This window comes from Budorcas taxicolor, chromosome 1 (assembly GCF_023091745.1).
Source record: "Budorcas taxicolor isolate Tak-1 chromosome 1, Takin1.1, whole genome shotgun sequence".
Classification (NCBI taxonomy): domain Eukaryota; kingdom Metazoa; phylum Chordata; class Mammalia; order Artiodactyla; family Bovidae; genus Budorcas; species Budorcas taxicolor.
The window spans coordinates 175,056,914-175,129,002 of NC_068910.1; the positions used below are offsets into that span (position 1 = coordinate 175,056,914).

The 72,089-nt window shown below is 40.1% G+C and overlaps 1 protein-coding gene across 1 annotated transcript; it reads right to left on the reverse strand.

Moving 5' to 3' along the window:
* Positions 1-6,965: 6,965 nt before the first annotated feature.
* On the reverse strand, positions 6,966-36,349 carry TIPARP (TCDD inducible poly(ADP-ribose) polymerase). Its single transcript, XM_052636764.1, has 6 exons — positions 36,164-36,349; positions 32,353-33,305; positions 15,923-16,091; positions 14,456-14,616; positions 9,673-9,951; positions 6,966-8,999 (listed from the first exon to the last, which is right to left on the reverse strand). The coding sequence occupies exons 2-6, from the start codon at positions 33,264-33,266 to the stop codon at positions 8,552-8,554; spliced, it is 1,971 nt and encodes a 656-aa protein (XP_052492724.1). The 5' UTR covers positions 33,267-33,305; positions 36,164-36,349; the 3' UTR covers positions 6,966-8,551.
* Between the last annotated feature and the right edge of the window lie 35,740 nt (positions 36,350-72,089).

The window sequence follows — 72,089 nt, forward strand, 5'->3', positions numbered from 1 at the left end:
AGATTCTGTGTGATCCACCAAGTCTAAAATATTTATTATCAGGCTCTTTATACAAAAAAGTTTGGCAACCCTTGCTCTAAGTAATGAATATTTTTTCTTCTTAGAAATGGTTTTTCTTTGTGTCATAGACGTGAAGGCTTAACTTTACTTAAGGCATTAGATGTAGAGAGTAGTTGAAGCAGGGCTTCTATATATCCTGCTAGATCCAGGGTGTTTGGTCCTAAAACTATTGATAGAGTAGCCTCTGCCTTTCAACCTTTAGTCCAATTTACTGTATTGGAGACTAGAGTCAAGACCTTGGCCGATAATAATCTCTTTGCTTAGTTCCTTTGGGCAAATACTTTCTCAGAGACCTTGTGGGAAGGTGAAGTGATAGATCCAAAGCAGAACAGGTCACACTCTTAATGGGTATTCCTGAGTTTCTCAGTCAGATACTACCTGTTAGTACCTTAATTCGGTTGGGAAGATCCCCTGGAGGAGGGTATGGCAACCTAGTCCAGTATTCTTGCCTGGAGAATCCTATGGACAGAAGAACCTGCCAGGCTGAAGTCCACAGGGTCGCAAAGAGTTAGACATGACTGAAATAACTTAGCCTACATACATGATATTGTTTGTGTGCATGAATGGAGAAAGCTAACTGAGTTAGTTTGCTGGTAATAAGGCAATTTAAGTTTGTCATCTCCAAGTAGTTTTATCTCACTGCCACAAATTCAAGGCCTATGGTGTCAGCACATCCTGAGGTTCAGTTCAGTTCAGTCACTCAGTTGTGTCCAACTCTTTGCAACCCCATGGACTGCAGCATGCCAGGCTTCCCTGTCCATTACCAGCTCCCGAAGCTTACTCAAACTCATGTCCATCGAGTCAGTGATGCCATCCAACCATCTCATCCTCTTTTGTCCCCTTCTACTCCCACCTTCAATCTTTCCCAGCATCAGGGTCTTTTCAGATGAGTCAGTTCTTCACATCAGGTGGCAGTTTCGGCTTCAACATCAGTCCTTTCAATGAATATTCAGGACTAATTTCCTTTAGGATGAACTGGTTGGATCGCCATGCAGTTCAGGGGACCCTCAAGAGTCTTCTCCAACACCACAGTTCAACAGCATCAGTTCTTTGGTGCTCGGCTTTCTTTATAGTCCAACTCTCACATCCATACCTGACTATTGGAAAAAACATAGCTTTGACTAGACGGACCTTTGTCAATAAAGGAATATCTCTACTTTTAAATATGCTGTCTAGGTTTGTCATAGCTTTTCTTCCAAGGAGCAAGTGTCTTTTAATTTCATGGCTGCAGTCACCATCTGCAGTGATTTTGGAGCCCCAAAAAATAGTCTGTCACTGTTTCCACTTTTTTCCCCATCTATTTTCCATGAAGTGATGGGACCAGCTGCCATAATCTTTGTGTTTTGAATGTTGAGTTTTAAGCCAACTTTTTCACTCTCCTCTTTCACTTTCATCAGCGGCTCTTTAGTTCTTTGCTTTCTGCCATAAGGGTGGTGTCATCGGCATATCTGAGGTTATTGATATTTCTCCCAGCAATCTTGACTCCAGCTTGTGCTTCATCCAGCCCAGCATTTCGCATGATGTACTTTGCCTATAAGTTAAATAAGCAGGGTGACAATATACAGCCTTGATGTACTCCTTTCCTGGTTTGGAACCAGTCTGTTGTTCCATGTCCAGTTCTAACTGTTGCTTCTTGACCTGCATACAGATTTCTCAGGAGGCAGGTCAGGTGGTCTGGTATTCCCATCTCTAAGAATTTTCCAGTTTCTTGTGATCCACACAGTCAAAGGCTTTGGCATAGTCAATAAAGCAGAAGTAGATGTTTTTCTGGAACTCGTGCTTTTTCAGTGATCCAATAGATGTTGGCAATTTGATCTGTCATTCCTCTGCCTTTTCTAAATCCAGCTTGAACATCTGGAATTTCATGGTTCATGTATTGTTGAAGCTTGGTTTGGAGAGTTTTGCGCATTACTTTGCTAGCGTGTGAAATGAGTGCAATTGTGCGGTAGTTTGAGCATTCTTTGGCATTGCCTTTCTTTGGGATTTCCAGTCCTGTGGCCCCTGCTGAGCTTCCCAGATTTGCTGGCATATTGAGTGCAGCGCTTTCACAGCATCATTTTTAAGGGTTTGAAATAGCTCAACTGGAATTCCATCACATCCACTAGCTTTGTTTGTAGTAATGTTTCCTATTGCCCACTTGACTTCACACTCTAGGATTTCTGGCTCTAGGTGAGTAATCACACCATCATGATTATCTGGGTTGTGAAGCTCTTTTTTGTACAGTTCTGTGTATTCTTGCCACCTCTTCTTAATGTCTTCAGCTTCTGTTAGATCCATACTGTTTCTGTCCTTTATTGAGACCATCTTTGCATGAAATATTCCCTTGGTATCTCTAATTTTATTGAAGAGATCTCTAGTCTTTCTTATCTCTCCTTGCTATTCTTTGGAATTCTGCATTCAAATGGGTATATTTTCCTATTTTCCTTTGCCTTTTGCTTCTCTTCTTTTCTCAGCTATTTGTAAAGCTTCCTCAGACAATCACTTTGCCTTTTTGCATTTCTTTTTCTTGGGGATGGTTTTGCTCACCACCTCCTACACAATGTTGCCAACCTCCATCCATAGTTCTTCAGGCACTCTATCAGATCTAATCCCTTGAATCAATTTGTCACTTCCACTGTATAAAGGATTTGATTTAGGTGATACCTGAATGGTTTAGTGGTTTTCTCTTCTTTCTTCAATTTAAGTCTGAATTTTTCAATAAGCAGTTCACGATCTGAACCACAGTCAGCTCCAGTTCTTGTTTAGGCTGACTGTATAGAACTTCTTCATCTTCGGCTGCAAAAGATATAATCAATGTGATTTCAGTACTGACCATCTGGTGATGTCCATGTGTAGAGTCTTCTCTTGTGTTGTTGGAAGAGGGTGTTTGCCATGACCAGTGCATTCTTTTGGCAAAACTCTGTTAGCCTTTCCCCTGCTTCATTTTTGTACTCCAAGGCCCAACTTGCCTGTTACTCCACGTATCTCTTGACTTCCTACTTTTGCATTCCAATCCCCTATGATGAAAAGGACATCTTTTTCTGGTGTTAGTTCTAGAAGGTCTTGTAGGTAGGTCTTCATAGAACCATTCAGCTTCTTCAGCATTAGTGGTTGGGGCTTTACATTCTATATCTCAGTCCACAAGCAAACACTAAGATTGTGTAACTTAGGCTTGTGACTAAGCCACTGCTCTCTGTGACAGTAATTGATTGCAAAATTGAGTAACAATGATTCATAAAATCTGCATTCCCACTCCTATCTAGCAATGACTTATATATGCCTACAAGTTAATTATAAATGAGACTACAAACTTTTTTTTTTTAGAAAATGCATTCATATGGGTAGAAATTTACATTTAGAAGAAATTCAGCTGCATTTATGAGTGGCTGAAACTAAAGCTAGTAGTTACTGCATTCAGTTGGCTTAGATCATTGAGAATAATTCTCATTCGATTTACGGTTGCTACTCTGAAGTAGAATAGTTTATTGCACTCAGCTTAGAAATTATGATTTAAACCCATAACAAAGATATTTTGAAATGCAAACCTTCATGTAGGACCTTTGTCAGAAAAGTGTGGGTTAATGCCCCAAATCCATCACTGCTGCTCAAAAAAAATTTATAAACTGGTGGCTGCATAAGGAATTCATATTAGCTTGGAAGAGTCCCACAGTCTCATATAGTTGGATAGCATCTCTTTAGTGTACTCTTGCCACTCAGACCTGTTAAAATACTGTACTTAATGTGCTGTGAAACACTGAAGTGCAGTTGATGTATGTAGACAGAAGGCCCAACCAATGACAATTTGGCACCTAAAACTTATAAGAGGCTTCTGAACACTGTGTTGAGCCTCTGAGCTGATTTGATTAAGGCTAAATTTTAGGGTTAGATATAATTAAGGAGATAAAGTTATAAAACTTGAATTTAGAAATAGTCCAGCCCAGTTGTTTACAGCCTATTGGCTGTAAACTTTAGCAGCATGTAGGAATTATTCTAAGGAGTCCATTAATACTCATGAGCCCTAAATCTTGTTGAGAAATTAAGTGTATCCTACACATAAAATGTAGATATGGTTGTCATGTTAATATGAATTTGCTCTAAAAGATCACTGAATTCATAGGAGCTTTTGGTCATTTTCATCTTATTAATTAGCTACTTAAGCACAATTAGGACTTCCCTAGTGGCTCAGACAGTAAAGCATCTCCCTACAATGCCTACAATACCTGGGTCAGGAAGATCTCTTGGAGAAAGAAATGGCAACCCACTCCAGTACTCTTGATTGGAAGATCCCATGGATGGAGGAACCTACAATCCATGGGGTCGCAGAATCGGACACAACTGAGCAACTTCACTTTAAGTACAATTAAGCCCTTAAAATTCTAACATCATCAAAGTGGGTGGCTATCTGTTCTGGTTTGGAGAAGTTAGCAGTATTCTGACATACAAATCTCCCACATATATGTAAGATTGGCTTCCCTGGTGGCTCAGAGGTTAAAGCATCTGCCTGCCATGCAGGAGAGCCGGGTTCGATCCCTAGGTCGGGGAGATCCCCTGGAGAAGGAAATGGCAACCCACTCCAGTACTCTTGCCTGGGAAATCCCATGGATGGAGGAGCCTGATGGGCTATAGTCCATGGGGTCGCAAAGAGTTGGACACGACTGAGCGACTTCACTTCAAAGCCTTAAAAGAGCTGCCATCTGAGAGTTCTAGTCAGGCATTAGTCACCCAAAACATATGCTTAAGAGTGAGTAAAGCAATAAAAGACCAGCTAATAATGGTGATGAAACTCTTCAATAGCATCTTCTTTCTGCCTATGATGATGATAGCTTGTAAGGTAAGCAAGCTAAGGAAAAGTAGTCTTATTTCTTTATTTTGCGTGCAATAAGAGTACCTAAGTCAATAAACTAAATGAGTCTGTTTTTAAAACCTGTCACTATCATTGCTAAGGAAAATGCTTCTGGCTTTTTTTTTAATACTGAAGTATAGTTGATTTACAATGTTGTGTTTTCTGCTGTACAGCAAAGTGGCTTATATACATTTAGACATTCTTTTTAAACTATTCTTTTCCATTATGGTTTATCCCAGGAGATTGGAAAGTTTCCTGTACCATACAGTAGGACCTTGCTGATATATGTACATCCTATATATGCTAGTTTGCATCTACTAACCCCAAACTCTCCGTCCATCCCTCTTCCTTCTCCCCTCCTCTTTGGCAACAACACATCTATTTTCTGTCTATGAGTCATATGGCACCAATGAGTTTTTCATTTGTACCATATTTTAGATTCAACATTAAATGATATCATATGGTATTTTTGACTTACTTAATATGATAAATGCTGGTGCATCGATATTGCTGCAAATGGGTATTTCATTCTTTTATGGCTTAGTAGTCCATTGTGCATGTATACACACACACCACATCACCTTTATCCATTCATCTGTCAGTGGACATTTAGGTTGTTTCCATGTTTTGGCTATTGTGAATAGTGCTGCTATGAACATAGGGGTGCCATGTTTCTTTCTGAATTGGTTTTGTCTGGATATGTGCCCAGGAGTGGGATTGCTGGATCATATGCTAATTCTATTTTTGGTTTTCTGAGGAACCTCAGTACTGCTTCTGGCTTTTAATTTGTATATAAATATTATTGGTTTGTATAGCATAAAAACTGGACTGTAAAGTCTCAAAGAACGTTCTTATCATTTGTAGTCAGGAAGAAAACCTACAAAGATGAGAAAACTGACTACACAAAACCACTTACCTTCCTTAATTAATGGAAACCCCTCTGATTTAAAATGACCATACGGGACTGTTTGGGCATTATGTTTAAAAGTCATTTTCAGACCTAGTATCATAAAAATTTTTTTCTCAAAGATCAATATTTCAGGCCCTAATGATTATTTTTGCATCTAAACCATTTACTGAAGGTGGTTTATAGCAAAAAGGTGGGTTGGGCTTTAGAATTTATAAATACAAAGGGCCCAGTATTTATTAACCTTACACATGTAAACTTTCTCGTCCACAGAATTGTATGACACTGGAATATTAGTTTGCAGACTCCTCCTAAAAATCTTAACCCCAGTTCCAGCTTTCTAAAATGGTATAAATTACAGTGGTGCCAGGAAGGAGACAGATTGGCTGAATCCCTTTCAGTGTTTTAAATCCATGAAACCATTACAAAATTGGTCTGCCTCCACAGGTCTTTGATTAGTTAAAACATACAATACTATACATGAATTTAAAAATCACACTGGAGAGAAGGTACATCAAAGAGGCTTATGTTTACCAGTCAGGTCACTTTAGGTTAGCTGAAAGCAGCTAAGGCATTGAGGGGGTTCCCTGGTGGCTCAGTGGTAAAGACTCCACCTGCCAGTGCAGGAGACCCACTCAGGTGTTTGATCCTTGAGTATGGAAGATTCCCCTGGAGATGGAAATGGAAACCTGCTCCAGTATTCTTGTCTAGAGAATTCCATGGACAGAGGAACCAGGTGGGCAGTTAATGAGGCTGTAAAAGAGTGGGACACAACTGAGCGGCCAAACAGCAGCAGCAAGGTGCTTGAGAGCGGATGAAATTTTTACACTTCCTTTTTATATTTCCTTCAACACGTGCTGAAGGGGACAACCTGGTAATATATATATATCTTCTTACTATTGCTGTTTGCTAATATAAGACTTATCCCTTTCCCTCAAGCACTTATCTGCAAAATATTTACTATTCTCTTGTGATTTAAGTCAATTGCCAGATAATGCACTTTTTTGCTGATTTCTCAGAGCACAAGTATTTAGGCAGCAATCTCTGGTTAGGTCTGTTCACTCAGTCATTCAATCACACATTCATTCACGCAACTGACCAGCATTTACAGATCGTAATGCGGCTGTCTTAAAGAGAACCAAAACAACAAAGTTTTTTAAAGAATTACCAGAACTTTTATTTTTGCTTTAGTTTTATTAAAAAAATAAATATGTCATAAAGCTTTTTTTTCTTTTAGGGAGAAAAAAAGGAACAAGTTTCATAAAACCAAATAAGCAACAGTAAGATGTCTTAACTTGAAAAAGATTGGGAATTACTGGTTTACAAGTTACAACTGAATAAAAGGACAACTATACCAGCCTCAGCTGGCTATTTCATGCCAATGGCAGCAAACAAAAAGATCAACAAGGGCAAAATAAATAACTGTGTGGAAGCCCTGGTAAGTGCTTAAACAGGCCAAGTCACTGAGACATCAGGATAGATAGATCTTGCTTTGAACAACACAGAAGTTCCTGAAGAGTTGTGTATAAATGAAATAACTGCAAACATTCTAGGAGAGCTTGGAATCTGAAAGAATTCCATAGTGAATTCTTTTGTGAACAACCACTTCCACTTTTGTATATTCAGGTCTGTTTGCTTTGCTTAAGGCAAAGTACACCGAGCAGCTACCTCTCAGCTCAGGCAGAGGCCCGGTCTCCTAACACTGCTCCTGCTGGGTCAGTGGCACAATTTCCAAGTCTGTGTTTCTGTGAAGTAGTGTAAGATACAGAGTTGACCAGGGAACCCAGCTACACCTGGCAAAGCAGGCAGAGGGGTGGGGGTCCACTTTTAATATTTCCATGTCAACAAATACTTTTTTGAGATCTCCTTTGTGCAAAGTACAGTAATAAACTCTAACCAATTCAGTTACAGATGTATTAATTCTTTCTCTAAAACCTTCAGTCAGGGCCTACGTCTGGAACCCTAAAAGTAATACTTTTAATTCTTAAGACTGGCTTTAACCAAATCAGGTGCCCAACTCCTTCAAACTGGGGTGGACGATAACGAGAGACTGAGTTTTCTAAGGCTGAAGTTTAACAGAAGAACCATATTTTATATAACTAGTTAATGAAAAATTTTGCTGGTGACATTTTTCAAATGGTTCTTTTTTTTCTCTAAACAGAACTGAGTTCTCAGGCAAACTCTGCAGAACAGTTAAAGTCATTGATTTAACTCTGTGGTAGGGTGACATATTTCAGTCCTACTGATAGAAACAGAAATTTCTTTCCACCCACCAGAATGCCATAAACTCATCCTACACCACAGCAGCAGTGCTTTGGACAGAGTAAATATGGTAGTACTAGTTCCAGTCAGTTTTAATCTTTGTAAATAAACTGGATCCTCACATTTGCTCACAGCCTCCATTTGGCCAAACTTCTACCAGGCTTAAGCCACATTTAGTTAGGCTGTTCCGTTTCTTTATTAAAAATGCTTCTAATAACATTGCTGCCTATAATGTACAGGTGTGAATGAAAAGAGTATGCAATCCGTAGTCTTTTCCACACTGAGTACACTAACAACAATTAGTAAATAATTAAAGAATAAGTGGTCATTTTAAAACTTGTGTTTTTCTTAAAAAAATTTTTTTCACTTTCTAGCACTTAAAAAAATGGTCTTAAAACTGCCCTATTTCCAGTGCTGTTCCCTACTCTGCCCACCCATCCAAAACCTGCTACAAACGCTGGATTGAGTTTATACAAATAATTTAGCAGTACCAAGATTTTTCAGATGGAAACAGTGTTACTGACTTCTTCATATTGGATAACAAAATAAGGGTAACTCTGGTCGTCATTAAAAATGACAAAAATCTGAGGCTCAAAGAAATTATCGACACAAGAGTCATACAGGTCACTGGTGACGCTGCCGGGGTTGACGGGAGGGGGCCTTCTCATGCCGTGACTGCCCATCGTGTATCTGCCAGTTAGCACTTTAGCCAGAAACATGAAATGGACTCCTTTGGAGGACTTCTTAGAAAAGTTATGAGAGTAGCTTGCCTTCTTTGCAAAGTAACTGCCCTGTCCAAACATTGTAGCATGCTTTCCACAGACTCGCGGATCAAAGTTGTGCTTGCAGATCCCATCTACCACATCCTGGGATGTTCCATGAAATAAATGTCTCTCATTTATTATTCTGTCACGGCCAAACATTTTCCGGTTCATATATTCCTTTTTCCTAATGCAAAAAGTGGACAGGGAATTCAGAAGAAGGAAGGTATAGATCAGTTTAATAGGCATGATATTCTCTTTATGGTTTCAATGGGGAGGAAATGTTAACATTGCCTTCAAGGGCAAAAATATCATCAAAGAGCATACTGCAAGTTTAAACTTCTCTTTTGCACAGCAGACAAAAGCCCTTTCCCTCTTTGCTCCACCAAACATTTGTTCACTTGTTCTTTTCAAATCTAGCTCTCACAGCTTACCTTCTCAGGGTGACTTCCTTACCTAATTCCACCAACCTAAAGTCTCTCAATTCTGAGGTTCCTCAAATCTACATGCAAGCTCCCCCCTACCGAATTACATTAATTTGTGGCTGACCTGAAATACAGCACCATCAAGTGATCAGTAACAAGGCCTCTGGTGCTAGCCTGCCTGGGTTCAAATTCCAGCACCATATCTTATTAGCTGTATGACCTGTGGCAAGTTATCAAACTTTTCTGTGACTGACTTTTCTTTCTGTAAAATGCAGACTGTAATAATCCTACTTGGAAGGTCTGTTATGAGAATTATGAATTAATATAATAAAAAATATGACATTAGTTCTATACAAATCTTTACTATTATGTTCTGCATTTATCATTAACTACATCAAGAAAACCTCTTTTGAACTTTTCATACTGCTGACTCACCTTTTATATTTTTCCCAAAGAAACTGATTTTGGACTCTCAATATTTGCAAAATTCTATATTTAAACTCAGGCACAGTCTTATGAAAAAGATTATAGATAATTCGGTAACTTTTGTCCTCTGCAGAAACAGGCACTTGGATGAAGTCCTGAGAAGGATGCATATAAACCCAAGTTTCAGGGTAAAAGTTTGCTGAGGTGACCCCATCTGGGCAGATGATCTGCGATGAGGAGGTTGCTTCAAGAGGTGGAGGAGCCTGTGTGGGAACACCACCAAGTGTCCTGGAAGGGAGAAGGAATGTCCATGTAAAACCTCAGCATAAGTCCAACTCACATTACACTGCTGTAACATTATCATCTGAATAACTTAAATGCATATTTAAAAAACAACTGGCTGATATTCCAATATAAAATAGTTTTAAAAATTATAGAAAATGCTGTCAATTAAAGGAAAGAAAAAAAATCTTAGAATGAACACTGTACAGATAACCTATTATTAGCTCCCCCCAGCTTCCTTATGGAGAAAACTCTGGAATGTACTCCTGCAAGGCAAGCAAGCAAGCAAGCAAGCACCAATTTATAAATATCTTTTCTTTCTGAGTCCTGGATTCCTCTTTTGCCTATATAGTTACACTCCATTTCAAGGTAACAACAATTTGTATGTGTTCCTCAAACTTTGTTGTACTAAGCAGAAAACATATCACTACTAAAGGCTACTTAGATGGGGAAGCATAGTGAATGGAGACAGTAAGGCAGGTGGATAAGAGGAGCTTACAGGGAGGTAACAGAAAATATTAAAAAAAAAAGCAGCTTATACTTTTAGTTTTTGTATAAAAACAGATCATGGAGTAGGCATCAAAAGAAAGCTAACATTTGGCATTTGCTTGTTTAAAATATCACATTTAACAACAAAACCATCAATAGAATTCAAATGTTATAGCTTTAGATGTGCTTAAGATAGAGCTAACTACCTTAAGCCCTAGACACTAGAATATCCTTGAATTTTAAATTCAGGTCTGTTACTCTAAAGGATGAGTTTAGACAAGCAGTTACTTATTCCTGCCTGATTAAATGATTTAAATCCTATTTCTTGGCCATTTTCAAAATAGAGCAAAAGGAAACAAGCAGAGATAAAGGGAATCCTAACCCTGACGCTGAGATTCAGGGCACAGAAGGCCTGCCAGTTATCTTCTGGAGCATTTTCACAAAGACCTGACAGATTCCTCCAGAGCCTTCCTTGTCTGGTACATTTTTCTGAAAAGAGGCCCCACTGCTTTAATCAAATTCTGACAGGTACGTAACTCCTTAAAAAGCTGTCACTATTCTAGAGGAATGGCAGGACACAGACTGTAATCTCCTTATTTTTAGCTGTTCCCTCTATTCCTGCTCTGTGAAGAGTCTAACTCCTAACCCACCAGGTTTCCCAGTATTGTTAGGGGTTGATGTTACCAACAGAAGTTTCTGGGTTGAAGGAGGAAGGTAAGATTCTCCCAACCACTCTGCCCAAAATAGGTTATAGGTGGTCACAGCTGTACTGAAAACCTGGCACTGACACCAGAAGAGACGGTTCCTCTCCCTTCTGCCATTCCTGCCAGGAAATCAGTGCATAAAACGGAAGCTTCACATTCAGCTCATAGGTATTCCAATGACACACTGCAAGCTTCCCACAGACCTAGCCTTCTTTAGGGAGCCAGAGTCAGTCAAAGGCTATGGAGCATATACTCAAGGACCTCTGAAGAATGAATTCTCCTCATCTAAGGTCACCGTTTATCACTCTCCTTCCCTCCCCTGGCCATTCTGAATGACATTTCCTAACTTTAGAGATGAAGTAAAAATTAATTTTATCCTTTTGGGGAGGGGTCCCCAACCTCCCAGAGCTAATGCCTGATGATCTGAGGTGAAGCTGCTATAATAATCATAAAAATAAGGTGTACAATAAATGTAACATGCTTGAATCACTCAGAAACCTTCCTCTGACCCCTAGTCTGTGGAAAAACTGTCTTCCATGGAACCCGTCCCTGGTGCCAGAAAGGCTGAGGATCGCTGCTTTCTGGGTCTCAGGTCTTATCAAGACCATGAGGTGACTGCACAGGACAGATGTCCTGTCAACTGAAATGGACTTCCAAACTTTGAACACTGGTATTTGTGTGTTTAGCTCAAATATTCTAAGAATATTCAAGAATAAGATTTTTACTCAGTTCAGTCGCTCAGTCATGTCTGACTCTCTGCAACCCCATGAATCACAGCACACCAGGCCTCCCTGTCCATCACTGACTCCCAGAGTTCACTCAAACTCATGCCCATCGAGTCGGTGGTGACATCCAGACACCTCATCCTCTGTCGTCCCTTCTCCTCCTGCCCTCAATCCCTCCCAGCATCAGGGTCTTTTCCAATGAGTCAACTCTTCGCATGAGGTGGCCAAAGTATTGGAGTTTCAGCTTCACATCAGTCCTTCCAATGAACACCCAGGACTATCTCCTTTAGGATGGAGTGGTTGGATCTCCTTGCAGTCCACGGGACTCTCAAGAGTCTTCTCCAACGCCAGTTCAAAAGCATCAATTCTTCGGCGCTCAGCTTTCTTCACAGTCCAACTCTCACATCCATACATGACCACTGGAAAAACCACAGCCTTGACTAGACAGACCTTTGTTGGCAAAATAGTATTTCTGCTTTTACTAGCCCTATTAAAAACCAGCAAGCACATGGAAAAAAATTTAACTATGAGAAACACTACCTAAACTTGATTGTGGTAATATTTCTGCAATATATATAAAGTCATTACGCTGTGCACTTTCAACTTATACAGTTGTTTTATGTCAATAATGTTAATACAACTGGAAGGGGGAAAAGGCAGGGAAACCCTTTAAAAAGAGCCAACTTTGCAGGAAACTCATGAGTTAAGCTTGTACCCCGCCCCCCCCCAACCTCCCTACTCGAGCATTCCCAATTCTTAGGTATCTCTGATCCCCTGATAGTTACAGCCTTTTTGACACCTATGATTTTCCTGGACCCTGTGCACTTACTAACACTTCAAAACAAAACTTTCTTCCTGACTAAGATCATGGTCGCTCCAGAAATCCATTTCTGAAATCTGTTTTTGGAATTGGTCCTCCTCTTTCTCTCCTCTAGGCCAGCCCTGGACTCTAGGGCAGACAGGAACTCAATGGCTGCACGCACCATCACACCCTGGTGAACCTGCTGCTACTCTATTCTTCTCTCGCTGAAATGTCTGCATAATCTCTTTGATTTGCTAAGCTCTTACTTTTTACCTGATGATTACTGTTCCAGATAAGAAGACTAAAATAGGAAATTTTGAAAAAGAAAAGAGTGACTTTCTTTGTTCTCTTGTAAGCCAACATTATAAATAGGAAGGCCATATTTGTGGCATTAACTCTACTACTGCTCATACTATTTTTACAGTTCATACTTCTACAAAACAAGTCTAAGATTAAAAAAAGGTGAAGGGAAGGGTATTCCGTAATTGCTAGTCTTAGGATCGAAACAAATCAATTTTCACTCTTCCGTAAAACTCTCCCAACAATGCAGCATTCAATGAGCGTTCTTCCTCCCACTCAGAAGCTGCATCGTGCTTGATTGGCCCAGCATGCCAAGCTGCGGGTCTCACTGATGAGCTCTACTGTCTCACCAGGAGGACAGTATGTTCCTAGCTACTGGACGCTGACACTGTCTCCAGCTGTGCTAGTGCAATTACAGAACAGCATTTTTATTAGTTTCTAATAAAAAACCAAACCACAGGGTAAAATTTTCGCACCTAAACTAAAAAGAAAGCACATATTTACCTCAAGTTTAGAAACACATATTTCTAAAATCTGCCTTACTGACAAACTGCTTTTAGGCACTGAGCATTTCAAGGATTTTTGTTTATATTTTGTTTTTAATGTTCCCTTTGCAATCTAAGAATTAGAATCATTAAGACTACCATAATGATATGCGGAAAACACACTTTGGACTTGAAATAAACTACCAGTAAGAATGTAAGATACCAACCACTATTACCCTAGATCTCCCCAGTTCACAAAACCAAGTAAACCCAGTTGTATTTTAAAAATCAAGCTCTAAATATGATCTATCTGACTAGAGTAGATAATGATTTCCCTGGAGACACTACCTTTCAGGGATGGCCTTGCTAATGGCAATGTGCCCCAGCTTTTGCCATCTATGGAGATATGCCAGTAGGCTCTCTAGAGAAAAGCAAAATGGCACTGGGGAAACTGGAAGGAGAGCTCACCTTTAATTCAGAAAGATGAGTTCAGTCTCAAACCTAGAAGTATGACAGGTACTTTCAATGGGTGTTACAGGAAAATGGGCCTTACTGAGCAAATGAGAATGCAAATTGCTTGAAAAGGTGAATTCTCTCCATGCAAATTCATTGAAGGGAGATGAATGGAGAACACTACCTTGAGGGACAATCTCTACTTGCCAAGGCAGTGTACCTGGCCTAGAAAACAGTCCCATAACATGGAAGGGTATCTCAATCTTCCATGAAAGAGGCAAATGCAAACTCTGACTTAATCTAGATAGAACTACTTTTAGTTGTGGAAAAATGTTTACTTTGCTTTCTAGTCCAAAAAAATGCAAGAGGATGCTCATTCTTTTAGTGCCGGGTTAATTATAGCTCATCTGAACTCTATTTTTGGAAGAATTAAACTAAAAGAATAACTCAATTTTACATTTTAGAGATAATCAAGTTAGTCTTTTAAAGTCTTTTTGGCATTAAAAGTTATACATTTACATAAAATGGTGAGAATTTCTGCTGGACACTTACTGTAAATATGGAAGCAGTATAAAACACGAACGGAAAAGGGGTCTCCTTTTTATTTCTCTTCTGAAGAATGAGTTGTGGAGAATGTAGTGGTTGTTCCACATCATAAATCGGACTTCTTTTAAACCTCGAGAGTTGGCTTCTTCAATCAATCGAATAACAGACTATGGAGGAGAAAACAGAAGGCAAAGAAAAAACACAGCGAGTTAAAAAAGCAATAAAAAGTCACTGTAAGATAGGAAAAATGTTAATGTAACAAAAGGTAAAAACAGTTAACTTTGCTGTTAACAGAAGAGTGCCAAAAAGTACAGTGAATCAAATTATTTCCTGTTATAGGCAGGAATTTTATTTTTTTCTAAGATGCAGAACAGAAAGATGCTTCCATGGATCTCCCACCTTATGAAACATGTGAAGGGTTAGTCTATCCTAATTAGAGACCTTACAAATGTCCTGGAGATTTTGTTTCTATTCCTTAAGAGAGTTTCAGAAGAGGATTAAAGATGGTAATATATACTGCTCACATTAATCAATTAAGTTCCAAACCCAAGAAACCTCTCAAGAGGAAAAACACAAAGACAGTCCAACACATTGGACTATCCAAATATACTTTAAACAGCTTCTTATTCTTTTCAGAAGATACTAGATCCTATTGACTACTTAAGAATAAGAAATTTTAACTCAATATTATGTTTTATACTAATTAATATACTAGGTTGTTTTCTTTTGCTGTTTCCTTAAAAGAAAATCTAAGGTAGATAAGTCAGTTCTCCCTTTTTGTAATGCTGGAAATGAATTTAATCAATTAAAGAAGTCAGATCTTTGGAATGTGAAATTAATCTTTAAATCCATTTCAGGGCAATTAATTGTGACTCAGAATTCTCATTCAGAGGAAAAGTAAAGTACCATCATTTTAAAACCTCACTGTGTAATGGATGAACTATTCTTACCATCTCAGACTACGGATACATGTGCACTTGTTATAGAATTTTAAATGACTGATTTGCTTGACCACATGGTTCAATAAACATTTTCAAGTACTTCTTCCAGGGGCTTAAGGGCAATTATTTTCCCCAGTCTTCTAAAATGCTAATAGTGTAACACATGATCCAATCACCAGGAGCCAGATATAGCCAAACGTTACACTAGTGCTCATCTCATTAAAATTACTCCAAAGTTGGCACTGAGTCTGAATACTTATCACAGTAAATACTTGGTCCCTATTTTAATAGGATACTGGGAAAAGCATTTTCTCTCTGATAACCATGGTATTTCATTTATGGGCTCCAGGAAATTAATGGTAAATACATTTCCAGAAAAATCAAGACAGAAAAGTATTACTCACTGTCAACAAAACTCAATTTTATATCCATAAGCTCTTTGGTTTGTGGTTCTGTCTAGTCATCGTCAGAAAGGAACAGTGAAAGACAAAAAAATTTAAATGCACTTTTTGGAAAGAGATTCTGTAAATACCTCAGGATACTCCCTCCATCCAAAGTGGTCCCTACAGAAGAATTTCCAGACTGTGTGGTAAATAGAGTTGGCATTGCTAGAGGGTGGTGTGGACAGCCTTCGTAGTTGGTCAAATTCAGCTGTTTCATACACATTCATGGCATTCAAATCTGCCCAAAATTCTTGTCCTCTAAAAAGACCCAAGAAAAAATGAACTGTTAATAGCAGTACATTTGCAAAACAGAAATACCTAAACATCTCATATGACATTACAAATATCTAGTATAGTATATTGTAGAATTTTCAAAGCTTGTTTTGTTTGGAGTAAAAAGATATCATTGTGAGTCGTTTCCCCATTTCTTTTATGTCTTTTCTTAACAACACCAAAACGTCCAAGCCATGGAGCAGGGATTGATTCTCTCCTACAGCATCACTGGCCTGAACCAATCAACATAGTCCTGCTCTTCCCACCACAGTAGGATGAGCCAAACCTGGTCTCAACCAATCAGGGAGTCAGCTCTAGGACAAAGCTGACATGGAAAACAGAGAGAGAAACAAAAGAAACTTCTCTTGAAGCCTGTCTTTTTTTCAGAGGCATCAGTTCACTTAAGCCAACATAGGAGTACACAATACTGCCTGATGAAAGATAGGAAAAATAAAATGACCTCAAATGAGGCAAGTACTGCTAATCTACCTAACATCATCTTTTATTCTGTGGGTGGAAAAAAAAAAGGTTGACAAAATATGATGAGAAAAAAAGTCTGGGACAAAATACGATGAGAAAAATCGTCTGCATTATCGTCACGTTCAGCTATGAGAACAGTCTTGTCATGTAGTCCTACGGTCTGCTGCTGCCGCATCCACACTTTACTGGGGGGGGAGGGGGTGGGTCCCACTGTGTAGATCAGAATCACCTAAATTTATAAAGGGTGGTACAAAAAACTTGTGTTTCTTTTTTAATGGACTTCATCTAGTGTTTGACTCATCTGAACCATTAATGGCAAAATGTTCGTTTTTCTTGTTGTGTATATTTCAACACTTCCCTAAGAAAACAACATCACAGCTATAAGCGGAGTGACTAAGTTTTTAAATGCATTGTTTCATTCTTTCCAGCACAAGTTTCTAAATGAATGTCTTTAACACACATCCAGATACTCCAGATCCAGTGGCACACAAAACTGGCTCATATGAAATCAAGGTGTTTGGACAGATATTCCCAATAACTGACATGTTTTCTTGTCATAAATTAGGATTTTGAAAAGGGTATGAATTTTGACCTATGGGTTTTGTTGGTTACTGTGAAACTCCAGACTCTGCTCTTAGAACACTTGTTCCAAGGACTGTTAAACCGGTACTCTGCACAAAAAAACATTCTGTGGTCAAGTCTGAAGAAGTTGTCTATACAGAGTTAAACAATTTACCTACTGCAGCTACTCCTCTGTCCCTTAAATATGTGAAGGTAGATACTGAAGTATCAATGCCATGATGAGGGCTACAAAGTACTCTTCCAAACCTATGACAACACTCTCCTTTTTACCATGAACACCTATTAACACCTCTCACTGAACACTCCTGGCAAATGTGAGGGAAAGAAAACATTTCCTACCCTCCACCCCAATGTTCATAATTTGTGAATTAGCTTCTCTTTGGGAAAAAAACAAAAACCAAAAAACTCAAAGTCATATACGAACTGATGCGGCCATGGAGCACATAACTTGTAAAAAGCAGTTATGTTCCTTTAAAAATTCCTAAAGAGCTTCCCCAAACCCTAATTTCTTACTTAATTTCAAGTGAGGATTAGAATGCCTAATTTCATCCTAACTAGCAGGATGCAGTCTTAAAAAGAACATATAATTTTAAGTGTGAAATGGGAAGATAATAAAATGCAGTTTATATCACATTTGAACACTACTTTGTTTAAAATTATTTATGGTAAATAGGAATACATAATCCAGAATTTAAAAACAATGTTTCTGGGAAATTCTACAAAAAAGAAAAATATTGAAAACTGGAACTCCTATACTGAAACTTCACATCAAGTTGCTTTAAACAATCTTCCCTTAATTTTAGGAGAATCTGATGTTACCGAGTTGAGAGAGATTAACCTCTTTCTTCCTCTTAAGTTCACTTCCAGTTTCTAAACAGATTTTCCTGCTTTATTTCCCAGTAACTGTTTCCAATTATGAGTCAACAAATCCTCAGTATTTTCTTTATGGAGTTCTCAGTAGTGCAGTTAATATGTTAACATACATTATACTATAAACAGCCAATGCTTTTTGCTGTTAAAGTATCAGATTTTATTCTGGACATCTCTCTAGCAATTTCTGTTTACGCCTATGTTATTAAGACTTCATAGATAATGATTTGCATGAGAAAGACATCTAAAACTGCAGCCTTTGCTACATTCTCTGAGCACTTCAGTCTTTTGGGCATTATGAAATTTCTACGACAAATCCTAATTTACTACAATCAACTATTCTGTGGATTGATGTATCAAAGTACTGTTTTAGCTCTATTTGAGTTTCAATATGATTTTCTAGACTTGACAGAGACAAAATAACTAATCTGAAAAACATTAAATTATCTTTTTATAAGATTAATTTTACCACCTGCTCTCCCTTAAACAGGGAATGCTTAAAAAATCCAAAGCCAAGAGTTTTTATTCTCTTCAATCTGCAACAGTGTAAAATTCATCCAACATGAAAGCCAAATGTTCAACATTCACCACTCTTATCAAACCATTGTTTTGTATTATCAGAAACCGGTTATGAGTCGTGTGTATGGAAATGGCGAGGGTGGGCTGTTTTAGGCAATACACAAAGAATCAAACAGATGTAGTCCCTGGCTTCAAGAGAGAAAAAACTAACAAAATCTAAAACCAAAGAAGCAGTACATCTGCCTATCTAACACAAGTACATTCTGGGAATGAGAGGACAAAGAAAAAGCCTGCAGCATTATGGGAGCGGAGGTGGCTACTGCTCCAGGAATGGATAAAGGTAAAGAAAAGTAAGACGCTTTACAGTATCAATCTTTCTGTAAGAGAAAGAATTTTGGAACAGTTTAATAGGAAATAGGGATTCCTCGGTAGTTCAGACAGTAAAGAATCTGCCTACAATGTAGGAAACCTGGGTTCAATCCCTAAGTTGGGAAGATCCCCTGGAGACAGGAATGGCAATCCACTCCAGTATTCTTACCTGAAGAATCCCAAGGACAGAGGAGCCCAGCGGGCTACAGGCCACAGGATCACAGTCAGACATGACTAAATAACCTAACACTTCACTTCAACAGGAAATAATGACCAGGAAGTGAAGGTTATATGGAAGAAAAAAAGTTCTTCAAGTGTTTTGCTTGAAGGGTAGGGACAGGCAATATCAGGGCCAGAGTTGGAAAAGGAAACCTGAGAGGGATACGTAAGAGATGAGAAAATGTGAACAGCATACTACATGGCACAGTGTGAGATGTCAGGCCATGAGCTAAGGAGGCAAGTCTAGGGTCTCAGAGCCTTAAATAAAGGTTGGAATTTAGACTGTTGAGCAGATGGGGGTAAAAGGTCAAAGTGGTCAATACAGGATGTGTATTAACTCAGCAACAGAGACAGTTATAGAGATGGGGTTGGAGAGAGGAGACAGAGCTTTCTAAAAGCAGGGTGCAGCCATCCTGGCAGATGGGGACCCTGCCTGACCTAAAGACAGCCTGCCTGCGGGACGGCCAGAGAAGAGCAGGAGAGGGCCGCCGCACAGTACGCTCTAGAGCCGGTGAGACGCACCACGTGGCTGCATCGAGCCATCTGGACCCACCCAAAATAAAACTTTATCACAATGAATTAGAAAAAAAAACTGTGAACCTATGGCTGATTTTCTCTTTAATGGGAAGGAGGCTGGACTGAAGAAATATCAACAATTCTGGGTCAACATGCTTCACCAAACACACCAGCACACACACCAATGTAAGAATTAATTTTGCAAAATTAATTAAAAATTCTGAAGAGAACACCCATTCTCATAATTTAGATGCTTACTAACAATCTCTCTTCCCACTCAACGAATATCTTGACATACCAACATTTCCAGCATATTATCAATGCACAGTGTACCAATAGCTACACCATCATTTGTTCTAGAATGTGTATGTCAGACACTAAAAAGTAAAAAGGGCTTGCCACATAAATGACAGAATGTAATGTAATGGAAACCAAAACTATTAAAGAAATAGTTGCTGAATAAACCAGAAATTAGGACTGAATCCCTTCACTGGATAAATAGTTCTTGGGATTATGCATATGCATTTGGGAGCTCAGGAGAATATAACCATTTTAGGCAATTTCTCTATTTACAAATTGTTCAAAACCAAGAAAGAAACGTGACAACAAACAAAAGTAATCCTAAGTAGACACAATGACTAAGTGCTGGGCTATGGCCAGGATAAGATGAAAAAGGTAAAATGCCCAGAAGTCAGTGGGGAAAGAGACAAGCAAACTCTGTGGCACTGTGTAAAGTGTGGCACAAAGGTGGTCTGGGAACAATCCAGAGGCAGAAGGCCTAACTGCTGGGAAAAGGGTCACGGACGGTGGTCAAGGGAGGTGTCCCAGAGTAGGTGAAACGAGACCAAGTCTGGCCAGCCACCAGGCAGACCATGAGAGGTAGGACACCACATGCAGAGTGACTGACACGTGCAGAAGCCCACCAAGCGCGGCTCGAGCGAGCCAGGGCAAGCAGCACAAGCAGTTCAAGTGGGGGCCAGGGTGTGTGTGTGTGAGCGGGACGGTAACAGGTAAGCCTGAACTGCATAGGCTGGCTGGGGCCAGATAATGAAGAGCTTTGTGTGCTGGGTTAAGAGGTCAGGACTTGATTCTGTGGGCTACAGGAATCACGGGTGGATTTCAACAAGGGTCAGATTTGCCTTTTATAAAAGTCACTCTAACAGCAGTGGTAGGGAGGGCTGATTTGCTTATTTTGGTAGAGGGAGGTGGGGGAAGGGTGGAGATAGACACTTATTTGCTAAATATTTATTAGCATGTTTATTATAAATATTTTTACATTATGCTTAGCCATCTATAGCTACTAGAACTGCAAATGAGACAAATTATGGCAGAGAACTGAGGAGGCAACAATGGGGATGATTTGAGAGTATTTAAGAGTTAGACTGTTCCAGTTGCGCTATTTCAAATCCTGAAAGATGCTGCGGTGAAAGTGCTGCACTCAATATGCCAGCAAATACGGAAAACTCAGCAGTGGCCACAGGACTGGAAAAAGTCAGTTTTCATTCCAATCCCAAAGAAAGGCAATGCCAAAGAATGCTCAAACTACCACACAATTGCACTCATCTCACACGCTAGTAAAGTAATGCTCAAAATTCTCCAAGCCAGGCTTCAGTAATACGTGAACCGTGAACTTCCTGATGTTCAAACTGGTTTCAGAAAATGCAGAGGAACCAGAGATCAAACTGCCAACATCCGCTGGATCATGGAAAAAGCAAGAGAGTTCCAGAAAAAAAACATCTATTTCTGCTTTATTGACTATGCCTTTGACTGTGTGGATCATAATAAACTGTGGAAAATTCTGAAAGAGATGGGAATACCAGACCACCTGACTGGCCTCTTGAGAAACCTATATGCAGGTCAGATAGCAACAGTTAGAACTGGACATGGAACAACAGACTGGTTCCAAATAGGAAAAGGAGTATGTCAAGGCTGTATATTGTCACCCTGCTTATTTAACTTATATGCAGAGTACATCATGAGAAACGCTGGGCTGGAAGAAATACAAGCTGGAATCAAGATTGCCGGGAGAAATATCAATAACCTCAGATATGCAGATGACATCACCCTTATGGCAGAAAGTGAAGAAGAACTAAAAAGCCTCTTAATGAAAGTGAAAGAGGAGAGTGAAAAAGTTGGCTTAAAGCTCAACATTCAGAAAACTAAGATCATGGCATCTGGTCCCATCACTTCATGGGAAATAGATGGGGAAACAGTGTCAGACTTCATTTTGGGGGGCTCCAAAATCACTGCAGATGGTGACTGCAGCCATGAAATTAATAGACGCTTACTCCTTGGAAGGAAATTATGACCAACCTAGATAACATATTCAAAAGCAGAGACATTACTTTGCCAACAAAAGTCCATCTAGTCAAGGCTATGGTTTTTCCAGTAGTCATGTATGGGTGTGAGAGTTGGACTGTGAAGAAAGCTGAGTGCCAAAGAATTGATGCTTTTGAACTGTGGTGTTAGAGAAGACTCTTGAGAGTCCCTTGGACTGCTAGGAGATCCAACCACTCCATTCTGAAGGAGATCAGTCCTGGGTGTTCTTTGGAAGGAATGATGCTAAAGCTGAAACTCCAGTACTTTGGCCACCTCATGCGAAGAGTTGACTCACTGGAAAAGACTCTGATGCTGGGAGGGGATTGGGGGCAGGAGGAGAAGGGGACGACAGAGGATGAGATGGCTGGATGGCATTACTGACTCGATGGACGTGAGTCTGAGTGAACTCCTAGAGTTGGTGATGGACAGCGAGGCCTGGCGTGCTGCAATTCATGGGGTCGCAAAGAGTTGGACGCGACTGAGCAACTGAACTGAAGAGTTAAACTAACTGCATGGAGGGGCTGAATGGAGTGGAAGGAGTCCAGGATGTGTCCCATGTTTCTGACCTGGTGACTGGATTAATGGTATCATTACATGAGACTAGAATCACTGAAGATGGAACACATTTAAGTGGGAAGATGATGCAAATAAGATATAGAACTCAGACTTTAGCAAATGTCAGTTAAGTGAGTTTTCTGGACCTTACTCTGTACAGTTTTAACTAGATAAGTCAGACTTCGGAACCTTGGCTTCCTGCCTATAAAAGTTAACTGGTTTCTATAAGGATAAACCTGTGACCTCAAACTAATCAACACCCACCCTAACCAGCTGGATTAATCAGACACAATTATTTATTACTACGATATAAAGGGAAAATGTCACCCCCAGCTGAAGGTCACAATGAGAGAAGGATAAAGATCAAATGCAGTATCGAGAGTTATTTAGGCTCTTCTGCTACAGACTTGAGACAAGCATGACAGATGGGGTATGTTTGCTGCTGCTAAAGAAATTCCACAGGCACACGAAATATAGCTGGCTTTTGATACCTGGCTTTGATGTTTCCAGGAACTCATTTAGCAGTGCTGGAATATCTGGCAGCTTATAGATTCCTTCAAATATGTTACAAGGTGATGAGAATCAAAGCCATGGCATATATAATACCAAAATACGCTGTGAAAGCAGTGTAGTTATTAAACTTCAGAGGACTATGTACTCTTTCTGCTTTAGAAGCATAATAACTGTCATTTATTCTGTCACTAATTAAGATTTTTGCTAACACTGACTTGAATACATAGCAGGAAGTTATTTGGGGAGGCAATAAAAATTATCTATCTTTATATGTTGCCTACATACAAAGCAACATCTTTCACTGTTTACGAGGTTAAATTTCTCTACTTAACTTCTACAGTATGACTTTGGGTCCAGGTAACAACTGGGTTTTCCCCCTTGGTATCCAGAAGTAGTTATCAATACAGATGTACCTACAAATCAGAACTCAGAGTTTTGCTTTGTTTTTATTTTAACGTTACTTTGCGTATGACCCTCAGTAGTTACAAGCAAGCTACGAATCAAATGTTGGCTCGCAATTAAATCTGCCTACCTCTAAGGAGGCCCCGACTTATTCAAGGCGGGATTGCTGAGACTTAGAGCACCCTGTAAAACAATTACCACTAAACCGGGATGATACATTTACCTCAAAAGATTTGGGGATAGGTAAAAAGATTCCCCACTTTAAGGTTCAACAGGGCTTCGAGTGTCCGGGGATCAACTTTCTTAGAGCAAACTTCTGGCTGTGTGTGCAGCTCTCTTGGTCCCTCCTAGGACATCTTGGAAACAGGTGAGTGAGACGGCAGTAAGTTAATGAGGGGATTTATCCACACAGTGGATAATCTGTGTGCTAAACCACATGCTTGATTTACAAATTGTCAGACACCTAATCTGTGGTGTTAAAGTGATTCTAGGAGTGAACACAGTGAAATAAAAATGAGAGGATAAGAAACAGGACGAAAAAGGCAGGCAGGTAGGCTGTCTATATGAAAGGATACCTTGTTTTTTAAGTTTTTATAATTCTATATTATCCAAAAGCATGTGGGGAACTAAACAGACACATAACAGTTTATTCTCAAAGAACTCTGTACCAGGACATGGCCCAGACCTGAGTACACCTAAGTGTTTCCTACTGCTGCTGCTGCTGCTAAGTCGCTTCAGTCGTGTCCGACTCTGTGCGGCCCCATAGACGGCAGCCCACCAGGCTCCCCTGTCCCTGGGATTCTCCAGGCAAGGACACTGGAGTGGATTGCCATTTCCTTCTCCAATGCATGAAAGTGAAAAATGAAAGTGAAGTCGCTCAGTCGTGTCAGACTCTTAGCGACCCCAAGGACTGCAGCCTACCAGGCTCCTCCGTCCATGGGGTTTTCCAGGCAAGAGCACTGGAGTGGGGTGCCATACCCCTAACAAATCATAAGCCCTCTCTACCTCAGGCAACCCCTGAAAGCAAATTACAATAGCTACCTGAAGAAAAGAACCTACTAAAATACTGCTATGTTGGGCTTTTTCTTAAATTACAAAACTATCAGTTCAAAGCCAAATAATTCAAGAGAACTTTTTAATAATACGTGGATAAGCCTAAAATATTTCATAAATAAAAATTGTATTCTGAGATCAGAAGATCTTGCAGCTATCTATTTATGGAGGCATGGGCCTAAATTTCACACCCTGAAGACATCAAAAATGTCATACAGCCTTAACTTTTATCCCAGTTCAGTCACATGTCCTGAGACTCTGAGAAGGTAACTTAAGTGAGACATCTCAATCACGGCCTGAAGAGGAAGTGAAACAATTTCTATAAGAACAGCTGGGAAAAGAAACATATAGCAGATTAAAAAGAAATGTATCATGTCTTACACTACCTTAAATTATGTAGTTATCACTTTTAATGAAGATTAGTAAATATCCCCTTGTCAAGTGAAGTATTTTTAAAACAAGAGGTTTCTAATCTCAAAGTAGAAAATAAAAAATGTCTGCCATGTACTCAACTGATTAAGTTCTGTGGTTATGAAATCTGACAATACTTAAAGTAGGCTGAATTTTATTTACTTATAAAACTTTTCCACATAATTATAAAATCAATTGTATGCAAACTGCTTAAAAATAATTATTTTCAAATAACATCAATTTAGAACTTGTTTACTCATAAATGAAATACTAATTATAAATAATCATAAAATTTATCTCCTAGTAGCCCCTAGACTAGGTACAATCTATTAGCTTATTTCTGAGTTGACTTTTAAATTTATAAATAACTCCTTTAGAGAAAGGTTTTTATTTAAAATTTTGCATGTAGCTGATTCACTTTGTTGTGTAGCAGAAATTAACACAATACTGTAAAACATTTAAACTCCAATAAAAAAACAAAATTTTGCCTTTCCCATTTAGTACAAACTAATTGATAAATGACCAAATTAAAAATTATTTTTTAGTAACAAATTAATTGTGGAACACTTTACATAAGTGGCATTATTTACTGATGAGTGGCAGCATTTGGACGATCGTTACATCAGAAAGCAAAGTTCTTCTGTTTTACATTCTCTGCCCTCCATTCAAAGATGTCTTTCTTTTATTACCTTGGAAGGCAAACCTAGTATTTCTCCTGTGCTTATTTTTATTCTTGCAATGCCTGGAAATGAAAGAGCGAAGCCAGGTGACAGTCAGAAACCAAAGACCAACCGCAGCAGGAAATTATTTAGAGTAGTTTGTGCCATTTGCCCTCCCTACGCCCAGATCAGCTGCAGGAACTGTGAAGAACACAAGGTGCAGGCAAGATTCTGAAAGTTCACTGCAAGCAAAGTTCACTCTTGGACCCTAACCCTGCCATTCTTCACTGACTGTTCAGTGCTGGTAAAAACATAGAGCAAAGAAAATCACACAGACTTTATGGCTATATGTCAAATGAGAAGGCAACAGTTTAAGAAGTTCTTAATCCAAAAAAGGGAAAAAATTAATGAAGAGAAATTCCTGTAAATGTGGCCTAAACTATTTTCCAATCTTTGTGAGAAGTGCTAGGTTTCAACATAAGACTATTCACAAATCCTTCCTTATGCTCAGAGGCAACAGCACCAAACAAATGATATCTATTTGCATACAGAATACAAATTTCCCAAACTCTTTCTCAGACAACTTAGTCACGAGGGATTTTAATGCACTCCTTACACATTTTGTGGTACACACATTCACAAATCACTGGTTTCTGTAGAACATGAAGCAGAACAGTTGCTCTAGCATTCTCACTCTCATAACACGCTTATCCTTTCATTGTGATGACCATGCAAAGGTTCTTTACTGGCCAAGTGGGTGTTACCAGTAAGTAAACAGCACCGAGCAGAGAAAGATCGAGGAGACAGACATATTTTGTTGTGTGGTCACAGCAAACAGAAGTGCTTAGTTAACTCCCTTCTGTGCTTGTCTTAGCAACACCAATTGGCTAGGTCAGCAAGGAAACCTGGAGTTTTCATAATCAGAAGTTTACTAATATAATCAACTTTCTAAAATGAGCTCCTGCTCACAGAATTAGTCACATTTATTTAGCACAACACTACTATTTTTTGCACAAATCAAATATAAATCAAATTACCAAGCTCAGTAAGTGGAATTTATTTTTACATAAAATCCTTCATTTTTGAAGATCTCAAAAGGTATCTCAGAAACTATCCCTTATAATTTCAAATCCTCCTATTAACAAGGAATTAATCTACATTAGAAATTTGAGGCTTTCAGCTAATGTGTTGGGGATTGGGCTGGATTATGTTTAACACTTACAGGGATTTTAAATAGAGGCGAGTCTGTGCAGTATGATCCCTGGTCCCTAGAAAGCACTGCCATAAATAATCTATAAATATAAAAATAACATTTTGTTCTGCTACGGGAGTCCCTTCATGTCTAAAAACATGACTTGTTTGCTCCTAGAAATGGTGAACTTTAATTAGAAATATTTTATTCTGTACAGTTTCTGCTGATGGTGTTGCAAAGTGCAGTTCACCTCAGGATCTTAAGCTGTTACCTACGGATTTCAAGCCCAGAGTGAAAACACAAAATGGCTCAACCCTCAGCACTCTATCTTCCAAAGATTAAAACATCATTCATATTCACTTCCTTTTAGCTTAATATTCTCAGATTTATTTAAAAGAGAAACTCTACTGCTTTTACAAAGAGAGTTTCTTGTAAAACTTACCAATGTCCAATCTGAACCAGCCTTGCAAAAAATTTTTCCAGAATAACCAAGAATCATCTTGTAACTCAAAAATAAGCTTTCCTTTCACAAGAAGCCAACTGCAACTAACAGGATACTGGTAATGATCAAAGGGTACTGACCTAGGTTAAGAGGATCTCAGGTCCTAATTTTAAATGTGAAAAAAAATTATTTTTTTTGACAAGGTATGCAGAATCTGGTGGTCTCAAATCAGGGGATAAGATACAAGAGGCCACAGGCAAACAGTCACAATCTTAAATGGCTGCATTTTATTCAAATTCCCTAAGTAGGCAAGGTTTGTAAGGGTTACCTACTGCTTCACACCCTTTAGAAATAGTCCCCAAACCCAATATGAAACTAAGAGTCACTAAGATCAAAGATGCACCCAGAAGAAATTTATGAATTTACCTTTGCTTTATGGTAGAATGCAAAGCTAGAATCTAGAAATTCTAGTCTAACAATAGAGAGTAGTTTTACAGGAACAGAGTAATCACTCAAAAGTTGCATTTTCTGCACGTTCATATATGCAGAATGAAGTTTTAAATGTTGAATGGAATTATTATTTTTTCTATTCATAATAAAAAGTAAAAGCTTTAGAGTCAACAAGAAAATGTATAATGTATCACGCAATTATTTTTAGGAACTATCAGATAACCTTGTAAGTTATTTCCTCCAACTGTCTGATTTAAAAGTTAAACATCTTTGCTCTCTACAAGATTCATTTTCATGACCATGAATATATCAGGAACAGACTGACCCCAACCTGAAGCCAGGTGACAGCTGCTTCAAAAAGTCTAATCTGCTTACTGACAAAACCAGAAAGGGAATAAATGAATGATTGCTATTGATTCTCATGAAGGCGCTACACAGACCCAGTAACTTCCCTGGATTAGTATAGACAGAAGCCAATTAGCTTTATTTCATATGTAAATAGCATCATAAAGAGGTACAGAAAATAATTCACTGGATTGCTTTCTCCTGAAGCACAAGGCACACATTTTGAAAGTCACTTCAAACACAGTTCTTGCTTATGGAGCTCTCTCTTTCTCTTCGGCAGGAATTTTTTAAATAAATTCAAACTCATCCAGCTGTGTATATTCAAGAAATACCAAAAAGTCACAAGGCATAGTAAGTTTCAGCTGTTCTCCTCTCTCTGTGTTATCAATAACACATAATGAGTTAGTTCATACATCATCACAGCTGTGCAGGCCAGAGCTAACTTGGCTAATTTAACTATTCCAGTAGAGTTCAGTCAGGAGCTTGGTCTACTTTAGATAATCCACTCTGCAAGTCATATAGAAAACAACAGCATGTGCTCTTCATTATCACTAATAAGCAATTCTTCTTTCACACAGTTCATGTGACGTCTTCTAATGGTACTGTCCCTTGGACAGTTTTTTAAAAAACAGAAACAAACTTCTAAGAGCAATGGCAATCAAAATCACTCAAAACTAATGAACTACAGCTATGAAAACACTCTAGGCTTAAGCCCCCAAACTTCTTTTATCAATGTTTTAATTCTAAAGAGGAGAAAAGAACACTATCTTCTGACAAAAATTAACCATGGAGTCAGTGTTTGCAACTTTCTTCTTCATCCTTCCCTTTTTCAGGAAATTCAGAGTTACAAATAATCACTGGTCATATTTTCAACTATAGGTTACCTCCAAAATAAGGTCAGCACAGTGCCTCTTCCTTATGGGTGATATTAACTAGGAGACTATTCTGGCACACTTTAAAATTAATGTAATGTGAAAACTAATCGCGATCTCAGTTGCTAAAGGGAGATTTGCACATCCTCCACAACGGTATTCTGCACAGTTCGTAAGACCCTTTTAAAACTGCTTAGTCCTGCCATTTAGTTATCATTTTCTACTAAGGATGAATGCCTAAACTGGTCAAAGACTATGTTTTCTTAATGGAAAACACAACATGTTTTTGATGTTGTTTTCTTAACTGTGTATTTGGATTTGGAAATTCTCCAAAGCTCATCCTGTGTGCAAAAGAAGCCTAGGAAACTAAATATGGGGAGTTCATACATACAACTAGTTTTCAGTTGATGTTGCAGATGTACAAAAGCAGTCAGAAAGCAAAGTGGAATAATATAATTTGGAGTGAAGGCAAAATTGGAAAAGAACAGTTAAAATAATTTCATTATAATGAACCAAATAAGCACTTTTATTATTGAAATCCCATTTTCATACGTGTTTTTAGTAGCTAAGCATCCTAACTAATAGTTGGAAGGTACCTGTGAACTTATCTAGCTCAACTTTCCTTCCATTCACTCTTAAGAATAAAATGAACACTGCACATCTCATTTGAGTTAAGTCAGATGTTAAATCCATTTGCAAAAACCAAAGAATTTCATCTACACAGTTTGAAACTATGAACTCTTATCTTTGCTAGAGACGCAGAACTATGAACTTTCCCCAAGTTCCACACAATGAACTATTATGGGTATAGTATATAAGAATGATTTACCAAGTCATAAAAACTGCTGAAAACAAGTGGGATAAACAACTGCCATTCATTATTCCTGAATCCAGAGACTGCCAGGTTCGACTTGGGCATATACACAGCTGAACACACACTTCCTGGTTATGTGCAATCTGCACAGATAGACCAGCTTTACAGGCCTGACCACAGAGATTAATAGCTTTAGCCAAATAATGTGGTAACCATGTGAACCTGGGCTGCTCCAGCTTGTTTGTGAATCTCTCAGCAAGGCTCAACATGCCGTTATCTGCATCTTGTTGCCAGGAAACACAACATCGCTTTGGAATACAAGGAAAACCAGGTTGCAGTGACCACAGGTCAACTTCCCAAAAACCCATTTTTGACACTTAGCTATCTACAATCTTACAACATTTCTTACTGTAGTCCACGGCGAACTTCACTTTACTAATAATTAACAATATTTTTGGCTATTTTTATCAGGGCAGGACCACTTAACCACCAGTTAACAACACAGTGCCAGCAATAGTAACTATAATGATAATTCTCTCAAACTTTTCCTCTTAAGTGTCAAACACTTACTTCCTTTAAACTGGGTTGGAAATCAAGCACTCACTGTAACCACTTTATAACTGATCCAACAATGAATGCATATGGGCTTTCCTCTATGTCTATTTTTCAGTAAAGAAAGTCTACCAAAGGATAAAATACTCAATACGCTGCTGTCCTAAGAATTCCTGGATTTTCTGGGATCAAAATACCTGTCTTGTCTTGCTCATGGTAAGAGAACATAATGTGTTGGACAATAATCCTGCTAGTTTCTTCCCAACCAATTCAAACAGACAGAAACTTAATGTACCAAGATGCTCAAGTACTCAGCAGACTGGAAATCTGCTTCATAAGAGTGAAGTGGGAGGCCACTGTTATGTACAGTTTTGCAATCTGGAGATGGAAGGATTAGAGTGGCTTTGAGAGTATATAAAATTAATTACCCTTGACATACCAATTAGAATTGCTAGCTCATAGGCAACAGAGATTTTGGACAATACCTTATTAAAAAGAATTTTAAGGCAAAATGGAAAACATTTTTCTCTCTTTCAATGCTGGCTTAAAAAAATAAGTCAAAAGTAGTTACAGGATCTAAGAATTCTGCTACCCAAGCAGGATGGGATCTTGAGTGCATTATATTATCAAGAGAATACATTTATGATCAGGAAAACTGTATTCCTGATATAAGCTTTACTTTTATCCCAAGAGGTCTTCTACATAACAATGCCTCTAAACTTGGGCTTTATATTGCTTCTCATCTTGCTCCACAGGTAGCTTTGGAAACACAAGATGCAAAATTCCACTCTCATGTAATTAAATTGCTAAAAAGACAGACGGGTCTGTGTACTGAAATATTCAAAGAAAACCACTTACCTAATACTAAATGGGAGCAAGAGAAGTTAAACAAAGGCCAGGTTACTGTGATGCCAACAATGCTCTGGCACTGTTAGAACACAGAAGGTTAACATCAAAACTAATAGAACTGGACAACATGGAAATGGTTCACTACCACCATTTGCCTTCAGACTCTCCAGACACTTGGGTCATATAATTTATCAGTGAATAAAACTGACTCAAAACTGAACTTTTGAGTTAGGATAGTCAGCCTGTTGTAAGTCCCTTTATACTACAGGAGAAACTACTTAAGAATACAAAGATCAGTGCTTATTATACAACCGTTTTTGCACTAGCAACTTTATATGTAGCAACTATTATTTCTCTATTTTCAAGTTCATTAAAGAACGCAGATGTGGAAATTTCAGTTCCCCTATCAGTGAATAATGCTTGGATATCCATACTAAAAGAACCAATTTATTTATTGAGTTGGCCAGAAAGGTCATTTGGGTTTTTCTATACAATCTTTTTTCCAAATGAACTTCCTGGTCAACCCAATATAGGTCTTGCCCACAAAAACATGAGGATAACTGCTTTTATGTAAATGACAAAAAAATATGTGCATTAGCATAGATTTTCCTTCACTCACTGTTAAAAGACTCTTTCAGGTTTAAAAAAATACTGAGTTGTGGAACAATTTATCTGTAAGATAAATAGAATAATAAAATTAATGATAAAAAGCTTTAAGGAAACTAAAAAAGAAACTTAACATGTTTGGGCACAATTCAGAAGTTTGGGAGGGTCTCAGAGTCATTCACAGAAAAATTTTCTGAACTATTCAAAATGAAAAGAGGGTCATGAAAATCTCCAACTACCACTACTTTCTTTTAAAAATATAGCAACTTCTCAGTATGCAAAACTTTAAAATTAGATAAATTAAGCATTCATAAGATTCACCATAGATTTTCTTTCAAAAGCAACCTCTCCTGTGTGATTAAAATAGTATTTGATTCACAATATTCAACGTATATGCAACTTCTCAGTCACACACATATTGCGCAGAGTGACATCTGAATTGTTCAAATCATAAAACCTTCATTGTCTGGTTAGATAAATAGCCTGCATTCAACTGCCATAAAAATCAGGATAGCACACAGCCAAAAGAACAAAAGTAGAAAAAGAGGATAAAACCTGTTAGGTTACTACTGAAAGAAACCACCCTACTAAGCCTTTAGCCTTTTTACCTTCTCTCTAGGACTTCACAAGAGCTTTAGAGTAGTTATGAATACATACCCATACTTCATTCTCATTCTATCATTTTCTGGATTACAGTAAAATCTTTCCAAGTGTTCCTGGGAGTCATTGGATACACTCTGCCACTTTTGCGTAGTTGTCCTCTTGATCTGCCAGTGATATGGCAAGATCGTGTGGTGCTTCAAACAATCCCTGCCATAAATACAAGTGCCTTGCAAAAAGTCCATGCAAATTTCAACTCCATTCTCTTGGTGAGTGTGGTACTGTAGCTGGTTCACCAGCTCAAACACAAGGTCAAGGGAGGCCTCCTCACTTTTGTCCTGAAAGAGCTCGGTACTCAACTTGTCACTGGTGTCCAAAATGTACTGGATTGTAAAACTGTTATCTTGGAAAACCCCTGGAACATAATCCATGACTTTGTCTATGCAGTCAGGACTAGCAGGAACATCACTTGAAACTGGGTGCAAAAGGTCAGTCTGGAAGTGCCCTGCTGTAGAATCTGCCACTGTCCCACTGATGGTTTCTGGTGGAAAGCTATGATCCTGGATTGGAACCACCTGCTCCGGAGCATCAGTGGGAGGATGGGCTTCTGGCATCTGGGCCCCAACATTTGTCCCATCAGGAATCAGGACAGACATACTGTTTTCAGTAGGTGGACACGATGTATTGATTTCCAAAGGTTTCTTCACCATAGGTTCATGTAAGCTGCTCTCTTCTGCACTCTGGTTTCTAGATCTAAAAACCCCATCAAGTGAGCCAGATTCTAACAAAGTGTTTAATATTGGCCTCAAAGACCTCAAGGTTCCGGTTCCCAACCTCTTCTGATCTTTTTTCTTAAAACAAGTCTTCAATGGAGTGATCTTCTCAGAGAGTCTCACCGGGCATGAAAATTCATCAGGAGAAGGAGGCTGCACTACACAGTCTGGCTCAGGTTCGGTGGTTTCCACTTCCATGATGCAGATTAGCTCCAATTGCTCCTCAGTCTAAAAATCCTACCAGGAAAGGAAAGAAGATCATTTACAAGCTGACAACAACGGAATCCTTTTCATTCATCAATATGTTTTGTTTTAGTCTCTAAGTTCCTGAAATCCTTCCTCCTAAACTATATTTCATCTTTATATGTCACTTTTTAATTTTGTTGAGAATCAAGGCTCCAAAGGAGCCAAGGTTATTCAAAAGCCCACAAACAGGTAAAGATGAAAGAGAGAGAGACAGCATCTTACACTAGGCTCCATTTATTTGTGGACTTAACAGATAATGATTTGTAATTCTGCTGGGATATGAATTTTTACAGTTTAAGTCTAGGATGGAGTGGAGAGAGGGGTAGAAATATGTGCATCTATGACAGTGGGGAAACCACATCTCTATTGCTTTGTGGTTCTCTTCACAGCTATTTATGTATCTCCTATCTCATGAGGTGACAAAAACTGTAAAAAAAAAAAAAAAAAAAACTGTCAAATGCAGGAAAAACTGCAAATTAACTGTGAGTGAATTTGCGGTATGAGGCTATACGGAGGAAGCAGGCTCTCAACTGAAATATTATATGGGAGAAAACCAGGAACCTGTTGAAGCATGTCTAGATGCGGAAAGTTCCAATATATTCCCTAAGAATGTTAAGGGTCTACTTTTGCAATCCCCAAAACATTACCACTACTAGTGGAAGAATACCAGGGTTTATTTAGCAACAGAAGCTATATCAGCAACAACCACTGCACACTGTTTTAGAAACCAAAAGCAACTTCCTAATACAGAAAGGGGCCTCCCTGTCCTCAGAAAAACTACATATGTGAATTAAAAAAAAAAAAAAAATGAAGGCACAGAAAAATAACACAAGAAAACAAAATACACCAAATTTCAGATTCCTAATGAACTACTCAGGGACTTAAAAAGTGCTTTCTTTGAAGAATCAGACCTATTGAAAAAAATTAGAACTTAAAAAGCAAAGAAAACTTTGTAAAATGATGAATGGTGTCTCCTCCACAATCTAGCATTCATTAACTAATTCTGAAAATATTTACTGAGCATTATGCCAGGTGGAAAAGGGGTGGTGATGAGCAATTAATCCTCTTCTCCCTTATCCAATAGACTGAAAGAAATCTTTGATGCAAGGGCTCATGACTTCACCAAGTAAGCATCCAGGGTACAGTGCCTAGCACAATGCACACAGTGGGTGCTCCATAATATTTTCTAGCTGAATTATTGAAGAAAAAGCACCAATTAAATGGCAAGTTCCGTGAGCCTTTATGGGTCAAGAAAAGCAACAAATGAAAAAAATTGAGTTCCCAGAAAAAAAGAATAAAATATTTAATTGGAGGGATTTATAAGTCTACATTTGTAAAAAGTGCATAATAAATCAAACTCAGAAAAATTAAAAACAGTATATAACATGGCGTTAATGTACAGGGCAAGTACAAAAAAAAGGTTGAAAAAGGAGAGTTCAGTGTGAGCTGGCATTGTTAGGGAAAGCTTCACGAAGGAGGGACTTGACATAAGACATAAATCAACTGGAAAGCAGCCAAGCCAGGCGTTATTATTCATCATTTGGTGCTCTTGCCTTAAGGCACAATTGGCACAGATTGTGGTATTCCCTCTCCACACCAAACTGGCCTGTGCCTTCCCCCACGCACGCACTCACACACACACACACACACACACACACACACAATAACCACTCCTATCACACCCAATCAAGGCAAAACAGGCACGAAACCCAGTTCATTTATACGAGGGCACACACACGCCACAACTTTTCCTATTTTTGCCCTCTGTCAAACTCAGAAATAAAACCGAGAAAGAGGCAGAGAACTGGAGGAGTGGCTGGAGTGAGGAAGTCACTAGAACCTAGTTCCTCAATTAGTTTGCATAACAGAAAAAAAAAAAAGATTGGAAGGACACTTCCTCTAGTCCCTCCGCCAGCGACCTACAGCTTCACCATTCCCCTCACGATGCCCCCGGGTGATGCCCCAGTCTCAGGCACTCTGCACCCCACCACCGTCGGGGAAACCGCCCCGCTCCCAACTCAGGACTCCGTCTGGGCGTAGAACGACGCTCGGATCTCGGCCGGGGGTCCGGGGGACGCCTCCTGCCGGCCGCGGCGGTTTGCGCAGCTCGGCGCCCGGGACTGCACGAACTCTGCCCGATTTGCGGCCAGATCCCTGGTGTTCCCGAGTAGCCCACCCCCTCCTGCTCCTATAACCCCGGGCCGGCCTCCTCCCACCCACCCAGCGACCCCCCGCCCCGGCTGCCCTCCCCCTTCCAGAAGCCACTCGCGGCGCCTCAATTTCTTTCTTTCCTCGACCGACCTTCCCGAAAAGATTGTCCTGCGAGGCTCGAGGGCTCGGAGGACCGACCTGAGCAGAGCGGAGGAAACGCAGAGGGCGTTTCTCGGGCTGGCGGGGAGGAAGGCGAGGACTTAAAAGTTAATCTGAAAACAGCTTGCAAACTTCTGGGCTGCAGCCGTAACGCGGGTCTGCCGGAAGGCTCCCCTCAGCAGCCGTGCTCTCCCCCGCGATGTGCGCCTCAGAACGCCAGGGGTCTGCCCGGCAGGGGCGACCGCATAGACGCGCCCCCGAGCCTCTCTTACACAGTGGAAATGGGAAGCCGCCGGCGCCCTCGACTAAACCCAGTGTCTCACTCCAATTTATACACCTGCCAGAGACCCGAAGTGACTAAAAGTGTAAATCAATGCCATCCTGATATTGACTGGATCCAAGTGAATTCGGTACAAAAAGGTAGTCTAAACACCAATCACCCCAGATCTGTGAATGCAGGCAGCAAGGCCGGCACCCCCTTCCGCGACCACCATCCCAGCGAGGGTCCCTCACCGGCGCCTCAGAACCGAGTCCTTTACCTGAAACGGGCTGTCTGAGAGAACGGACCACAGGAGCTGAGCCGGGCGACGCCGGTTCGCAGGCAGCGTTCGCGCCAGAGGGTGGGCGCGGAGGGTGGGCTCCGGCGTCTAGGGGTCATAGGCTGGAGAAGCGGCGAGCGGCACTCGGGCCATTCTGCCGCGGGGAGCGCAGAAAGCCGCGACTGCACTCCCGAACCAGCTCGCTCGCCTGTCACCTCGAGCTCTGCTTTAAAGTGGCTTCCGGTCGCCTCCTCTCAGCAGCCCTGTCGCGGAGGCGGAGCCTGAGCAGCAGGGGGGTGGGGTGGGGTGAGGGGACTGGGAGCTCAGTGGGTGCCGGGAAGGCGGCCCGCCCCACGTGCGCGTGCGCGCTCACTCGCGAGGAGGCGCGCGAGAGGTGTGCGTGCGGGGCCGCGTGCTCCCTGGAGGAGGCGTGTCCTTTCGCCGCCTGCTGTGTCCTGGAGGGTCCGCGTCTACACGCGTCTAGGGGCGAGCAGCTGTGAGGAGGGGAGGTGCGCGCCGCGTGGGAGGGGCGAGCTCCACCTGCCTGCGGACAGATGGAGGGTCACTTTGTTCGGAGGAAACCCGAGGGAGGATGTGAAACAGAACAACCCGTTTTTGTGCGGTTGGCTTTGTTTATTTGCCTCCTCACCAGAGGCCTCCTGCCGCTGAAGCCGCCGACCCCGAGAGGTGATCGGCTGCTATGGCTGCTGCGGCCAGACGGGGTCGCCCGCCCCGTTCCGGACGGGCGGGCCCGCACCGCACCGGGGCGAGCGCTTGCCAGACCTGGTTGCAGGCATTCCTATTTCACGGGAAACATTCGCAGCATTGCAGAAGGGAAACTTAGTTTTGGGGTGTTGAGGTATAAGCACGTTTATGTGTGTTTTAAAGGATACAGACACCATGATGACTTGTCTTTTCATTCAACAAATATTTTTTTTGAGTGCGGATTGCATGCTGAGGGCTAAGTGGAGGTTTAGACTACAGCAGTTCTGATCAGCCCAGACACCTTCCCTGTCCTCATGGAGCTTTTGTAGCACCATGTATGTACTCGCCTCTAAAATATTTGCCGTATATCCCAAATTTGCCATATTTTCTGGATTGTAAAACATCCTGGATGGTGAATCAATCTATTGAATATTTCTTCAGCGGTGGAGGAAGAAGCACTATTCATATAATCACTATATATGGAAAAAGTTGGGCTTCCCTTGTGGCTCAGCTGGTAAAGAATCCGCCTACAATGCAGGAGACCTGGGTTCAATCCCTGGGTTGGGAAGATCACGTGGAGAAGGGAAAGGCTACCCACTCCAGTATTCTGGCCTGGAGAATTCCATGGACTGTATAGTTCATGCGATCACAAAGAGTTGGACACGACTGAGCGACTTTCACTTCACTATGGAGAAAGTAGGCCCGGGTCAAAATCAAGGAAAATTAATCACGACTGTATCCCCATCAGCTGGTAGAAAAAGAACACAGCTCCCAAAGAGTTGCTCTCCTGTGACCTGAAATCTAAAGTGACTTAATTCCATAGCTTGGAGGCATTATGGGCTGAAAAAGTCAGTATTAATATAACTTTATCAAGCTTGTTAAAAAATAAGAAGGGATAATAATAAATACTATGGTTCCAAGCCTTTCTTAAATTGTTATAAACCAGACTGAGTGACACATCAGCAAAGAAGAGATTAAGGGTAGTATCTGGGTTTCCTAGGTGGCTCAATGGCAAAGAATCTGCCTGCCAATATAGGAGACACGAGTTCAGTCGCTGGGTAAGGAAGATCTCCTGGAGAAGGAAATGGCAACCCACTCCAGTATTCTTGCCTGGGAAGTCCCATGGACAGAAGAGCCTGGCAGGCTACAGTCCATGGGGTCATAGAGTCAGACACAACACAGTGACAACAATATGCTCCCCCAGCAGGCCTATTTCATATGCATCAAGGCAGGGTCTTTAAGGTGAGAATGTTATGGACAGAATTCAGAAACTACTAAGTAAAAGACAAGAATTTCCAAGCTTTAAAGATTGTACTGAGGGACTTCCCAGGTGGTCCAGTGATTTAAAATCTGCCTGCCAATGCAGGGGACGGAGAAGGAAATGGCAACCCACTCCAGTGTTCTTGCCTGGAGAATCCCAGGGACAGAGGAGCCTGGTGGGCTGCCGTCTATGGGGTCGCACAGAGTTGGGCACAACTGAAGCGACTTAGCAGCAGCAGCAATATAGGGGACACAGATTAGATCCCTGGTGTGGAAAGATCCCACATGCAAGGGGGCAACTAAGCCTATGTGCCACATCTACTGAACCTGGGCTCTCGAGCCCCTGAGCTGCAACCAGGGGACTGCAAACCACAGATACTGAAGCCAGCACAGCTAGAGCCCCTGTGCTCCACAAGAAATGTCAGTGTAGTGAGAAGCCTGCACACCACAATGAAGAGTAGCCCCCGTTCACTGCAACTCGACAAAGCCTGTGTGCAGCAACAAAGATTCAGCGCAGCCAAAAATGAATAAAAAATTTTTTAATTGTATTGAGACAAATCTTGATCTGTGCCTGCTCATACATGGAGTTTCCTAGAATCAAGTATCTGAGTTTAAATCTGCCAGTTTACTGTTTGCTTTCTGTTTGTCTCATCTGTTTTATGTTTTTTCCTTTCATGCCTTTTGGAGTATTTTAAATTCTATTGTCTCTCAACAATTAGGTTACTTGTTATACATATACATTCTTTATTCTTTTAGTAGTGTTTCAGTTACTTATTGCTGTGAACAAATGACCCCAAAACTTATGACTTAAAACAACAACTCTTATTTACCTATGATTCTGGAGTCTCTGGCTGAAGAATCCAGTCAGGGCATAGGGCAGATGGCTCATCTCTGCTCCACCATATCTGGAGTCTCAGTTGGGGTGGCTCAGATGGCTGGGGCCTGGTTCAGGGAGGGTCATGTGTCTGTTCTGGCTCTTGGCTGACTTCCCTGGCTTTTTTTCCTACAAGAATCCTTCATGTGACTAACTTGGGCTTCCTCACAACATGGAAACTTCTCGGGTTTCCAAGAGGGAACATTTCAAGGGGACAAGTCTCAATGCACAAGCCTTTGGTTGAATCATGCTTAGTAATATACTATGAGCCAAAGCAAATCACACAGCCAAGCTCAGAGTCTACGTGGGAGGGAACAGCAGAGGCTGGGAATATTGGGAGACACTTAGAATAAAAGCAGATCACCTTAATCCAATCAAAGATTAATAATCAAAAGTTACTCCCAGGGTGTAGCCCTTTGGAATTCCAGCTTGTTTTTTACCCACCACTCCCTACTTACTCCTTTTGCTGCAGCGGAGAACTCTAACTAGCTCTCAACCTCTCCACTACTGTTTTCAGAGTGTCAGTTGGCTCAAAGGGGAAAATGGCACCAAAACCTGGACTCACCAATCTTGGGTCTAGGCCCTTGTACTGCTAAAATTTTACTGCTCCGAAAATGTATCTCCCCCACAATGTCTGCCTCAGATGTGATCCCAGGAATTTAATGCAGTAATAAGATCTTCTTGAAGAACAGAACCAGGAGCTAACAGATTAACTAACTGGCATGGATTCTTTGCTCTAGCCAACAGGATTTGAGATGCTCTATGGACCAGTGACCACTGTGTTTCTGTCTTCCTTTTTCTGAATAGGAGTTTTAAAAACTTTATGTTCCTTATCAGTTCAGTCGCTCAGTCGTGTCCGACTCTTTGCGACCCCATGAACTGCAGCATGCCAGGCCTCCCTGTCCATCACCAACTCCCAGAGTTTACCCAAACTCATGTCCATTGAGTCGGTGATGCCATCTAACCATCTCATCCTCTGTCATCCCCTTCTCCTCCTGCCTTTAGTCTTTCCCAGCATCAGGGTCTTTTCAAATGAGTCAGCTCTTCATATCAGGTGGCCAAAATATTAGAGTTTCAGCTTCAACATCAGTCCTTTCAATGAACATCCAGGACTGATCTCCTTTAGAATGGACTGGTTGGATCTCCTTGCAGTCCAAGGGACTCTCAAGAGTCTTCTCCAACACCACAGTTCAAAAGCATCAATTCTTCGGTGCTCAGCTTTCTTTATAGTCCAACTCTCACATCCATACATGACTACTGGAAAAACCATAGCCTTGACTAGACAGACCTTTGATGACAAAGTAATGTCTCTGCTTTTTAATATGCTGTCTAGATTGGTCATAACTTTGCTTCCAAGGAGTAAGCATCTTTTAATTTCATGGCTGCAGTCACCATCTGCATTGATTCTGAAGCCCCCCAAAATAAAGTAAGCCACTGTTTCCCCATCTATTTGCCATGAAGTGATGGGACCGGATGCCATGATCTTAGTTTTCTGAATGTTGAGCTTTAAGCAAATTCTTCCACTCTCACCATTACTTAATTACTTATGTCATTACATTGCAAATAACTTTTTTAAAAAACTGATGCTAGTACATGAAGATACACATTGCTACTGCAGAGTATCCCACATCATTGGGATTTCTGAATCTTGGACTCTAAGCTCATTGCGGAAACCTTGGGATTTCTTTTTTCTCTTAGGGAGGGGTTGAGTATTCCTTATATGAGAAGAAAGGAAAGACATTGCTTGTTACCTCTTTTTTAATAGAAATATTCTGATACTTTTTTTTTTTGAGAAGGGCTAGCAATATGCCTAGCCTCAAAATGCATTCCCTAGATCCTGTACACGTGTAGGTGGCCATGAGATATGGTTCTAGACGTAGAGTGATGATTTCTAAAAGAAAGATTTTTTTTTTCCTAATATAAAGATACCCCAATTCTTTACTTCCTTTTTTTTCCTTCCTGATAGAATACTAACATGAAGATAGAACTGGAACCTCATGACAAAAATGAAGGCGAACATGATGTGGAAAATAAGAAGATGGTATCTACAAGCTAAGGACCCTGGAGCAGAATTATATGAGGAGCTGGGTCATTCATGGCATCTTAAAGCTGCTACAGTAGTCCTAGAGTGGCTACCCCTGGACTCATTGTTATATCTGAAAAATAAACCCCCAATTTGGTTAAACTGTTTTCTGTTACATGTAGCTAAACATATTCTTGGCTAAAGCAGAAACTGCCACAAGTTATCTTCTAACTAAGTCTTCCTGCTTGCAGGCTCTACCAATTAGACAGCAGCATGACCTAGAATGTCAGAAACATAAGAACTGTCACAAAGCAATATTTCTACTCCTATAGCATTTCCTGCCAATTCCAGATATGCCAAATTATGTACATGTTATATAGTACATATATAACATTTTATGATACATGTTTATTAAAGAAAAAGAAAGCAGAGAGCAGACATAAGACTACCCATAGGTGAAACTTCCCAAGTCCCATTTTAACATTTTGCTATAGCTGTTGTTGTTTAGCCACTAAATCATATCTGACTCTTTGCAACCCCATGGACTGCTGCCCGCCAGGCTCCTCTGTCCATGGGATTTCCCAGGCAAGAGTATTGGAATTGGTTGCCATTTCTTTCTCCAGGGGATAGTCCCAACCCAAGGATCAAACCCTCATCTCCTGCACTGGCAGGCAAATACTTTACCACTGAGCTACCAGGGAAGCCCTGGTATAGCCCTGCTATAGTTATTCTGTCTTATTTTATTCAAAGGTTTTTTATTATAACATTATAGTATATTCATATTTTACCTAACATTATATTATAAGCAGTTTTCCACGTGGAAACAAATAGCTGTTTAACTTTCCAAGTAACTAAGTTTTACTTAACTGGTTTCTTGTCACTGAACTTAACTTAAAAAACTTCTTAACTTTTCACTTAAAAAAAATCATTTATTCACTGAGTACTACATTCAAGTCACTAGATTAAATATTAGAAGTACATGTACGTGAAGAAGTGCCTATTTGAATGCTCTTCAAAACTACAAGACACAAACATATGTGCAATATATATGGCAGATGCATGTGCATACTTTCTATATGTGGCCCTAAGTCATCTGTTTTTAAATATGCTTATAGGATTGAAATATTCCAATTTCTTTTCAATGGCAACCCACTCTAGTATTCTTCCCTGGAAAATTCCATGAACAGAGGAGCCTGGCAGGCTACAGCCCATGGGGTCACAAAGAGTCAGACACGACTAAGCAAGCACACATGTACTCCTTTTATTGCTAATTCCCATGATTCTTTTCTGCTGGATTTACTTTAGTATGACTGCTTGGTTCAGTATAGTACTTCCAATGAACAATTTATTCATGTAAAAGCTGAGATTACTTGAAACTTCAAGTGACTGAAGATCTCCTGTTTTCATTTTTACTAACAGAATGTGTGCTGTAAAGTATTAATATCTCTTTCTTGCTTTCTGTTTTCACAATTATTAGTAATAGTTAATTCCCCAACAACCTTCTGGTGGAAAGACAATCATTTCTGGTTACCAGTCCAAGAAGGAAACAGTGACTAGCATGACTCAGAAAGCACAATGAAGACCTGAGATTTTAAAACAGAGGGCTTGGCTCTCAGCAATTTCGTTCTGAGAACACAGCCAATTTGCATAAATGGCAGGTTGACAATTCCTTATCTTTGAGTGCTAAGTCCAAGCTGTAATTTTTTCTGGCTGTGTATATAAGGACAGCTTATTCTCTAACTCAAAGTACATGTATGTGATATATTCAAAGTGAGAGAAAAGTCATACTATTTTTATGCAACTGAATTACTGATGTTTTAAAACATGAAACCTATTGGTGAAAACCCTATCTTGATGTTGTTACTAATGGGCCACTCTTGGAATTTATCTGAAGGAAGATTTCCTATTTTCCGGAGAGGCAGTTCTCTACTCTTGGATCCTAGAGTAAGAAAAGATTCTGGCTGAAATTTATTTACCTCAAGTGGATCTTAAATATAGTGTTGGTGGGAGAAGATTGGAAAATGCTACTAGACAATATGTCACAGCAACTAAAAGTAGAGAATTTCATCAGCAGGAATGAAGGGTGAATTAATGTAAAGCTCAGAGGTAAGATGGCTTAGAGCTTAACATGAACATGTTTTGATAAATGTAAACTTAAGATTCATATTTTCAAAAAGTGATAGAATGTTCACTTTGCAGACCATTTCCAAGTTTTAAAAATAGTTCTCATTTATAATCTCCTTTTATCTTGAAACTCACATCTTTTCTCCACCTCTGATGAGGCAACAAGATACTTCTGTCTGGGAAAAAGTGAAGGCTTACTGGAAAATGATACAGAGAAAATAGAATGAATTCTAAAATGCTTATGCCAGGTCACAATCTATTGTGTTTATCCAAATTTTATTTGTAAAGTGCCTAATAATCTATTGACCTGTTCTCTTTTAAAAAAATAATTTTATTCATTTATGACTATGCTGGGTCTTGCTGCTGCTCTCAGGCTTTTCTCTAGTTGTGGCAAGCAGGGGCTACTCCAGTTGAGGTGTGTGGGCTTACTGCAGTGACTTCCCCTGTTGCAAAGCACAGGCTCTGGGGCACGCAGGCTTCAACAGTTGCAGCACGTGGGCTCAGTAGTTGTGATTCCCAGGCTCTAGAGCACAGGTTCAATGGTTGTGGTGCACAGGCTTAGTTGCTTACTGGACTGTTCTTATCTTCACAGAATCCATGACAGCCAGGTGTAATCTTTAATCCCCTTCATTTTAGACCTGTTGGTTAATTCATGCAGCACACAATCAAAGTTTAATCTAACTGGTTTTCATCTGTATTAAATGATTCCTTCAGAGAAGTCCCACATTTTTACCAGGCCATTCATTCAGTTTATTCAATTCACTTCTATTGGGTGTGTACATACCAAGTACTAGTTACGCAATAATGGCTAAGATAAGTCCTACTTTCTGTTGGTTGTTTGTGAACTGACCACCCAGATCACCTGGAAAAGTCAGCTACAGATTGCCTAGCCCCACCCTAGACCTCTTGAAATAGAAATGTCAAAAGGCAGAGGATTCTGCACTTTCAAGATGTTCCAGACACTGCTGCTTTAAGAGTTTAGAACACTCTGGGGTTGGAGGAAGGGAGAATGTCAGGGGGGTGGAGAGGGGTGGACTTGGGGAGGTACATATGCTAGGAGGGAAGGGAGACTTGGCGGGTATGGCCAAAAAGTAAAACAAATAAATACATTATAGTGTGGTGGGTGCTTTAATAGAGTTATACATGCAAAGTGCTAAGAATATATAGTGAGGAAGAATTAAGCTGAACTACATATCGTCAGAGAATTCTAAGATTTCTAGAATTATTGTATCTAGTATTATTGATATTATTTCTTAGCATGTTAAGCAACTCAGTTGTTTATACTTGAAGTACACCTAAATTTAATAGGGAAAAAGTTTATATTTTTAAAAAGTGAATTCCCAAGTAATAAAGATTCCCAAGTAATCTTGAAAATTGTATGCAGGTACCATCTGAGTTAAAAGCGTTTCTCCAGCAGCAGCAGCATCAACTGAGTTAAAAGCATTTCTACTGTGTGAATTTATCCTAGCGATATAATTAGGGTGTATGCACAGGTTTGATAACAAAGTTATTCCCTGTAGTGAATAAATTGTGACCAAGTGTTCATTTTCATCAAGTTCCAGAATCAGTTCTCCGTGGACAACCTCCCTTTTCCCACTTATATATTGTCATAAGACATTCTGGATTATAAATAGTTTCCATTTCTTTTCATGCCCTGCCAAGCCCGTACTCTGTCTATACTAAACGTTTTCCAGTGACAAAAACAGAATTTGGGAATTTAATTCATCATTAGCCCTGGCCAGTCACACTGGGCAGGATCATGCACAGAGCGTAAATTTTCATGCTAATATCCAAGTTCAGTGTGTTGATTTTGATAGACTGGGCATGCTAGCCATTCACTGAAGAGAGATGGCTCTGAAGTCCACCTGCCTTTCATCTCTGACTCCTCTAGGCATATAGCACCTAGAGCATAGGTTTTCAACTTGGCCTGAGAATCACTTCAGCTACTTATTATATATGTGTGCATGTGTACACATACACCTATGTATATGCATATCTGTTTATATATATAGAATATAGATATATATTCTTTACATAAGACCAATCAAACAAGAATCTCTCAGCTGGGTCTTGTGCATTGAACATAGACCGTCTTAGCTTCTCCTGTCTAATTCACAGAAGAGCATTTAACATTCAGTTCAGTCCAGTCACTCAGTCGTGTTCGACTCTTTGAGACCCCATGGACTGCAGCACACCAGGCTTCCCTGTCCATCACCAACTCCCAGAGCTTGCTCAAACTCATGTCCATCGAGTTGGGTCTTTTTTAATGAGTCAGTTCTTCACATCAGGTGGCCAGAGTATTGGGGTTTCAGCTTCAGCATCAGTCCTTCCAATGAATATTCAGGATTGATTTTCTGTAAGATTGACTGGTTTGATCTCCTTGCAGTCCAAGGGACTCTCAAGAATCTTCTCCAACATCACAGTTCAAAAGGATCAATTCTTCGGTGCTCAGCTTTTTTTATAGTCCAACTCTCATATCCATACATGACTAATGGAAAAGCCATAGCTTTGACTAGATGAACCTTTGTTAGCTAAGTAATGTCTCTGCTTTTTAACATGCTGTCTAGGTTGGTCATGACTTTTCTTCCAAGGAGCAAGTGTCTTTTAATTTCATGGCTACAGTCACCATCTACAGTAATTTTGGAGCCAAAAAAGATAAAAGTATCTCACTATTTCCACTGTTTCCCCATCTATTTGCCATGAAGTGATGGGACCAGATGTCATGATCTTAGTTTTTTGAATGTTGAGTTTAAAGCAAACTTTTTCACTCTCTTCTTTCAGTTTCATCAAGAGGCTCTTTTGTTCTTTGCTTTCTGCCATAAGGGTGGTGTCATCTCCATATCTGAGGTTACTGATGTTTCTCCTGGCAACCTTGATTTGAGGTTGTGCTTCATCCAGCCTGGCATTTCACAGGATGTACTCTGTATATAAGTTAAATAAGCAGGGTGACAATATACAGCCTTGCTATACTCCTTTCCCAATTTGGAACCAGTCTATTGTTCCATGTCTGGTTCTAAGTGTTGCTTCTTGACCTGCATACAGATTTCTCAGGAGGCAGATAAGATGATCTGGTATTCCCATCTCTTTAAGAATTTTCCACAATTTGTTGTGATCCACACAGTCAAAGGCTTTGGTATAACCAATAAAGCAGATGTTTTTCTGGAACTCTCTTGCTTTTTCTCTGATCCAACAAATTCAACATTTAACATTAGCATGTACTTAATGACCTATTCCCTCATTCATTCAACACATTTACTGAATATTTGTGCTCTAAGCATTTCTAAGTGCTAGGGATACTACAGAATAGAAAAAATCCTCAATTCCTATCAATATTCTAATAGGAGGAGACAGACAGATGGTATCAGGTAGTGATGAGTGCTATAAAAATAAGACAAGGTAACAGTTTGGAAGCTCCCCTGGAAAAGGGAATGGCTACCCACTCCAGTATTCTTGCCTGGAGTATTCCATGGATAGAGGAACCTGGCGGGCTATAGCTCACGGGGCCAAAAAGAGTCAGACATGACTGAGTGACTAACACTTTCACATTTTTTTTTCAAGGGTAGACAAGCCACATAATGCATCCAACAAGGACACATTGAGAGTAATTATTTATAGTTATGTTAAGAGAATGCAAATGAAACCAGGACTGTCCTGGATAAAGATATACAGTCACTCTGAGTAAGATGTTAAAAAACATCGTTTGAGTAAGTAATGAGGGCCTTTTAAAAAATGATGTGCCATTCAGAAAGGCATTTCCTTCAAGAGAAACTTCTAAGCAGAAGCCTGGGGAAGATACAGTCGCTAGCCATGAGGATATTAGGGGAAGAGCATTTCAGGTAGGTGGAATAGCATCTGAGGTAGAGGCAAGCTTGGCATGTTAGGGAAAAAAAATCTATAAATCTAAGCTAATTTACAAGTCTTATTATCTAACTTTGTTAATGAAGATCCCATTGGGGGAAGCTATGAAATTAATTTGAGTCTAAAGAAAAAGAAACAACTGACATTTGTATGGGTTCCATGGGTTTAGAGGAAGAAAAATAGCCAAGTCAAGTGAAGTATATTACAATATGAAAAACACATTTATAAAAAAAAATTGAGAGACTTCCCTAGTAGTCCAGTGGCTAAGACTCCACATTTCCAATGCAGGGGTCCTTCGGTTTGATTCCTGGTCAGGGAACTAGATACCACATGCCACAACTAAGGGTTCAAATGCCACAACTAAAGATCCTGTATGCCGCAACTAAGACCCAGTGCAGCAGCCAAATAAATAAATATTTTTAAAAAATTGACACAGGTGCATACAAGTTTCTAGCAATGTAAGCCAAAGTCTGGTTTTAAGACAAAAACCTATAGTAGCAATTAGAGTTCCCATTATTTATTGACTTCTTGCCTACAAACTTAAAAAGCAGCTGTCTTTTATTTTCAAATGCAAAGCAGATGGAAATTTACCAGGGAAATCTATATTAAACAAAAGAAAATATTTGCAACATTATTAACTGAATTCTTTTGACTCTATCACCTACCTGAGACTCTGACTTTTATTTTTCACTTTCTAAAGACTTCACTTAATTGGAAATCAAGGCTCTGAATTGGTTATTTCTCCATCAGTGTGTTTACACTGAAATGAAGGAAACCTCTTGGTTTCAGAGTTATGTAAAGTCATCAAAAAACATCAAAATGTTTCTTTGGTTAAAAGGAATCTTCTACAGACATGAAATCAATGTGACCGTAAGAGAAAAGGAAACTGAAACTGTTTATCAGGCTTCAAAGTTAAAAGCCAGGAAATTGTAACAACATCAACAAAATCCTGTATGTGGACCCGTTGGTAAAAAAAAAATAAGTGGGCTAATTGCATATGTAAGTGACCTAGAAAAGGAGTGTTGATTGACAATTAATTTTATTCATTCTTCTATTTTGTTGAATGCCTGCCACAAATAGTTGCTGGGTGTGTAATGGTGAGCAGAACAGACATGATTCCTGCCTTCATATAGGATATGGAAGATGACAGATATTACTTGAATAATCACTCAAATCAATCTAAAATTACAAACTTTACTAAATGCTTTGAAGAACAGCAGGGTGTCATCACTGAGACCTACCTAGGCTGGGGGAGCCAGGGAAGGCTTCATTGATGAGTAAACATTTGACTGAGCTCTGAAGATTAAGGAAGCACTAACTAGCTCAGAGTGAGTTGGGTGGGAGAAATGAACAGAGGTCAGGAGATGGGAACCGCAAGTGCAAAGCCAAAATTGTGAAGGTGTGGCATGCAAAGAGAGCAAGTATGTCTAGAAAGTAGAAAGTGAGGAGAGTGGCTAGAGATGTTGTGGGGATATAGACCTTCAGGCTTGATTAAGAATTCGGCAGAAATATAGGCAGTCACTTCAGTGTTTAAATTAGAAAAATGATGTGACCATAGTTTATTTTTAAAGGTCAGCTCTGGGGTCAGGAGAACTTCCACTTCCAGTAATAGATTAGGTAATTCAGGCTAGCCCTCTTACCCAGACAACCCACAAAGTTGGAAAAAAAAATTTTTTTTTAATTATTCCAAGAGCTAACATAAAGAATTACGGTAATTAGACCTGAGAGAAGAAGACTCAGAGGTGAGCAGAACATTTCAAGCCACTTTTCCCAAAGAGGTGGTTGAGAAGCTGAAGAGAACTTTTGACAGCCTAGCAGGGATCGAGGTATAAAAACTGAAGTTCAGCAAAGGTCAAGAGGAGAGACGCCAGGTTTGGGGTTGGGACCCAAAGGACTACATGGGGAGTGAGGGTAAACCAGAAATAGACCAGCCCTCCTAGCTTCAAATCCTCTCAGGTTCTGCAATTGGATTAAAATGATCTAGGATTGCTAGTGGCCTTAACCTCTTGCCAGAAGCAAACATAAATCCTCCTTGGAGAAAGATAATATTATTGTAGGCCTCAAACTATTTTTACAATTATCCAAATGCAATATCTGGCACTCAATTAAAAGCAACCAGATAAGCATTCCAAACTAATGGGATATGTCAAAGGACACAGAAGCCAGATTTAAAGGTTCTCCTACTGGCCAAAACAGGGCAATTTGAATTCTAAAAATAATGATGGCAATTCATTATAATATATTGAATGAAAAAGAATCTATGAGCCAATCAAAATACTCAAAAAAAAAAAAAAAAGAAAGAAAGAAAGGAAAAAAGGCAGGGAGTGGAGGCAGGGTACAGAGGAGGACGGAAGGCTCTTCTTTACAGAGGGTTCCAGGTAATAAATGTAGATGGATCGACAAGATTAGAAAATAATCATTTCATAACAACTAATAATTGACAAGGAAAGATCATCAATGGATGTTAACACTACTGGGTGAAAGGTTGGAAAATAAAACATTCACATAGTCTCCAAGTATCTCCTTGTACATTGATAAAAAGAAAAAGTGAAAGTGTTAGTTGCTCAGCTGTGTCCAACTCTTTTTGACTACATGGACTGTAGCCCACTAGGCTCCTCTGTCCATGGAATTCTCCAGACAGAAATACTGGAGTGGATTGCCATTCCCTTCTCTAGGGGACCTTTCTGACCTAGGGATCAAACTTTGGTCTCCTGCATTGCAGGCAGATTCTTTACTGTCTGAGCCACCAGAGAAGCCCAAACATTACTCATTAATAACTAAAGGAAAGATGGGATTTCCCTGATGGTCCTGTGGTTAAGAATCTGCCTTGCAATGCAGAAGACTTGGGTTCTACACTTGGGTTCCCTTGCTGGGAAACTAAGATTCCTCATGCCTTGGAGCAGCACACTCCACAACTATAGAGTCCACAAAGTGAAGTCGCTCAGTCGTGTCCGACTCTTTGTGACCCGTAGACTGTAGCCCATCAAGCTCCTCCATCCATGGGATTCTCCAGGCAAGAATACTGGAGTGGGTTGCCATTTCATACAAGGCAACAAAAGATCCCAGATGATGTAACTAAGATCTGATGTAGCCAAATAAATGTGTTTTTTTTAAATAAGTAAAGAAGTAATCTGACCATTAAAGAAATCACACACTAGCTTAACCCAATGGTCAAACTTAAATGACTGCTAACAGACATTATAAACCTTCTGATATGATGAACAAAAGAAGACAAACCATCATCTATGTAGTATTCTTGTCAAATATATTGACCTTTGATTATAGCATAAGGCATGTGTTTGGAGCTTTAGATGAATGAGACCTTAAGATAAAACTTTGTCTTCTCTGAATTCAAGTTAATAAGTAGTTCATGAGGTAAGCCATCCATGAAACTTATAAGAATTATTTTCTTTGCCAAGGGTAAAACAGCAATATCACAAAGATCTGCAAATGCCCACCTGATCATCCAAGACTCTAGCTCTCTCCTATATGAACTTATCAATAAAAAGTGTTAACACTCTGAAAGCAGTGCTTTAATGAAGACAGAGTTTGATATGGAAATCTCAAGTTTACCTACTGAGCTATATGGCAATTGAACTGAACAAAAAATTAGAGATTCTATTATGTCTTGGCAACTGGCTGGGCACTGAACATATTTCTCAAAAGGAAAACTCTCCTCCGGGAGATGTGACTTTTTAAAACTACTGGTAGTCATTTCAAGTTTAGTGAAAGAGTTTTCAGTCTTTTCTGGAGAGTGCATTTTGACTGGAATGTGCAGGCATTTGAGCACCCAAGGGGTTAAAAGAGGAACCTGCTCTAGAAACAATAGAATGAAGGAAGTGCATGATGGAATTTCAGTCCTTCTTAAGAATGTGTGGGAGGGTTGAGGGAGCTAGTTGTAGAATAGGTTGGTTTTGTTTTTTGGAGAGAAGAGGATTGGTTAGTTACTTGGTTAAGGAGAAAGAAAGGAATATAAAGAAAAGAAGGACATTACAGAAATGTCAGCATACCTTCCCATAGCTACCAGGGGCCTGGTTGGGAAGTGGGAGTAGGGTAGGTGGCGGAAAAAATTTCTAGAACATAAATGTCTTAATCTAAGCATGAGAGAATAATCACACAAATAGTGGGACACTCTGCAAAACTCAGTAAAGAATAGCAGTGTTATGAGAGGAAAAGAAAACAAAAGCAGCAGAACTATTCTAGGTTAAAGGAAACTAAAGGCCATGTCTGAGCTTTATATAGACATTAGATATTAAAAAATGCTGCAAAAACTATTATTCAGACAGTTGGGAAAATTTGAATACATAATGAATATATGTTATTAATGTCAAACTTCTTGAGAGTGGTAAGAGAGGTATTGTGATTATGTAGAAGAATGTCCTTGTTCTTAAGAGACAGAGATACATGTTGAAATATTTACAAGATGAAGCATCATGACATCAAATGGTTTAGGAAAAAAAAAAAATGTATACATATATGCAGTCCTCATTTTGCCTGGTAGTGCAAAACTCAAAAATGACCACATTAAAAAAAAAAAAGACTGGTGGCATAGTGGATAAAAATCCACCAGCCAATGCAAGGGGACATGGGTGTGATCCCTGGTCCTGGATTATTCCACATGCCAAAGAGCAACTAAGCCCAGGTGCCATAACTACTGAAGGCCACGTATCCTAGAACCTGTGCTCTGCCACAAAAGCAGCCACTGCAGTGAGAAGCCCTCACACTGCAATGAAGAGTAGCCCTTGCTCACTGCAACTAGAGAAAGCCTACACGGTGCAACCAAAAATAAATAATTTTTTTTTTAAATGACTGTGTAAAGTGAAACTGTGCAAAAGTATTTTTAATGATCAGTGGGGGAAATGATCACTGTTCTATGACCTTTAAACAGTTATATCAAAACACTATAAACTCTTATGTTCAGTTATAAATGTAGGAAAAGGAAAAGAAGGAAATGGCAACCAACTCCAGTACTCTTGCCTGGAAAATCCCATGGACAGAGGAATCTGGTAGCTACAATCCATGGGGTCACAAAGAGTCGACACGACTGAGCGACTTCACTTTCACTTTCAATTTTTGTTTAGTATGCTATCATTCAGTTGCTAAGTCATCTCTGACTCTGCAACCCCATGAACTGCAGCACACCAGGCTCCTCTGTCCACTACTATCTCCTGGAGTTTGTTCAAATTCATATCCACTGAGCTGGTGATGATATCTAACCATCTTATCCTCTGCTGCCCCCTTCTCCTATTGCCTTCAATCTTTCCCAGCGTCAGGGTCTTCTCCAATGAGATGGCTCTTTGCATCAGTTGGCCAAAGTTATTGGAGCTTCAGCTTCAGCATCAGTCCTTCCAATTAATATTTAAGGTTGATTTCCTTTAGGATTGACCGTTTGATCTTGCAGTCCAAGAGATTCTCAGGAGTCTTCTCCAACACCACAGTTCAAAAGCATCAATTCTTTGGCACTCAGTCTTCTTTATGGACCAACTCTCATTATCCATATGACTACTGGAAAAACCATAGCTTTGACTGTACACACCTTTGTTGGCAAAGTGATGTTTCTACTTTTTAATATGCCATCTACGTTTGTCACAGCTTTCCTTTCAAGGGGCAAGCATCTTTAATTTCATGGCTGCAGTCACCATCCACAGTGATTTGAGAGCCCAAGAAAATAAAATCTGTCACTGCTTCCACTTTTTCCCCTTCGATCTGCCATGAAGTGGTACTGTAATTTAAAACACTAGAAATATTGAGGATTAAAGTATTTTATTTCCTCATAAAAAACTGAAGAGTAGTTTGAACAGTTCTTCTGATCATGTAACTATATAGAATCTTCTCTATGCCTTTCAAATTGTCATACTCCTAAGTTTGAGTCAGTTTGCCGCCTTTCATCTCTTTCACTTACAATGTTGTGAAATATTTCCAAACGCTCCTATAATGTGAAGTGTTTGATACTGTCACTTCCCTGGGACATCTTCATCCTTTTCATCACAACCACTTTCCTCATTAATCTTCACTAGGAAGATAGATAGATTTGCCTTCACTAAGTTCCTCTGGCTGCATTTCCAGAGCATATCTAATGGTAGCAGTGTCAATATTCCCAGTTAAGTCTTGCATAACTCCATTTATGTTTGATTTGAATTTCACTTTCAGCATTATTATTTTTCATTTCTTTCTTTCATTTTCATCTTTTTTGGTCAATACCCTTTTTATAAAATGTCATGTGAATTTATCACTGAGAGACAAGGAGGAAATACAATTGTATGCTGTGCTATCTCTGCATAAACTGAGTAACAGATGTGTAGTGACCATTCGAACAGATTTGAAAGACATGTCATGATTGGTCACTGTCACAGGTCATTACAAGCATCTGTTAATTATGTAGCTATTTGAAGACTGAAGCGCTGGCAGTGAAGTTTGTACTTTACACAATTACAGTTAGTATACCATGGTAATTGAAATTCGAATCATGTCATTGTGTAACTGCCTTTCTCTGTGTGTGTACACCTATTTATGTGTGTGAATCTCAATAAAAGATATATAGGTACCCATTGCACTATTCTGTCAGCTTTCTGTAATTTCAAATTTGTCATAATAAAAATTGGAGCAAGATGGGAAAAGAAGCAGGTCGTGGAGGAAACAACGAAATAAGAAAATGTAGAGAAACAATAGGCAACAAAAACAGACCAACGGGGAATCCAGAGAATAGAAAAGCCTGTGGAATTAGACTGCTTCAGTTTGAATCCCACTTTACCCATCAGCTGTATGATCTTGGACAAGTTATGTACTCTCTGAATTGATTTCCTCTTAAAAAAAAAAGGAGTTAAAAAGGCTACCTACTTCACATGGTAATATGATGACTAAGTAAGTTGTATATGGACTTCCCAGTTGGTCCAGTGGTTAAGAATCTGCCTGCCAATGCAGAGGACACAGGTTTGACCCATGGTCTGGGAAGAATCCACATGCCTTGGATCAGCTGCGCCTGTGCACCCTAGAGCATAGGCATGGCAACAAGAGATGCCACTGCATTGAGAAGCCAGCACACAGCAAGTAGAGAAAGCCCAAACTGAAGTGAAAGGAAAGTCGTTCAGTCGTGTCCAACTCTTTGTGACCCTATGGACTCTAGCCTACCAGGTTCCTCCATCCATGGAATTTTCCAGGCAAGAGTACTGGAGTGGGTTGCCATTTCCAGAGAAAGCCCAAGCACAGTCATAAAGACCCAGTGCAGCCAAAAATAAAGAAATACATAAATTTTTAAAAATAAATAAATAGGTTACATATGTAAAGTACTTATCACAATAGTGATACACAGTAATTACTTTATGTAAGCTATTGCAGGTTTGTTAATCTAGGGGAGACTTTAATATATTCAGATACCATAGAAATCCAGATTGAAGAAGCGATAATGGATATGGTTCCTAAAAAAGTGAGAGGGAATGAGATCTGAAGAAGAGACAGAGGCATTGGTCTTGGACCAAAGTATGAATACCTCTATTTTAACAGGAGGGACAGAGAATACCGTGGGTGCCCATGTAAGTTGGGTGGTAAATATGCTAGGGAGAAGGTGTTACAGTATAATGACTTCTGTTTTCTCTAAGAAATAAAAGATAAGATATTTTCTGAGTGAGCAGCAAGGCAGGAGTTTAGAGATTGAGGAGAGTGGAGAAGATCTGAAATGGCCCTTGCGGAGAGTAAGAGAGCCCGTTGGCCAAAGAAATATAACAGCATTGTTGACAGTGAGGGCCCAGAGCTCAGTTCAGTTTAGTTGCTCAGTTGTGTCCTACTCTTCGCCACCCCATGGACCACAGCACGCCAGGTGTCCCTGTCCATCACCAACTCCCAGAGTTAAGGAGACAAGGGAATTACTGAAAGTATGAACCATGAAATCTAACCTGGGATGCAGGGAGGCAGGACACGTCCTGTGGTGATAGTGAAGGGAAGCATGGATTAAGAAAAGGTCCCCTTAAGATCAAGGAATGGTCCCAGTGAAAATTGTTTAACAAACAAACTAGCCATTTCCTAAATTAGGGAGCAGTGCTGTATGTAAACAGGATGTTCAGGAGGGGCTCTTTCTGTTTTCCTTTTGGCTGAAGCCCTAAAGATTGAGAAGAAAACAATAGGTGCTATAATGAGGGGCTGTATCACCAATGCAGGGCTTGTAAAGGGGGTCAAACTGGTTTTGTGACCTTAAATCCACTCAACTGGAGTATGTATAAGCACAGGGGTTGAAAAATTGGGAGACATTTTCTTTTAAGAATTGGAATACCTTGACTTTTTCTTCTCCCCTCTCCTAGGCGAAGGGAATGGTTCTCCTCTCTTCTCAAACCAAGTGAGAGAGATAATTGAAGAAAGCACCCGAAGAGCTTCCAACATGCCTCCTTCAGTTTGAAGAGTATAAGGACTGGTAAGAGAAGCTCTGGCCAAATGGGAGGTGGTGGGGGCCGCTGAGCTGCACTGGAAGGCCATCTCCCGGGCCAGAGGCAGGGAGTATTGCTCCTGGACCAGATGTGGGCCTGTGGGAAGAGGCGGTCTGGAGCTATCTCAGATTTCAAGATGGGCTAGAGGGAGTGGCCACCAGATGGCCTGGGGCTGAGGAAGGAATGTAGGAAGCCAGTAGGAGGCAAGAGACATTGCTTTCACACTTTAGTGCGATACCCGCTGAGGAGGTACACCGTGTGGCTGTGGGAGGGGCTGGCTTGAAAGGACTGGACTAGAAGGTCACTGAGGGTGAAGAGGTCAAGATAGGAAAAGTCTGGTGTTAGCTGAGTCTTCTGTGTGGATGATGACGGATCCACGATGTTGGCAGAGATTGGGGTAGAAAGACTGCAAGCCATATACGCCCAAGGCCAGAGGTTCTCAGACTGGAGGGCACCATTTAGAAGATACAGAGGTAGGCTCATTGAAATAAGATAGAGACTGGATATCTGTTTATTTTTACCAGTTCCCAGGTGATCTGGAATATCCAGCAGAGTCTGACAACCACTGCCCCAAATTTAGTGCAAAGAACAGAAGATTGTTCAGTACATAACAGTTTCTACCAGAAGAAAGTAAGAGCGGGCAATTTACCCAAATAACAGAGGCCTTAGAAGCAATTTTTTGTTAAAAAAGGGTAGGGAAGTAGTGGTCTATAAACATTAGCCTTCCAATGTATTACCCATAACTATCACTTTTCTTTCTTCCTCCCTTCCCTCTCCCTATCTTCCTTCCTGTGAACATGAGCATTATGGGATGAATTATGTCACCTCAAAAAAAAAATAATAATAAAGATAGGTTGAAATCTTTATCCCTAGTAAGTTTGGCTGTGAACTTAATTGGAAATAGGGCCACAAAAATTTGGAAATAGATATAATTAGTTAAGATGAGATCATACTGGAGAAGGGTGGGCCCTAATTCAATATAATAGTGTCCTTGAAAGACACAGCCACAGGCAAACACAGAAGCACATAGTGATGAAGGCAGAGACTAGTTCAGTTCAGTTCAGTTCAGTTACGCAGCTATAAACCAGTAAATGCCAAAGGTCACTAGCCAACCACTGGAAGCCAGAAAGAAGCAAAGAAGACTTCCTCTGCAGGTTTCAGAAGAGAGCAGGGTCCTGCTGACATCTTGATTTGGGGCTCCTAGCCTTCAAAACTGGGAGACAATACATCTCTGTTGTTTTAAGCCACCCATTTGTGGTACTTTGTTATGATCGCCCTAGGACACTACTACAATAATGAATACAATGAGATAGTCCTTTCTTGATGCACCATAAATCATCTATCTCTATTACATTCTGCCCATTTTGTGTCCCATTGAACTTCCCTTGTAGCTCTGAGTCAAGAATCTGCCCGTGCGTGATTCAAGAAACCCAGGTTCAATTCCTGTGTTGGGAGATCCCCTGGAGAAGGAAATGGCAACCCACTGCAGTATTCTTGCCTGGGAAATCCCATGGATAGAGGAGCCTGGCAGGCTATAGTCTACAGGATTGCAAAAGCAGGACATGACTGAGTGACACCACCATCCCCACCACCACAGTCTCTCTCAGGACACTGAGAGCTCAAGTGTAAGTCAAAGGATGTCCTAAGAACAAGAAAAAGTTCACTACTTGACATGCTTAAGCTGAAATACAATACACTTTGTGTTCTTGATGAAACAGTCAGCCTCCACACTGGCTTCTGCACTTAGTATTGACAAATGAGTCATTTCATGTAAGACGGGTAGCTTATTTGAGTAGGTGGATGTTAAAGTTATTTTGAAAAAAGGAAAAGAAGCCTGTAAAATAAACCTGTATGCAACTCTCACAAGAAAGAGGTCCCATGAGGAATCTTAAAACACAGTCTAAACCAAAGCGTTGAGAAAAGTTCTCAGCAATCATACATAATGGGCTCCACTTCCAAAAATCCTCCCACTTCCTCTAATTTTCATAGCTATTCTCTCCTTCGCAACACTGGGCCATTGAACGGCTTGAGAGGCCACACTTACTGACTAAAAAAAGAGGAAGAGCCTGATTTATTTAGCAAAGACTACAGAAACCAAGCAGAAGTAAGGGTACTACTCAGAGCAGGAACAGAGAGAGACAGCATATCTCATTCAGCTATCTCCAACCTCCCACGATCATGCTATCTTGTGGCCCAGAAATGCTACTTCTAGAAATTTCACTTATTAAAAGAAAAAAAAAAGAAGAAGGGTCACAGAAGGACTAGGGTGGCTTATGGAGAGAGGAAAGAGCCAGTGGTTACTAGGTGAGTTCATCGATAGTCTCCCAAGTCTTAGGTCTAGAAGAGAAATAAGATGCTAAGTCTCCTATTTTACATCAGGACCTTGAACATGGACTGTATAAGGGGACAGGGTATGTTAAAAGGGCATCTGGGCCAGAGGTGCCTGCTGCCCAGCTTTGGCTGCACATACATGGTTCCAAAGTTCCCTCTCAAGTCATAATTTAGCCTTATGTATGATATTTTCACTTAGATGTTCCACAGTTACCCGAAGCTCTCCACACCTAAAAACTTAGTTCATCTCCACCCCATATCCCTTCCCCTAATCAGTCTCTTCCTCTTGAATTTCCTTTTTATGTGCTCTCTGAATCTCCCCCAAGAGTTATCTGCTTATACTGTCTCAAATTGCTCAGCTCTGTCATGCTCTCCAAATGAACTGGTTAAGGCCTCCAGTGACCATGGTGTTGGCCAATCTAATAGTCACTTTATTCTCCTTACACTTCTCAGTGGCTTTTGAGGTGCACACTTCTCAGCTGACCATTTCTTCTCTTGACCTCTGGTACATTGCACCTCCTGCTTTCCTTTCTATTTCCTTTCTCCATTCCTTCTCTATCTTCTTACCCTCTCCTCTTCAATCCCTAAAATACAGAGTCCCACTAACATATCATTAAATACTGTTAATATACACTGATCGACCATATATCCAGTAGGCTCTAGATGGTACAAATAATTACTTACTTGACATTTCTCTCTCAATCTCTCTCAGGCATCTCAAACACAACATCAGTTCAGTTTAGTCACTCAGTCGTGTCTGACTTTTTGTGACCCCATGAACTGCGGCACGCCAGGCCTCCCTGTCCATCACCAACTCCCGGAGTTTACCCAAACTCACGTCCATTGAGTCGGTGATACCATCCAACCATCTCATCCTCTGTCATCCCCTTCTCCTCCTGCCCTCAATCTTTCCCATCATCAGGGTCTTTTCAAATGAGTCAACTCTTCGCATCAGGTGGCCAAAGTATTGGAGTTTCAGCTTCAACATCAGTTCTTCCAATGAACACCCAGGACTGATTTTTAGGATGGACTGGTTGGATCTTCTTGCCCATCACAGCCTCAGTCAAACTCCTGATTCTCTTTCAACTTCTCCCAGTTCAACCTGTCCTCCTCCAGTCTTCCCAACCCAGTCAATGGTATATTCAGTTTCACGTAATTGTGCCAGCTAGAAGCCTCTCCCTCTCCCTGATCCCCTACGTCTAATCCATATGTAAGCTCTATGGTTTCTACCTTCACAAAAAATCTTAAATGAATTTCTCTATATTCCTCTTCTACCACTTTGGTCTAAGCTAACACCTAGCCTTGAGACTGACTTCTCTGACACATCTCTTACCACCTTCACCCCAACCTGCATCTCTTCACCCAGTTAGAAAGTGAAATTTTAAGAACTTCTTACTACAACCTACAAGGCCACACATGATGTGGCTTTTCGCTAGCCCCTCCAGGCTTGTCTCGTTCCCTTCTCTCCTTCGCCCACAGAGCTTAAACCTCCTGTCCTTTCAGTTCCTCGGACCAGCCCAGCTCTTTCCCGCCTCAGGGCTTTTGTATAAACTGTTCCCTTTTCCTTGAACACTTTCAGCCTACTCCTTTTATGTGTATTCAGTTCAGTTCAGTCGCTCAGTCCTGTCCAACTTTTTGAGACCCCATGAATTGCAGCACGCCAGGCCTCCCTGTCCATCACCAACTCCCGGAGTTCACTCAGACTCACGTCCATAGAGTCAGTGATGCCATCCAGCCATCTCATCTTCTGTCGTCCCCTTCTCCTCCTGCCCCCAATCCGTCCCAGCATCAGAGTCTTTTCCAATGAGCCAACTCTTCGCATGAGGTGGCCAAAGTACTGGAGTTTCAGCTTTAGCATCATTCCTTCCAAAGAAATTCCAGGACTGATCTCCTTCAGAATGGATTGGTTGGATCTCCTTGCAGTCCTTGGGACTCTCAAGAGTCTTCTCCAACACCACAGTTCAAAAGCATCAATTCTTCAGTGCTCAGCCTTCTTCACAGTCCAACTCTCACATCCATACATGACCACAGGAAAAACCATAGCCTTGACTAGACGGACCTTGCTAGTTGAAACTAATTTGACCATTAAAACTGTTTTTATTCTGTATTTGTAATTTTAATTATTTTAGACACCAGGACATGAATTCTTAAGTAATTTCCATCAAGAGGAGGAAGAGGATGTGCTGCTGCTGCTGCTGCTGCTGCTAAGTCTCTTCATTCGTGTTCGACTCTGTGAAACCCCACGGATGGCAGCCCACCAGGCTCCCCTGTCCCTGAGACTCTCCAGGCAAGAACAGTGGAGTGGGTTGCCATTTCCTTCTCCAATGCAGGAAAGTGAAGTCGCTCAGTGGTGTTCCACTCTTAGCGACCCCATGGACTGCAGCCCACCAGGCTCCTCTGTCCATGGGATTTTCCAGGCCAGAGTACTGGAGTGGGGTGCCATTGCCTTCTCCAGGAAGAGGATGTAAGTATCCATAAAGTAAACATTTCTCCATCCATGTGCTTTAGAAGTGTCTAAATAAACTAAATGATATTTTCAAGCTGTCATTTTGGCATTTCCTAAAAAATGACCACTTCAACAAAATCACTGTAATGGCACCCCACTCCAGTACTCTTGGCTGGAAAATGCCGCAGATGGAGGAGCCTGGTAGGCTGCAGTGCATGGGGTCGCTAAGAGTCGGACACGACTGAGCAACTTCACTTTCACTTTTCACTTTCATGCATTGGAGAAGGAAATGGCAACCCGCTCCAGTACTCTTGCCTGGAAAATCCTATGGGCAGAGGAGCTTGATGGGCTGCAGTCCATGGGGTCACTAAGAGTTGGAGATGACTGAGCGACTTCACTTTCATTTTTCACTTTCATGCATTGGAGAAGGAAATGGCAACCCACTCCACTGTTCTTGCCCGGAGAATCCCAGGGACAGGGGAGCCTGGTAGGCTGCCGTCTATGGGGTCGCACAGAGTTGGACACGACTGAAGTGACTTAGCAGCAGCAGCATAGAGGTGTTCAAGGGATGCAAGCAAATCATGTTTAAAAAGTTCTAAAGAAGAAGAATGCTAATCATAAAATCATTGAATAACTTAACACCAGAACTCAAGATTTCAATCCATAATTTTGCCAACAGGTTTTTGCTAATTCTTTTATATTTTTATAGCTTTTGTGTGAGAAGCAAGCTGTGGTTTAGTTGGTGGAAATTTTATGTTACCAGACAAATGCTTGATAGATCAAGATTTTTGGTTCTTAATGCACCCTGTGATGGACCCAATCTCCACCTCTTTTTCTTTGAGATGTTCACAAACATCCCCATCTTCAGACCTTAAAGGCCTTTATAGTAAACATTTTCCTCCATATTTTAACCACAGACAAAACAACTGTAGTGACTCTTCTGAGGTTATTTGTAGCCTTTGCAAAGCTAAAATCCAAAGCTGTGGGTTCTTTTTCATTAGGTATTTAAGAGTTTTTCTTTTTTTGTGGTAAGGTCCATAACAAAATATGCCATTTTAACCATGAAATTCAGAGGCACATTAACTACATTCACAATATTGTACAACCGTCACCAGTATTTATTTCCAAAACTTTTTCATTACTCTAAACAGGAGCTCTGTATCACTAAGTATATTTTATGTAATATGTTGATTAAGTGCTTATTCATTAAATAAATAGTTCATCCACAAAAAAACATTTATTAAGTACCCACTATGCTTATCATTCCATGGTTGATACTGGAGATGAATAAGGAGCAATGGAAGAAAAATAAACCAACAAAGGGAGTAAAAATATTTCATTTTTGAAATATTTGTGCCTTTCTATGCATAGTCTTGTGACCAAGAAACAATATTATATTTGCTGTCTGATCTAAGCACATTCTGTATATTCATTCATTTAATTCCTATAACGATTCTGTGAGGTAGGTACTAGTAATATCATGTTGATGCTACAGATGATGACATGGAGGCTAAAGGAGATTAAATAACTTAACCAAGTTTACATCACTAATAAAGAGTTGGAGCTAGGTTTCCAGTCTAGGCTAACGAGTTCACCATGTGTGCCCTTAAAGAAAAGTTAGATAGTTCTAACTTTTCGAAAAATAAGTATTGAGATATAATTTCCTTAAAATGTGCCTAATTTAAGTTATAGTTTAATAAGTTTAAACAAGTGTGCACAATCATGCCACAATCATAGTCAAGAAACTGCACATTTTCATCACCCTAAAATATTCCCTTGTACTCTTTTGTAGTCCATTTTTCCTAGATCCACAACCCCTAGTTTTAGGCAGCTACTAGTGTGCTTTCTGTAACTAGATTAGATTTCCCCTTCCTCTGCTTTCATATAAATAGGATCATACAGCTTGTACTTACTCTTTTATGTCTAGTTTCTTTTGCTCAGCATACTATTTGAGATCATTGATACTGTTGCATGCATTACTAATTCCTTTCAATAACTCAGTAATATTCCACTGTATAGATATTTTATAATTTATCATTTCATCCACTGATAGATATTTGGTTTATTTGCAGCTGTGACACTATGAATAAATCTGCTAAAAACATTCATATATAGATATATACACCCTTTCGTTTGTCTTGGGTAAATACTTATGAATGACATAGGTGGGTTGTATGGTAAGTATATACTTAACTTTTTTAAGAATCTGCCCAATTATTTTTCAGAGCTGTTGTAGCATTTTCTGTTTCCATCTACCAGCAATGTATGACAGCTCTAGGTGCTCAATATCCTTGCCAACAGTTGGTATTTTGGGTCTTTTTAATTTTAGCCTTTAAAATGAATAAGTTGTGGTGACTCATTGTGGTTTTACTTTGCACTTCCCTGAAGACTAAGGATATGAACCATCTTTTCATGGGTTTACTGGACATTCATACCTCTTCTTTTGTAAAGTTCAAATAATTTGCCCCTTGTTTTATTGGATTGTTTTATCTCCATACTGGACATGGACTAACAGACTGGTTCCAAATAGAAAAAGGAGTACATCAAGGCTATATATTGTCACCCTGCTTATTTAATTTATATGCAGAGCACATCATGAGAAATGCTGGACTGGAGGAAGCACAAGCTGGAATCAAGATTGCCGGGAGAAATATCAATAACCTCAGATATGCAGATGACACCACCCTTATGGCAGAAAGTGAAGAGGAACTAAAAACCTCTTGATGAAAGTGAAAGAGGAGAGAGAAAAAGTTGGCTTAAAGCTCAACATTCAGAAAACTAAGATCATGGCACCTGGTCCCATCACTTCATGGGAAATAGATGGGGAAACAGTGGAAACAATGGCTGACTTTATTTTTCTGGGCTCCAAAATCACTGCAGATGGGGACTACAGCAGTGAAATTAAAAGATGCTTACACCTTGGAAGGAAAGTTATGATCAACCTAGACAGCATATTAAAAAGCAGAGACATTACTTTGCTACAAAGGTCCATCTAGTCAAGGCTATGGTTTTTCCAGTAGTCATGTATGGATATGAGAGTTGGACTATAAAGAAAGCTGAGTGCCAAAGAATTGATGCTTTTGAACTGTGGTGTTGGAGAAGACCCTTGGACTGCAAGGAGATCCAACCAGTCCATCCTAAAGGAGATCAGTCCTGGGTGTTCATTGGAAGGACTGATGTTGAAGCTGAAACTCCTATACTTTGGCCACCTGATGTGAAAAGCTGACTCATTTGAAAAGATCCTGAAAGACTGAAGGCAGGAGGAGAAGGGGACGACAGAGGATGAGATGGCTGGATGGCATCACTGACTCGATGGACATGGGTTTGGGTAGACTCCGGGAGTTGGCGATGGACAGGGAGGCCTGGCGTGCTGTGGTTCATGGGGTCACAAAGAGTTGGACACGACTGAGCAACTGAACTGAACTAAATCTTCATACTACTGAGCTATACATGTACTTCATATATTCTGGGTACTAGTCTTTGATTTAATGTGTATTTTGCAAATATTTTTTTCCAGTCTGTGGCTTTTCTGCTTTTGTTTAAGAGCAGAGGTTTTTCATTTCGATGGGTTCAATTTTTACCCCCCTTATCTTTGTTTTAAGAAATCTTTGCCTATCTTCTGAAGAAAGCTTCAGAAGACTTTCTCCCCATGTTTTCTCATCCAATCTTTTACGATGAAGTATGGTGTTAATTGCAGACTTCTGTAGATTTTTTTTTTAGCTCAGGTGTAAGAAGTTCCTTTCTACTCCTGATTTGCTGAGAGATTGTCATAAATGAATCATTTATCAAATGATTTTTTTTGTATCTATTAAGATGATCATATTATCCTTTATTTTGTTAATATGGAAAAGTAAAAGCGTTAGCTTCTCAGTCATGTCCAACTTTTTGCAACCCATGGACTGTAGCCCACCAGGCTCCTCTGTCCATGGAATTCTCCAGGCAAGAATACTGGAGTGGGTTGCCATTCTCTTTTCCAGGGGATCTTCCTTAGGGATCAAACCTGGGTTCTCCTGCACTGCAGGCAGATTCTTTACCATCTGAGCTACAAAGGAAGCCCAATTTAACAATCACCATATTAATAATAAATATTGATCAATTTTTGAATTTCAAATCAATCTTGTTTTCCTGAGATAAATCTTACTGGATCGTGACAGGGTCTCCTTTTAATCTTGCTGGATTCAATTTGCTAATATTTTGCTAAGGATCCTTACATATACATTCATGAGGGATACTGGTCAGTGCTCTTATAATATTTTTAACAAGCTCTCAGTAATGCTGGCTTCTTAAAATGAGTTGGGAAATTTGCCCTCCTCCTCTGTTTTGTGAGGGAGTTTAGGTAGAATTGATACTATTTTTCTTTAAATGTTTGGTAAAATTTACCAGTAGAGTTATTTGCATCTATTGCTAGGCCCAGATTTGGGCCGAACTTTTATTTATTGATCGAGTGAGGCAGCTTGTGGGATTTTAGTTACCCCACCAGGGATTGAACCTGGGCAGCAGCAGTGAAAGCAAAGTCCTTATCACTGGACCACCAGCGAATTCCCAGGCCTAATTTTAATATTTTAAATACATAGTAGGAATTAAATTTCTTTAATGAAGCTAAGCAGGTTTCCATTTCTTCTTGAATCAATGTTGACTGAGTCTTTTAAGGGATCTTTTTCATTTCATGTAAGTTGCCAAATTTATTAACAAAGGTGTTCATATTACTTTATTAAGCTTTTGATATTTATATAATCTATAATAATGTCCCCTCTTTGGTTTCTAACATTCTTCTTTCTTCTCTATTGGTTTTATTAATCTTTATAAAAAATTAGCTTTGGGTTTCATTATTCTACTAATTTCTGGTCTTATTGTCTTTCCTTCTGCTTACTTTGGTTAAAGTTTTCTTTTTTGTAGCTTAAGTTGAAAGTGTTACTGATTTTATACCTTTCTACTTTTCTAATAGAAGTCTTTAAAGGTAGAGATCTCCCGCTAAGTACTGCTTTTGCTATGTCCCACAAATTTTGATATGTTGTGCTTTCATTTCAATTCTGTTCAAGATGTTTTCTAATTGTCTTGTTTTTTCTTTGATGCATAGGTTTTTGTGTAGCATAATTCCAAATATTTAGGGATTTTCCAGATATGTTACTGATTTCTAATTAATTTACCTTGTAGTCAGAGAATATCTTCTGAATGATTTGAACTGAGACTTGTTAAATGGCCTTGAATATGGTCTTTCTTGATGATTATTCTGTGTGCACTTGAGAAGGATGTGTATTCTGCTACTGTTGGGTGGAATAGCCTATAAATGTCAATTAGATCAAGTTGATTGCTGTTCAAATAGTCTATATCCTTTTCTGTCTACTTGTTCAACAGATTATTGAGATAGTAGTATTGAAATCTGACCATAACTGTGGATTTGTCTACTTTTCTTTGCATTTCTGTTAATTTTCACTTCATGTATTTTGAAGTTCTGTTACTAGGTGACATCAAGGACACTTTAGCTGTACAGAACTCAAATGTCTTCCAGGACTATGTGAACACTGGGATTGGCTTACAGCTTCCCAGACATTATATGAGATCTTAAAATAAGCTGGATACTGTGTCCATCAGTGAACACAGGCTAGGTTATGTTCTAATAACAGGCAACCCCCAAAGCTCAGTGGCTTATAGCTTACAAGGTGGTTTTCTTTCTTACTCATGCTGCATGTCCACTGCATGCTGGGTTGTCACTATTCTACATTTTCTTTACTTTGAGACAAAGTTTCAGAATAGTTGCTGTCTAGAACATTGTTGGTTGTTATGGCAGAGAGAAAAGGGAACATGGCAAACAGTGGCTCTTAACTTTCTGTCTCAAAATGTCATAACTCACCTTCATTCATATTTTATTGGCTAAATTGGCCTTCATGGCCAAGACTAATATCACTAGAATTGAGAAATCTTCTCCTCCTCCAGGAAGGAGCACCGAATGTTTATGAACAATAAAATAGCCCACCATAACTATATTATGCATTCAAACACATTCTCCTTTAATTTTCACAACAGCCTTCCAGAAATAGGTACTATTATTATCTCCATTTTACAGATGAGGAAACTAAGGCTCAGAGAGTAAACTGGCAAGAGTCAAACAAGAATCAAGGGCAGGGCCTGGCCCCAGTTTGTTCCATCTCATTGTAATAGTGCTATCCTGCCAAAAGAGAAAAGGAGTGGGAAGAGTGGGAGGAGTGTGGGAAAGAATGTAGCAAAGAGACACTGAAGGAGACACCAAAAATAATTGCAAACAACTTCCTATGGAACTCCAATCCAGGGATCAAAATGGGGTAAGGGGAAGAGAATGGGGAAGGCCAGAGACAAGAAAACTCCTCTCACCTCAGTTCTTTTCAGTCTACCTTTCACTGGATGTCCATACCATTCTATATATCCCTATCTCACTAACCCTGGAAAGCCCAGCTCCTGCCTCTCCACATTTCAAAGGCCCTGATCCTATTACCTGCACTGAGATTCCTTGAAATCTCAATCTATTTTAATTGATTATTCTGTTTATGTGGTACACTCCTCCCCCAAAATGAGTTACCACATGAATTCAGAATTCACCAAAGATATTTCCATTATTTATAGCTGGCATATTGTAAAAATCCCAACATTTGACACTTTTGTATCATTGTCTCTCAAAGCATGTATGTTAGGGATTTGCACCTGCCCTTTGAGCCAAAAAAATAATGTCCAATGCTTTCTTTAGCACTTGTATGAGAATTGGAGGTGGACATAGTTCAATAGCACAACTTTAGAATTACATTAAAGAGAAAAAATAAACTGGAAAATATTGTTGGCATATATTAAAAAGGCTTAAAACCTATATTCTAGAGGATATTCATACAAAAATATCAGGTCCTTATTATAGTAAATGAGTTGGGGAAAGAAATACTACATTCAAAAGGAAATATTAATAACTGATAAATATAATGAAACAAATTCAATTTCACTAATGTAAAAGAAATGCAAATTAAAACAACAGTGAGAACCATTTTACACTTATTAAAGGGGTAGACAACTCTTTAAATGTCACTACTTGGTCATGGGATTTTTTTGTTTTCTTTTTCCCTTCAGAGTTAGTGATGCTCCTTGTTGAGAATCATGTAATAACATATAACGTGTTCATATGGGTTAAAGTTCATAATATTTAAGCCTACATTTTCCTGAAATGGACCATGACCTTGTCCCAGCATTCTAGTAGCAGAATAGCAACCATTTGATAAACCTCTGATGGAGAACCATCCATCTCTGATGGAAAAGTGGGAGTCCATGAGTAGGGGCTCTCAGAGCCCCTTGGTCAAAGGGTAAAATCAAAACCGATTCACATCCAGTCATTTGACCTTTTATCCTATTTCTTGGAATGTATTCTGAAGAAACAACCCATAAGGAAAAAAATCCAAATGAACAACGATTAGCTGCTACATTAATTATTATAAAAAAAGATTGCAAAATAGATGTTCAACAGCAAGGGAATAATTTAAAATATGGTATAGTAATTAAACTTTAAATTAGAAAGACTACACAGAACATGGAACATGCCTCTGAGATGGTATGAGCTGAAAATGGGAGAATGAACTCATGGCAGTTTTTTACAAGGGCTGCATGGGAGCAGGTTCAAATGAAAAGTCAGCTGTGCTGAGGTGACTGGATTCTGAGCAAAAGTTCTCTCAAACTTATTTAGATTTATTGTGTCATACAGAGAGAATATTTATGTAATAAGAAATCTATTTTTAGAGAAAAGGAGAAACAGGACACTATGAACCTTTCTACTCTGCTTCTCATTGGAGGCTCCAGGATTTCATTAAAATGCAAAACTCAAAATCATCCTCATTTCTGGCTGGTTCTGATAAATACATTATAAGCTTACTCTGCATTTGAATTGGTCATCCTCACGAGAAGGTTTGTGTGTGGATAAATAGCTCTATTAATCCAATTAGCTCAGAAGACTGTAAGGGAACGCATACCCAGTATAGTGTCCACTTGTTAAGGTTTTTAAATTACAGGGTGTGATATGGAGTGTTTGTAAAATCAGAAAGCATGGAAGAAACTTACGTTTTAAAGCTGAGTATTTACATTTTACATAATGTTCAATATGGTTTTGTTTTCAACTACATTTCAGATGAAGAATCGCTCTCTTTTAAAATAGTGTATTTAATTGTTAACATGACAAAACATAAAATTTTATCTGCGTTTCCAGACTTCTGGATATGCCTGTAATGTTTCATTGCACTTTTCAGATTAACAATTGGGACTACTACATTACAGTTTAGAATGCTTCACCTGAAAAGGGGTTCGGAGGTTGAAGAAAAATATTCAGTGTATTACTTGGAAATGTAACTAAAATACTGTTCACAAACCAATGTACCTGACATTTTGAGCACCTTGTGGTATCTTATCCTTAGAACTGCATCTCATCAATGGCAGAAATAGAAAAGCAAGACACAGTCTCCCAAACTAGCGGGCTGGGAGCATGGAGGCAGGAGGGCAGGGGGATGACGACTGTGGGGGAGGTGGGAGGAGAGAGGAGGAGACAGAGGTGGTAAGTGTGGCAATCTTGACTGGGAAAGTTAGGTTTGAAAAGAAGACTTGAGGGGACTTCCCTGGCAGTCCAGTGTTTAGTTCATTGCGCTTCCAAAGCAGGGGAGAACTGGGATCCCATGTGCCAACACGGTCCAAAAAAGAAAGAAAAGAAAACTTAAAATGAGTTATGGGCTCACTCATCAATGGGAATGAAATTGAATGGAGAGAACAGGGGAAAGGAAAACAATGTGCCCTCCATACTTCTGGGAACAGCTTTCTCAGTGTCCCACCGTAAGGCAGAGATAAAGTTGCAAGATGGGTGAAGCTCTAACTACTTCTCTCTCCTCAGTAGCTTTCCTAGCCCTCACAGATGACATTGGGAAGTGTATGTATTTATTTGTGTGTGTGTGTGTGTGTGTGTGTGTGTGTGTGTGTGTGTGTGTGTGTGTGTGTGTTTGGAGTTGGGGGTGGAAGCAGAGGCAATGGTATGAGGAAGGAGAAAAAAAATTCTGAGTAGATAATGAGGCTGTTGAGTGTGGGAGCCCAGAGCAGGAACTATTCTGGGGCTTGAGAGAACAGGAAGGCATGTGTATAAATAAGTGTGTGTGTGTCTTTTTAGATCCTTTCATTCAGGAGGCATCTCCCTGGAGACTAAGGAGATGCTAGGAGTCCCCTGGGGTACTGTCAGCTCCATTTACTGAACTTGTGGAGAAGGAGTGAAATATGAGGTAAAGGAAATGTCTCCAGCCAGCTGCCAGGGAAAGGCAGGGCAGGGAGAAAGGAGTGAGGAGCTGAGAGGGACCTCCGACTGAAGAGGCTTCCGCATGTGGTTCCCTGCTTACCCTCCCAAACTCACTGCACTAGTTCAGGAAGGAAAACTGTCCTTTCCCGTGATGCTCTCTGGCCCCAGGACAGCTGGACGTATGCTCCCCAAACTCATGCTTTCCCCTTCCTTACTTCTGGCCCAACTCCAAGGCCCCCAGCTTCAAAGAAGGGCCATTCCTGGGACAAGTCCAGGGAGTATGGCTAGAAAGCCAACACCTTCCCTTCAGGGTCTTCACAAACTCTATGTCCTGTCAAACATTCTCCTCCACCACCACACCCCACCCTTCTGTCTGTTCTGCCTCCTTGCCAACGCCTGACTCCCAGAGGTTTATTTCAGACCAGGAGCCACTAGGGGCAAAGGAAGTTTGTGGGGCTGATACGTCACACCATACATTTGCAACAGCCTTCTTGGCCACTCTTTTTCATTGCAAATGTAAAGTAATCCATCTGCAGTGTTGCTTCTGTGGTCCTATTTATATCTCTGTTTCCGGGGAAAGTGTGCTCCGTCTTGGGTGGAAAAAAAAGACCCTGATAAACAAACGTTTGGAACACAGATTCTTTAAAGAATGTTGTCTCAGGACTTCCCTGGGTCTAGTGGCTAGGATTCCCGCTCCTAAAGTACAGGACCAGGATTCCATCTCTGGTCTCGGAACTAGATCTCACTTGCCGCAACTAAAGACTCCACGTGCCGCAGCTAAGACCAGGTGCAGCCAAACAAATAAATGTTAAAAAAAAAAAAAATGTTGTTTCAAGCCTCTGAAAATGGCACTTATTTACTACAAGAAGCATTGCATGTGTACATTACGCCAGACTGGGACATAGTGTGTCTGTGCTTTTACAAACTGGGTTGTTGCTACTGGTGGGATGGCTTTAGGTTATACACAGGCATGGCAGCAAATGCCATTGATTTGCACAGTGAGAAAGTTATTACCACTTGAATTCTCTTTCATTCTGATTACACCAAGGAGGAGGCCTCAGTTGGGAACTAATAGATCCTTAACACTGTTCCAACACTTGTTTATCGCTGCTGCTGCTGCTAAGTCGCGTCAGTTGTGTTTATCACTAGTATTACTATTTTCACAGGTGTAGGCTCAGAGCTTTTGGCTGGTTTGTTGGTACAGAGGGCAGAATTCTAATGGTGTCTCTGCAGCTGGATTGAGCCAGCAGGTATGGTTTGCACTGTACAAAAAAAAAAAAAAAAAAATGGAATTTAAGCCAAAATTTAAAAGCTCAGGAAACTTTTCCTCAAAATTCAGATTTCTAGCTTCTGTTGAATCATCAGAACATTGGGCACCAGTAGGTCCCAGATTTCCTCTTGGCAGCAGCTGGTTCCCTCTCCCCTTTAAACAGCACACATACTCTCCAGTTTGCCCAGTCTCCACCACTCCCTACTGTAGTGTGGGTGTTACTCATCTCCATTACCTTCGCAGCTCCTCTAAGCATTTGGGGCCTATTTTAGGAATTTTATGACTGAAAAGGTAGGTTATAGTTGAATTTGAGTTCCAAGATGAGGTATTTGGTCTTCATTATATAGGAAATGAGCTTCCCAGGAGGCACGGTGGTAAAGAATCCACTTGCCAATGCAGGAAAAGCAAGACTCGGGTTTGATCCTTGGGTCAGGAAGATCCCCTGGAGAAGGAAATGGCAACCCACTCCAGTATTCTTGCCTGGAGAATTCCATGGACAGAGGAGCCTGGCAGGCTATAGACCATGGGGTCGCTAAGAGTCAGATATGAGAGCTATTAATTTCTTAGCAGGGCAGCCAAGGCTTAAAGCAACTCTTTCAAAAATTATTCTTTTATTTGAAGCTGGGAACAAGGGGAGGAGACTAGGGAGGGTGGGGGTGCTGGTGAAGAGGTGACTTCAAACCTCCTTGCCTGGGGAGATGTGAGCTGAGGCCTTTGACTGGACTGAGGTGCTAGGAGCTGGTCTAGGCAGTGAAAGGAGTGGGCCTGGCCTACGTGGCTTCTAGGCTTTCATTTAAGAGCAGAGTTAGGAGCCTTGGGCAGTGCAGGAAGCTACAGCTGGACTGGAAATGCAGTGAGGTGAGGCTGATGGCTCAGAACCTGGAGCGACTCCTTGAAGCACAGATATAAAAGGAGGGGGCCTTAAATAGGGACGTATGAGCCAGAAAGGAACCACCAAAGAGGTCAAACTGGTTCTAGTCAAGAGACCACACGAGGGTGGGTGCTACGTGAATGGAAATAGCTAAAGAGACCTAAGAGGCATCTCAAAGGAAGATTCAATAGAACTGATGACTCATAGGAAAGAAGGTCTGAAGGAGGAATGCAAAAAAGGACTCTAAGACTAACTAAATTGGGAGCCAAGGAAATAGTAATGCTAGTAACACACATTGCGTAAAAAAGTGAAGAGGAGGAGGAAGAAAAGTTTTAAATGAAATATGAGGCACCATCATGTCTAGTAGGCACTGGAAAGACTGGAATGTATAGAGATCTAGGCTGAAAGTAAACAGTAAGCCATCATCTGCAAAGAGATAAGAGATGAAGATGGAGGAAAGGCAGAGGGAAAGGGAG

Coding starts and splice junctions, on each gene's coding strand:
- TIPARP (XM_052636764.1), bottom strand. CDS start 33,266: ATGGAAGTGGAAACCACCGAACCTGAGCCAGACTGTGTAGTGCAGCCT. Junction 16,092..32,352: donor AGAATGAGAATGAAGTATGG/GTATGTATTCAT, acceptor GGGTCTTTTTAG/AGGACAAGAATTTTGGGCAG. Junction 9,952..14,455: donor ATACTGCTTCCATATTTACA/GTAAGTGTCCAG, acceptor TCTCCCTTCCAG/GACACTTGGTGGTGTTCCCA.